Source organism: Sylvia atricapilla, chromosome 3 (genome assembly GCF_009819655.1).
Source record: "Sylvia atricapilla isolate bSylAtr1 chromosome 3, bSylAtr1.pri, whole genome shotgun sequence".
NCBI classification, from domain to species: domain Eukaryota; kingdom Metazoa; phylum Chordata; class Aves; order Passeriformes; family Sylviidae; genus Sylvia; species Sylvia atricapilla.
The window spans coordinates 54,403,117-54,475,205 of NC_089142.1; the positions used below are offsets into that span (position 1 = coordinate 54,403,117).

Here is a 72,089-nt window from a genome sequence, read left to right on the forward strand (position 1 = left end):
AGAGACAGTAGGAATATTCAGATCATTTATGGCTGAATTTTGGTTACTAGTTTGTATGTCCTGAGTACATGGAACAGGCTTGATATTTACTACTTAGACACTATTTCAATCTTTAATTTCTTAAGCATTTTCTCATGTACAGATTAAAGAGCTTAGATTTTGTACTTTTAGAGGCAGAAATCAGTCATTAAGGCAGAGTTGTGTTTGCAGTTTTGTGTTTATTATTTATTGACTAACAAATAATTTATTATTGCCAAGAAATTCTAGACACTGATTCACTGCTTATAAAGACCATATTCTTGCCAATTACACTGTAAAAAAATGAGTATGAACAAATCCATTAGAACTATGATGGTCTGAAGATTTCTTTTATGCCTTAATCAGAGTTAAAGAGAAAAAATATGTAGACTATTTTTAAAATATGGAAAATAAGGTATGTAAGACAACAGTATCACAGTACAATTCACAGTAAGTCTTAGCAAAAATAAAAACTTATGGCTTCATTTATTTTTACTGTAATGGTCTGGACCTGACTACAGGTCCTTTACCTCTAGTGGGGATCCTTTCAATCTTCAGTTTCATTCCTGTTCCCAATTCAGGGTATTTTACATTTACCTCATTATTACACAGCACAGTCAAGTGTCACAATTTTCAGTGAAATTCGAAGTAGAAATGGATCTGGATCTTAGATCCTGTCCAAAGCTAAAAGAATGCCAGTTTTCTCTTTAATTGGATTAAATTTATGGAAGATACACAGTTTAATCCACCCACTGCCTTGCTTATTACAGTAAATGAATGGCTTTTCATAGCATGAACTGAAAGGTGTAGGTTGGAAGGGAAATTAGTATAATACTGTTAACACTCCAACTTTCAAATAAAAATATTACATCCCTTTCAAAGGGAGAATCTCATTCACGAGGCTAAAATTACTGATTCTTGCTATAATCTCAGAAGTAACCACTTTCATAAATTATGTACTAAAATGTTTGTTTTACTGAGTGTTAGCAATATCAGTGTTGACATTAAATACCTGAAATATTGGTCTTAACATTGACTCTCCAGAGATGTGCAGACGACTGAGATCTGAAGAGCCTTAGGCCTTATTCTCTTCTTTCCTTTCTACTGCAGATTAGGAGCAAATTCCTTAAATCAATGGCTTTACAGTCAGTATAAAACTGTTGTATTTAGGAGAAGGAGCAGACACTACCCATCTCTAAAATGCACTGGTAGAACTTCAGAAGGCTCCAGGCAACACAGGCAAGTAGCAAAACTAAACTTCATCTGCTTGTAAAACACATCTTCCAAATGTCTGTCACTAGGGTGGGAAGCTCTTGTACTATAATCCAAAGAAATGTCCCAAAAATGTGTTGCCCACATTAATATAAATTATCACATTTTTCTACATATAACTTACGGATCATTTCAAAACCCAACAATTATGTGGTTCGCTGTCAGTGGGTTCTGCCCATATAGCAAATGCAAGGGGAAGTCTACCCTAGAGAAGCTTCTCACCTAGGAACAGTACTGAAATCAGTCCTCCAACCTATTCACCCTGTCCCCAAAAGCACACTGGTTCTTTTGTCACTCACCTATGGGTTTCTTTTAGGATGGGCACTGTTTGAGACCATAAATCATCCGAGGATTTATGAGGATGGTTTCTTCATAGCAGCTAGTATGAGGCTAGCTGTTGGGAATTGTGCTGTTGATAAAAAGGGGATGCATTAGATATTGCCAAGCAGTGTTAATTTAAAAGCCAAGGCCTCTTCTGCTTCTCATTCCAGTCCACCAGTGGTGAGGTTGGGGGTGCACAAGGAGCTGGGAGGGGACTGGATATCTAGGATAGCTGACCTCAACTGACCTCATGGAAATCCTATAGTGTATGGCATCATGCTCAGCGTACAGAGCCGGAGGAAGGAAGAAAAGGGCCATGTTCAGAGTAATGGCATCTGTCTTCTCAAGTCACTGCTATGTGTGATGGAGCCCTGCCCTCCTGGAGATGGCTGAACACCTGCCTGCCCATGGGAAGTGGTAAATGAATTCCTTGTTTTGCTTTGCTTGCACACGTGAGTTTTGCTTTACCCATTAAATGTCTTTATCTCAGCCCATGAGTTTTCTCACATTTAGTCTTATGATTCTCTCTGCTGTTGCACCAGGGGAGAGCAAGTGAGTGGCTGTATTGTGTTTAGTTGCCAGCTGGGGTTAAACCACAACAAGGTATATCACCAAAGGTATGGTGATACTCTAACAAGTCCACTGTTGGAGATAGAAGAAAGGTCAGTAGAAAGAACTGAATAGCTTTTTTGCCTTTTAGATTTAAAAGCCCCAGCCCTTCCAGAGATAGTACAAGACAGTACAAGAGTGAAACCACCAGTGTTTCATGTCACATCCCTGGTCAACATTTCACCATCTACTGTCTATTGACAGCACAAGAATGTGAAGTTTCCCTATCTCTTCCATATTGACATTTTCCATAAATTCTAAAGAAAATGGATGGGTTTTTTACTAGTAGAGATATTACATCTACTTAGGATTTGGTCAGCATATATCATCCTTTCATCCATAACCTCTGTGATGCACAGCTGGGTCTTTCAAAACTTGACACCTCTGAAGCACACAACTGTCCTCTGCAGACCTGCCCTCTCACTGGTTGACATGAAATATATGTTATACACAAACCAAATTACAGATCCAGCAATAGCTGAATGAACAGATAGAAATCTGACACTTGAAAGTGATTCTTCACTCATTGAAACAAAACATGCCAAACAGCTGTAAACGCAATGTTTCAAACTTCCGAGGAACTGTGCCAGTCTCTTAGCTACTCTGGAATCGCTGGCATGTGTGTCTCCTTGCTACAATAAGATGATAATGGAGGATGTATTTAATGCAGTAGCCACTGCAACCACCCAGACTACAATCTTTATAAAGCATACACTGAGAATTGACAACACACTGTACAACCACAAAGCAATTGTAGGCAATTATGACTGAAGTACTATTGCAGGATGGATAGTAGCTCCTAAGTCACTGTCTTGAGAAAAGCACTTCCCGAGAAAAAAATTAGATATGCCTATTCCAAGTTCAGTATTTTTCTTCTTTTAGGGAGATGCATTAGGTAGAATTGTGGTAAATAGAATAAAAGGAAACAGCAACATTTAAATCAAATCAACTTCAAAAAAATTGAATAAAACCTGCTATCAGTGAAAACCATGGGCAATGTTTTTATTTTCTCCCCAAAATACATGTTTGACTTATAAATGTGGAGAGCGCCCATGCAGGCTAGAGTCATCCCCTCTCCCAAGCGCATCTGCTGGATTACCTCGCCCCACTGGAAGTTGCGAGCACCAGGCAGATCACCTTTGCCGTCCCTGGCTGGACACGAGAGGTGGGCGGACGGCCTCAAAAAGAAACTCCCCAAAATAAGCGCAAAAATGAAAAGCTGAATCATAGAACGTAATTGCATCCGAGGTAAAGAACCCCCACATTGCGGTGAATCACTCTGCGCTCCCACGGTTTCGGTCCGGCTCCCGCATGGGGTCAGGGAGGGCGGGCACCCCGCTCCACAAGCGGAGGGTCCCCGCTCCCCTCTGCACCGTCAGGAAAGACCGACCCCCGCCGGGAAAGGCCGATTCCCACGGGAAGACCCCAAGCTCGCCCGCCGCACCGTGAGCGGCCCCCCGCGCCCCCGGCGGTGACTCCTCCCCCGCGGCCGCGGCCCCGAGCCCGCCGGGGCGGAACCGGGCGGCTACAAATGCGCGGCTCCGGCGGGGCTCCGGCAGAGCGGGGAGCTCCCGCAGAGGAGCTGCTCCGGCCGGCGGGTCCCGGGAGGAGCGGGGCGCGGCTGCCCGCGCTCTCCCTCGGGGAGCAGGCAAACTTCCCCGGGCGCAGGAGGCAGAGAAGGAGCCGCGTCCCGGTCCCGCGGTTCAGCCTGCCCCTTCGCCCAGCGGCCGTCCCGTCCCGGGCACTGCCGCTGCCTGCTGAGCGCCCCTTGGGCTGGTCCCGCCTGCCTCCCGTCGCCGCGACCGGCAACGGGCCCGCCTCCGCCTCGTCCCGTGGGGAGCGGAGGGAAACCAGGGGGTCATTTCCATGGAGATGGGGCCGCAGCCGCGAGGTTTCAGAGTGAAACTTTGCCGCGGGCGGGCGACGGGGGCCGACCCCAGGCGGCGCTGAGCGGAGCGGTCGGGCCGGCTGTGAGAGCGGGGTCCGTCTCCTGCCGTCTCCCCGGCAGCGCCGCCGGGGCCGAGCGCCCCCCGGGCACCCTGCTGAACCGCCGGGAAAGTTTTGCGCCGCGGAGCCGCCGCCCGCCCACGCCCCCCTGGGCGGCAGCTTGGCGGCCGCTCCCCCGCGACGGCTCCCGCGGAGCGCTGCCATGGCACCCGCCCGTCGCCGCGGGGCGAGCAGGGGGAGGCCGCCTCCGGCTGGCCGTGCGCTGGCGGCGGCGGGGGGGCGCGCAGCCCCCGGGCGGCGGGCGTCCTCCTCCGGGCGGCAGTGACCGCCCCGGCCCCGCTCCTGCCTGCTCGCCATGCCTGCCCCCGCCCGCCTCTCGCCGAGCACGGTGCCGGGGAAGGGCGAGGGGAGCCGCCGCCCTGTCACTCCCTGAGCCAGCCGCCGCCTCACCGGAGAAGCCCCGTGTCTGACGGGCGCGGCGCGGCTCCCCAGCTCGCTGCGCCGGGAGGGCTGCGGGCACCGCGCACCTCCGCACAGGTAAGCGGCGCGGAGAGCGAGGGTGAGTCTGGTCGGGGTCTGCCCTGGCCCCCGAACTTCAGCCCGCCCGCAGGCGTCGCCTCTCCCCGGAGTGGAGGGGCTGCGCTCTGCCCGTTCCTGCCGGCGGTGCCTGGGGGCACCGGGCGACTCGCCCCTGCCCTCGGCGGCGAGGGGCAGGGAGGGAGCGGCACGGGTGGGTGGCTTTTTCCCTGTTAGAAATGGACTTTCTGCCTCCCGAACGGAGCGGGCTGGCGTGCCGGCGGCTGCCGCGCTCCGCGCAGCTGCTACACACCCTCTTTTGTCTGCGCTTGGTCCGAAATACTTTAGCGCTGCCGTCTCCTGCCCCGCCGGTCGGGATCCCGGCTCGGCCCTGCCCCGCCGGGGGCTGCGCCTCCCGTGCCGCTCCTGACCCGGCGAGTTGCCCCGTCGCCTTTATTGTCACAGGAGCTGGGATTTCCTTAACCTTTGTTTGCCGGGAAAATGGTGGTGTGCTGGTTATCTGGAAGGATGAGAGACAGATGGGGATGACAAGGGGGTTGCCCTCTTCCCTTGCGTGCGAGCGTAACTCAGTGCTAGATAAATCCCTCACCGGGTAGACATAAGCTTACTGGTGAGGCAGACTTCGAAACAAAAGTACTGCGAGCAGCTCGGGTGCATGACAGATACTCCTGATATTCTACTAGCATAAACATTGTTAGTGTTTGCGCTTGAATTCAATACGCGTGCAGCTGTTGTGCCGATCTGGAATTGCAGTAGCTGTATCTGCTTAACACTTAATACTCTTTTGTATCCAGTAGTTATGAAAAATGAGTTTTATTGTTCAGAGGCAGAGGTATTCCTTTAGTGTAGCATTCTGTGTAACACAAACTACGAAATAACCTGTAGCGATGTAGTGGACTTGCACTTCATAATGCTCTTAGGACATGAGGACTATATTGCTCAATAAAATTCTGTCAGTCGAGGTTTCTCTGGCTTACGTTGATGCTAGATCAATACACTAGCAACTCTTCTGTTATTTTTCTCTAAGTAGATGGTGCAAACAGTTCATGTGATGGAAGCCAAGTGTCCAGATAGGAAGAAGAATTGCTGAGTTTTTTTCTCCTTGCTTTTAGTAGTTTTGGTACTGCTTTGTAGAAAGTGTGAAAAAAGCCCTCCCCAACATTTAAGCCAGAAGATTATATTTCCATTGTATGTAACTGAAGTTCCTTAATGATGAAGCTAAAGGGTCATTCAAGTTTGGAATGGTTCACTGTACTTTGGTTGCCAGGAAATGTACTTCTAGCTAAATACTTTTTAGAAGGTAATTGCTAGATAATTTTTAGTAATTCAAAACATGAGTTACAATTAGATGTTTTTTCCTGAAAATAGAAAAACACTCTCGTGCATAAAGATATGAGGTGCTTAACTAGTAATCTGGGAAATAAAATCATATATAATTTATATTTTGTTGGCATAGAAACACTTTATTTGTTGCTCCTTGGTTGGATTGCAACAATGATTCAAATGCAAGTTGGACTACTAGTGTATCCATTTAGCATGCTAGAATTATTTTATTCTGTGTACAAAAATGGTTTTGCCCCATATAACCTCACTGGAATTCCTTTTTATTGAAGCTCTGTAATCAGATTATAAAAAGGTTGTTTGAATCTAGTCCTGTGAAGTGTGGAACTTAACAAGGAACTGAAAAGTTTGCTCACTCTCAAGCAAGTATGCAGCTCCAACTTCCATCCCAAATGATCACCCAAGGTCTGAGTTCACTGCACCCAGCAGTAGGTCTTGGCAACTTCAGTGGTACTCTTTCTTGTCTTAACTGCGCTACTGGACCTTTCCTGGGCCAAGCCCTCTCTCTGTGTATGCTGCCTTTACTTCCCTGAATGCTGGGCCTATGACACAAAACACCTGTGCTGAGTGCAGGTGCTCACCTCAGCCACATCTCATGGGTTGTATACTCTCTGTTGGCTCTCACCTCTCGGGGGTGAAAGGGGAAAATGCAAAGTGAAAGTTGGTTAAGGAGTAAAGTACATCAATGCAACAGCAGAAGGAGACTGCTGCTTCTTGTGTTTTGTTCAGTGTATTTTAGGAACCAGAAGTCTGAAATGCTGAAAATCAGTGAAAACTCCCACTAAAATTACTGAAACCAGACAACCAGACAAAGTTATGAGTAGTTGAGTAGTTTCCTTTTTTTTTTTTTTTTTTTTTTTTTTTTTTTTTAATTGGCAGTAGAATCCTGTCAGTCTTGTCTGTAATGGTGGTAGGAAATGTAGTAGAAAGGGAACTCTGTGTCCTAGCTAGTGATGATGATTTGTGCTTTATAAACAGATCAGTTGTGCTTTATAAACAGATCAGTTACTTGTGATCTACATGTTTGATTGCATGATACTGGAACAGAGAGGCAGTTGGAAATAATTTTCTAGTGTGCAAGATAGGATTAATGTAGGAAGACGTGTGAAACATCAAGGCATAGGTGTCTCATGCCAGTTTAGACATGTTAACATGTTCCACATCTCTGTATGAGGCTGGTAAACAGAGTCTAAGGAGAACACTTCTGAAAAGGCAGCTGAAAACCTTAGCAATCTTCTACCTTAGAAACCAGTAGAATGCTATTGTTTGTATTACAGTTCTATGTAAAAGCCTTTAAGAAGACCGATGTATTCTCTGAAGCCTGGTTAAAAATTCTGATGCTGCATTATGATGAATATGGGAAGAAATCTCTTACTGTCAGGATTTAGGGAGGTCTATTCTCAGTGTCCATTTATCAGCAGAATCTTTGTATTGCTTTCTCAACTGCTAACTGCCTTTCAGTATCTCAAAGGTACTAAGAAACAGTTGAGGAGTTAAAAATCTTTTTAGAGAAGTTGCATACACCCTCCAAGCCTACTAGATGTAAATGGAAATTGCAAGTAGTGCTTGAGTTAGTGCTCTAGTTTTAGTGAGTGTGTTAGTTGTACAATAAAAATACTGTAAGGAAAAGTTTGTGGGTTTCTTCTTTATGGGTAAAACCCAGTAAGAACCTACATTCTCAGAGATCGTGTAGGTTAAGTGGAGTGTTGATTGCATGGAAGGGTGAAATGCTGACAACACAATTGAGTTAAACTACTGAGCAGATGTTTTACGCTGCTGTTGTTCTGCCCACTAGTTTTACTAGCTCCTTAGTGTCCACCATTTGTGGAGTGTGTGAGAATAAGCACTGTTCTAAACTTTCATGCTGAAGCTCCAGTCTAGCTCTAAAGCAAGATGTTGCTACTGTATTCCATCATTAACTATTTCCATGTCAGAAAATTCAGTGCCAGGTGCTGTAACTGCTTTCCTAATATATGTAACTGTTCTCCTAATAGGTGAATCTTGCCAGAGGCAGCCGAAGTGATCTGGTGACATAGCTTAGTACTGAAACACTGGCATTATATAGATCTTAGTGTGAATGAAATTACATTTTCTTTCCTGAACTTTCTTATATGATCAGTGATTTTAAACTACATGATTCATAGATGCCTTTTAAAAATCAAGGTTTTCCTTTCTTTGCACAGCTAGCCAAATGGGATTGATAACCTGTAGTACAGAGCTACTTGAAGCTTTTTATCTGCAGCAGTGGCAGAGCATGTTTGTCATGGTTTTAAAATGATTCTTTGTCCAGAAGACCTGAGAAAGAAGGATATTTTATCCTCAGTCATTTCCTCCATCCATCAGTGTTTATAGTTGGGGAAAGTTATTACTCCTTTCTGTGCATGTTTAGTACCTAAAAAAGTGTGACAGCGTGGTGTAAAGCCACCTAATCAAAACTAGGCATCTGAGGAGCATTGCAAATGAGATGTAATGGTACAGCAGAGATTTTCAGGAAAAACAGACTTGTGGAAAATAAAGCAATAAGCTACCTTTTTTGGTATAAACATTCTGAAAAATCTTATGTGAAATGTAAATGATTTTCACTTTACTCTTGTGTCTGTCTATATCAACACTTTGTTATCAAGGAATCAGACTTATATATACGATGAGAATTGTTCCTTTGGTTGTAAGTGTGACCAGTTTTTTCTAATTGAAATAAGTAGAAATAAGGAGATATTTCTTTAAATGGTCTTAATTTTTTTCTCATTAAGCTGAATGCTTAAGCTCTTACTGAATGAGGAAAAACCAGGATTTGGTCTCTTTAATGAAGAATGTTTTAGATATACACAATAATAAATCAGATTTTTAAAATCTTGAGAGATGTAAAATATAGCAGAGGTTACTTTTCATAGGAACTAGTTTAAAGACAAAGTAGAAGGAAAGAGGAAAAATTCCTTTTTATTTGAGTTTGTTTTTTCTAGTTACTGTTTCACACATACAGTTGGGCTGAGCATCCCAGTGTTGTAGTTTTAGAACCCATTGATAAAATATGCAGAAATTTGAGTCAGTTGAAACTGCGTTCATGCTGGCTGTGAAATGGGAAGGACATGTCAGTAAAGCATTGATACAGCTGGGTGCTAATAGCCTATCAGTTCTGACAATTGGTTAATTTCACAAAATTCTTTAAGTAGTAGAGGTTTCTGCTTTGATACCTAGAAATCTGTAGCATTAGCTCAGAGAGTGAATGTGATATCAAGACAAGTTTTTTAGAGCTTTTCGATCTAGTTATACTTCCTTTTCCTACTAAAGGGGAAATTCCAAAAGTAATTTTAAATTCTGTTGATTTAAACCACTATAAAAGCACATTAATTAGAAGCCTGTAATAAGTGTCACTTATTATGCTGAATTTGGTGTCACAGTGGTAACAGTAATATAGGGTTTTTTTCACATTCTCCATCTGAATGTGTCTGAATAAATCGCTCTGCTTATCGTAATCAGTTGCACATTGTTGAAGAATGAGTTTGTAGCTAGTTAATTTTATCGCTTCCATTTTGCCATGTATTAAATGAGAAGAAGTGCTATTATTTGTCCATCCATCTGGTATAAAATTGTCACTCAAAATCCTGGAGTTTTCTCTTTCCTTTGGGTAATTCAAAGTAACAAAGGCATGTCACATGCGTGATGTACGTGTGAGATGTGCAACTTTATTCCTTCATAAAGAGGGATGAAAGCAGCCTTGTGTGTTGGGGCAGCATTTTACTGCAGCAAACAAGCTTTCCCAAGGGTTGTTCCTTGGAGCACACAGGATGTACATAACAGCTGCTCTAGTTGCTGTCTTTTGTATGATCTTGTGCTAGACAAACTTGCTGCATAAGGTGTGAGGCAGCTCTCCCTTTGGAAAAAGGATGCACTCTGCAAGTGTGCTTTCTAGAGATGGATGTCATGGTAGGGTCAGCTGAATAAACCTGGTACAGTTTGAGATTTGGCAGAGGTGTGCTTCTTGCTATAAATTACTGTGTATTTAACAGTTGGCTTGTTTCACCTGAGGTGTGACTTATTTTTGTAGGAGGAAGTTAGATGACAGAAAACAGATAGGAAAAAAACCCCCAAAAAACAACAAACCCAAGGAAGAAAGCAGAAGAGGGAGAGGGGAAACAACAAGCAAAACACAAAATGGAAGTATTGAAGGTAGAAAAAATGTGAAGGCAGAAAAAGGATGAGATGTAGTAAGTTGCATTTCTAAAGAGAAATTATGCTACGTCCAATGTTATAAATGAAAAGAAACTTGAATAATGGAGATAAGAATAAAAGATATGGTGATATTTCTTTTTTGAAGCCTCTCATGGAAAATCAGACTGGAAAATGAAGAGATTAATTATTGTCTTGCTGAGATGCATTTTAAATGGACTGTCTTTATTGTGTAGTAAGTGAAATATTCTGCAGAAATGATGTTAAACACTTCTTCCAGAAGATACACTGTAGGTAAATCAGTTCAGACAGACATAAGAAAGGGAAGGGAGCTATGAAGGATAGTTTGCTTACACAGATAGAAACTGCATTTTGAGTACTTGAAAGTTGGGTGAACTGTTGTTTTCATTTTCAAGCAGACTAATACTCTAAACCCAAAAGTGAAAAGTTATCACCATGTTGATCTGTGTAATTTGTCATTGTCTCACAGAAGACCAATGAGCACAGTAAGCACAATGAGAACATCCTTCAAACACTGGATAATTAACTGGTGTTTATTGTGAACCCTTAGCTACCCTACTTGCACTGATTTTTTTTTTTTTTCTATGTTTTTGCTATATCTGTGTAAAAGAAACTAATGTAGCCAAGATGTGTTTTCTGGCCATGAAGTCAGCCAGAGTGGGTGTTAAACTGTCTTTGAGATGGTCATATCCAAATTGACTGTTTAGAATGAGCTTCTGGACTAAGTGCCTGAGAGGGTATACTAGCTGACCTTGACCATGAATGTCCCTGGCATCCTTGTGGTAGTGTGAAAGAGACATGATGGGTCCTACCACCTGGGCCTGTGCCTAGGGACTCCAGCCAGTACTGAGCACGAGATCCATGACTTGTTAGAATGTTTTTCCATCTCAGTTGGAACTATCTTACTGCAAAGATCCTAATATACACAGATTTTTAAATAGAATTAGTATGTTAAAAGCTATGTTTGGAAGACATTGTCTGCTCTAATTATATAAAAAGAAATATAATGTCAGATTGCTATCACACTAGCAACTACTAATATGGGAAATGGAATTTGGGACATTGTTTAGATACACAGAATTTGTGGACTTGGTGGAACAACATCCTGGGACACCAAGAGAGTGGCCACCTTGTGGCAAAGAAGGCCAACAGATCCTGGGGTGCATTAGGAAGAGCATTGCCAGCAGGACGAGAGAGATGATGCTGCCCCTCTACTCAGCCCTAGTGAGGCCTGGTGGGCAGTGGTGTGTCCAGTTCTGGGATCCTCAGTGCTGGAGAGACATGAAGCCGCTGGAGCAGGTCCAGCCAAGGGCTGTGAGGATGACGGGGGACTGGAGCATCTTTCTTATGAGGAAAGGCAGATGGGGCTGGGTGTGTTCAGCCTTGAGAAGAGATGACTGGAAGGGGTCTTCATCAATGTGTATAAATGTCTAAAGGGTGGTGCCAAGAGGATGGAACTAGACTCTGCTTGGTGATGCAAACCACTAGGATGAGAGGCAGTGGGCAGAAACTGATGCAGAGGAAGTTCCGTCTGAATATGAGGAACAATTTCTTTGTTGTGCAGTGACTGTGCACTGGAGCAGGTTTCCCAGAGGGAGTGGGGAGTCTTCCTCACTGGAGATATTGAAGAACTGTCTGGACCCAATCTGATGCCATGTTCTCCTGTCTGAGAAAGGCGGTTGGACTGGTTGACCTACCATGGTTGCTTCCAACTTCACTGATACTGTGACCATACTCCCAAATGGATTACAAGAGATTTGCCAAACAAGCACAAAATAAATGTCTAGCTGACAGTTTTTTAATGTCAATTTTATTTTTTTTTGCCTTCTAATAATAGCATGTACAAATATGGCTAGCAGATATTTATAATAAACATCCAGAGGCCTGACAGACTCCTCTTGGGAAGTCGTGTCTTGCCTGTTAATAGTTCATAGACTTAGAGCAGTAGAATCACTTTGCATTAATTCAGTGCCAAAGTGCTTTCCCCAAACCCTTCCTATGACCCCTACAAAGTATTTGCTTTGCTCTTTGCCAGGAAGACATTTCTTCTCAAATTGCTTTGCAGACGCCTGTTCTGAATTTATTGCCATTCTTTTGCTAATTCAATACTATTCTCCTAGGACGTGGCCTCATTAACTGGTGCCCATGGTGGAATATCTGCATACATTGCTGGAACATAGTTCAAGAGACTATATTATATTAGAAAGACACGGGTCCAATCCAAGCCTGCAACCAGTATGCATACCAATTAAATTATACACAGAAGCATTTACTGATTAAGGACAAGCAACGCTGTGTTTTGCAGAATGCCAATTTGTAATTTTTTTTTAATTGTCCTACTGGTTGTACAGTTGAAACGATAAAAGAGGTTATAGCTGAGACTGTAGTTATTTTTTATTTAAGTTCATAATCTTGTGTGCTTTTAAATTGTTAGTTTGGTGTTTGATTGTTTTTTCCCTGTGAAATTTGGAGATTATGGCTAGATGGCATTATGTATATTATATAATTCCTATAAAAATGTAAGATTATCACAAAATCAGATTTAGACTATGAGAGGCTGGGCCCAGATGAAGTAGTATAGCTTTCTGTTAATGTTTTGTTGTGCAGCTCTTAAAGCATGCAAGTGTGTGATTATAGGTTAAGAGAAATTTCTCCACTGAAAGGGTTGTCAAGCATTGTAACAGGCTGCCAAGGGAAGTGTTTGAGTCACCATCCCTGGAGGTGCTCAAAAAGCATGTCGATGGTAGCATGTAGAGACATGGTTTAGTACTGGACTTGGAAATCAGTACTAAGGTAACAGTTGGACTCCTGGTCTCTGCATTCTTTTCCAATCTAAATGATTCTATGACTTCATGACATGTGACTGTTGTGGTTTTTCCTACTTTCTCCAAAGAATTTTGGGAATACCTAATCTTTGCTTTTCCCACCATTTTTATCAGCATGGATGTTGCCAAGTATTTACCCTGTGTTAAGGAAGGCAAACTCCAAAGGAAGAACATGGAGCTGAGAATAGTCTTTGTGAGCCTTAGTCTCTGCAGTCCTTCCACATCCAGAGTTTAGACCTAGACTTAAGGAAATCTCTTTATCTCTTTTATAAAATATTCTAATTGTTACTACGAAAAATTTGATTCTGAGTAAGGTTTGGCATCTTGGTTTTCAGGTTTGTGCATAGGAGGTAATTTTCAGCTGAGAATATTGAGTGCTTGGGAAATAGGCCTAACACATTGCTTAAAACTCCTTAAAAAGTCAAGATCAGCATCACCCTCAGGTTAAATATGGCTTTGTTAAACCTTGTGACTGAAGAGATGGGCTTCAGAATTCAATTTGGAGCTTTTTTCCTTAATCCAGCTATTCTCACAGTTGAAGAAGCGTTTACTGGGGAAATGGAGAGGAGAAAGAAAAAGGAAAATATGAAAGCTCTGCTACAGCAGACTATGAATTCAGCTGGGGAAAGTGAGAGAATCTAGTTAAACCAGTTGAGAAGGCTCTTGGAGAGGGTGCTGATGTTATGGAAATTTGGATTCCAAGACTTTTCTGATGAGTCATGTGCTCTGAAATTAGTTGAGAATGTTGCCTTTCCGACAGTAAGACTGTGCTTGGGAATACCCGTATTTCCAAAAGTATGTGGCTGAAACTCTTTTAGGACTCAGAGGCTTGTGGCTTCTCAGGTTAACCTGAAGCTTGGAGGTCTGGGTAATGTTTACTATGTGGATTCTTTGATTGCTTTTTTATTAGTAGTCTCAAGGTTGTGCCTAATCACCTACATTTGATTCAGCTAGAGATATTCAGTAGCTGTGTGCTGTAGCTGAAAACTCACACAAACTGACACAGTTTATTATACTTTGGTAAAAAATTGTAGGTAAACAACTCTAGGTAAATTCTGATTCCTTGGCAATTGCAGAACTGTGAATATAAATGGTATTAATGAAGGCAGAATGTAGATAGCTGGATAGGTCAGTAGTACAGCAACAACCACAAACATCAGTTATTCTATAGCAACAAGACTATAATTTTTGCAAATAGGATCTTAGTCGAGTAGTAGGGAGGCTCTTATGTGAGTGACTGAAGAAGTGGGTCTTACATAGTATGGCCAGAAGTATGTGTGGCATTAATATCATAACAGTGCTTTCCTTCATGTCTTTCAGTAATCCAGAAGGAAGGATGAGGCCAAGTGTTTGCATTTGCCTAGGTTAGCAATTTAGAACAGAAAAAATATGGTAGGAATAAAACTCAGGTCTTCAGCAGTGACAGCAGAATCTTTGAGAGAGCAGTTAAAGGGCCAAAGGGGTCAGATCTATTGTGCCTGCTGTTCTCCAGAGGTTTGTAGCTTTAGAGCTCTTTGCAAGCACTCAGCTTAAAACAACTCTTCAACAACTGCACTGCTCTGAAAGATTGTCCTTAGCATGGTCATATGCATGTTTGTACTGCATCTTGTCCTCCTTTTCACCATGTTTCTGCCTTTTAGACTGTGATGTATTATGGCTGATGTGCTGTGGGGAGTGTATCCTGGAAAGGATGTTCCAGCCACGCTCCAGCCCACACATGCTGATTCACAATATGGAAGGTAGACAGGGGTTTACAGAAACAGGTATTCACAGAGGTTGCTAAGATAAGCATGAGGTTCAGGTCTTCAAATTTTTTTTTATCTTGATCTTGAGGTAGTTTCTTTTTTCAAAAGCTGAGATTTTGAGCATGTAATCACATGGACCTTGAAGTGAAGGTACTGGGCAGGTTTCTACAATTCCTGTACTTAAAATCTCTTTTTGATAGGAAATTACCTTCTCAGACAGCAACATCAGTGAGAGGATGAGGCAGAAAATGTCTTCAGATCCTACTTCATACATTTCTTACTGTGTTAGACGCAGTGAGGTTTTCCTTAAAAATACAATGTGAGATTTGGTCAAAACAGTAGAAATGGTTAAAAAGCCATTTAAAATCACTTTCACATACGTCACATATAAAACCATATGTCTGTGATTAAACAAGCTCATTGTGTGCAAAAGTTAGGGGATGACTGTTGCTGAGCATAACTTGCTTTAAACAGGTTTTTCAGAAGGATTATCAGTCATCATGATCAGACTGGAAACAGAAAATATGAGCCACAGCAGAGATCTGAAAAACAGAGGAATGCTCCTGGATTCCATCAAAACACAAAAGGTTATACAACTTCATTTTACAGCTTTGGGAGAAGGATAAAACCGAAGTTGATGAATGGCTTGTATTAATAATTTTATATTTGGCTTGTGTTTTAGTTTTCAAGATACTTTATTGTAAAACTTTTTAATTATTCATTCTTGATATGGATTTTGTTTGTTTTTACAGACAGACTACATATTTGTAGTGCAGCAACTCTACATTCTGTCTGGATAGCTCTTGAAGAAGGAGCATGGAAAAAGCATGGCTATGTAGACAATCTAGTATTACATTATTTGAATGTTTGTTTGAATCTAATGTGGCTCTTTTTGCTGATATGACAGTAATTTCTGTTTTTCTCAAGCAAACCTGCCTTTTCCGTATATGAGTTTCTATGTATGTTTGTGTGTGGGTGTGTGTATAGATATATCTATATATAGGGACAAGACTGGGGAATTTGTGCAACTATTGCTCCTCTCTTCATTAAAAAAAATGAAATTTTTTTTCATATGATTTGCTTCATATGGAGGCTTTAGGCCCTATTTTTTTGTTTGCTTCAAAGAATTAACTGCAGAAACACCTTAATACTGTAGCCCTACTTTATGATGTGAACCCAAGCCACTCCTGTATTGTATAGATGTAGACAAGATACCAGAGTGTAGTAAAACATGTAACAATCTCATGTGTGTTAGATGTAAGGTGTGATAATTGCTGACCTACTCTGCTCCTCTGTGAAATATTTCTTTAAATCCTTCAGGTTTTTTGTGTCCATGTAATGCTCTCTTTGTAGTGTAGGAGATCTCTCCTATCCTCCTTTGCTTCACATCTCCTGTTTTGCTGTTTCCTACATCAGAGCAGCGAGTGCTTCAGGAATCAAATGGTAATCCAGCTTTGCTCATATCTAGGGTTCACACAGCTAGGAGTTGCATACTGGACCACTGAATGATTCCTTCAAAGCTAATTTTTAGAGTTGTATAAATTAAACAGGACAGCAAAGACGTAAGAATTTGGATTCTCTGCTATTGTTATATTTTGCATCAGTATAAATCCCTAATTTTAATGAAAGTTTTTAATATATGTCACAAAACTGGTGGAGGGTTAGATATTACAGATTGAGTACTGGATGATGACAGTCAAAAATTGTCTTTTCTTGCTGTGAGCTCAAGAACACTGTAAAAAGATTGAATTATTCTTGTTTGGTTACTGTTGCTCTGGTAGAGCCTGGCTATGTGAAGTTACAGGCAGATTTCTGATGTATATCAACGAAGTTAGGATGTCATTCAGTATGTTAGGTAGTCATGGGCCTATTGCTGGTTCCTACATGGCCCAAAAATGTCAAAAATGTTTTCTGTGAATTATGCCTTTATTACACAAGCGAGCCAAAACAGCAGCTAGAAGTGTTTTAGTTCAAAGCCATGACAATCAGTTTCTGCTAATAAGCTGCCATCCTGGGAAACCCCCAAAGCCTTCTAGAGTGTGCTTTCTGCAAAGATGATATTTTAGTTTATCTAAGCCATGTTAAGGTGGTATTTTTTTGTTGTTATTGTCTTAATGTGCCTGAACATACGCTTTTATCAGCTGGATTTTAAAGTGTCTGTGTTCCAAATTTCTAAATGATAAGAGTAACATGCCTGAAGTAGAATGATCTTTGGAAATTCAGATTTGGAAAAAGATTTTTTTTTCAATCTAATTCCTTTTTTGATAATAGAATATTATGAACCATATGATAGGTTAATTAAAGTTAGCAAAGATATGAAGAAGATGTGTGGTTTTCTTATTAGTGATATTCAAACTCTTAGTAGGAACATAATGGGTAATATGTCTCTTCCAATCCAGGAGAAACACTTTATAGAGAACTTTTAGAAATGCCTTAACACAGGTCATGAATATTTTCTGTGGCCAGAAAATTTCAAGAGGTGACATGTTCATTCTGGAAAAAAAAAGAGAGACAATTCATGAAAGCCCATATACCTCATTTCAAAAATAGTAGTAAAATTTCAGTAACCTTTACAAGCCCCATGTGCTTGAGCAGTTCAGATTGGAGGTATAGAAAGGATTTTTATATATGTATATGTTGAGAACTTGCTTTCTTCCTTAGGGTTCTGCAACCCCGTTTCCTGGGGTTGGAAATGCTAATTTTCTGTGATCTGACCTGCTGCTTTGTATGACATAAGGCTGCGAGAGTAAGAGGTCTGTGCTTAATAAAGCTCCTCTCAGAATACACTCTGATTGCTATTGGCTGCATTTTGGAGGAAACCTGTTTACTTCTCTCAGCAGTATTCATTGATCCAGAAGAAAACCTTCCTCCCAGGTTCAGATGTGAAAAGAAGTGACTGAGTGTGCACGCTTCCATTGACACACAGTCACTGGGGACTTAACTGCCAGGCTGAGGTCTTCATTTTCTCTGCCACAGGTCAGAGTTTCAGCAGCTGCCAAGGCAAATTTGGGCTTGCTGTGAATATTGGTGTTTGTGATTCATTAGGCCTAAAGTGTCTTGTATGAAAAGGGATAAGAGCAGCCAGTTACTAAAGTGGTGTAAAAGCTGTTGCATTCCTGTGCTGGACAGTTTGTACTGTTGCTGTAGTTGAGATGTCAGTATTAAATCTGTAGTGTATTTCTGAGCTGTTTCAAACGCAGAGTTGTACACCTGAAATTTATACAACAGTATCTAGAAATAATACATTCAGATTGTGGTTATCTTCTTGTGGAAGCACAGGCATAAGAATCTTGTCAATGAGGAGTTTGTTCCTGGCTTTGCCAGAGTTGGCCTATGACTTTGGACAGCTTGTCTGACCCTGCCTTCCCAGAAATGCATAGAAACCTTGTTCCCATGTTATTTTCATCCCTTTTAAGAATACGATCTTTAGCGTCTTTTCCTTCAATTTGCCTAGCTGCAAAATGGGGATATTTCTATAGGGAGTTTGCCATTCTTTCACACCCATGAGGATTTTTCGAGACATTTGAATAACGGGTGCTATGTAAAATCAAATCAGTTTTATATGCCATGAGTGGAAAGAGCCCTGTGAATGTTGGTACCTGAGCTGAGTCATTAATCCTAGAAGATGTCATGTACCAAAATGTATTGGAAATCAAAATATTGAAACTGCAAATAAAATAACAATCTAAATTGGAAATATTTTTAACAGTGAAAAGAATGAATTTAAGTATCTTCTAAGAGCGAGATTGTGTCTGTTAAAATCAAGACTATCTTTCTGAAATAAGTAATTCATGGAGGAGTTATAGACTTGATGTAGAAATCAGAATTGAATTTCCTTGCTTATGTATGCAGAAGAAAATGATCCTTTCTGGCCTAAAATATCCATGCATATACATATTTTTTTTGGCTGAACACTCAGTCATAAGTTTGTGGCTAAATAGTACGTTTCTCTAGAGGGATTTAAATTCCATAAAACATATTATTTTGAACTGTTTAATGTAAGCTTGTTATGTAGACAAACATAATGGCCCAGCTGTTTACTTTCGGCAGCCCTTTCCAACTGCATGGATAAGCACATGTTGGAGATACTGTGGTTCTCCAGCATGCACCTCTTTGGATAAAGTTTATATTGCACATGCTCAACTTAGTGAATGAAACCAATCTGTCCTAAATAGAAGCAAAATTCTATGGACACTTCATGCCTCTAATGCACTGTTTGTGTTTGGCAGAAGTAGGGTTGGTGTTGGTAAGCCTGTCAAACAAAATCCAGTACCTTTGGTGATGCCTGAGCTAATACGGCATGGGACATGATGTTCTACTGGATGTGTGCTTCAGATATTTCCATGCAGGTTGGGATAATTGACACAAAACAAGGAAGTACAGGGGCAGCTGTCATGCCATGAGTTGTAACAAGCAAGCTTTATTGTGTAATTGACATACAAGCAGTTTGGTAGTATTCGTCATCATTTGAAGAAAGACTTGAGTCTTGTGTCTTACGCGATATGTATCGATATGTATCATACCTATATCATTTCAGCATTTTCAGAACCGTTTCTCGGTTGAAGTAACAGTCTTTCTTTTGTCTTCCTTTGAAGTTTATAGGAAAATCAATGCAAATTGTATATGTGATCTAACTTTGGAGTTCGTGGTGGAGGTTTTTTTCAGCCTACGTTATTCCGTAGTTCTGTGATTTAAGCATATGTGATTTTGGTTTATATGCATGTAAGAATGAGTCTAAACACTTCACGGCTGGGTAGTTGGACAGAGATGGATGGATGAATACACAAATAAGAGTTTGGGCAATTCTAGATGTGAAGCAGTCTTGAGACACCTTTACTGACTATGGAGATGAGGTTCACTGTCTGTCTAACACTTCTGTGAAGGTTGTGACTTCTGCCCTGTTGAATTCCCTGCCTGAATTCTTGGTTGTGCATTGGCTCAGCAGTTGATCAGGAAAGCCTGCGACTTACTTCTGGGAACTGAAGGAAAAACAGCTGAAAGCTTGATATTCCTTTTTTTGTCTCAAAATATCTTCTTTGTGGAAGATAATTTTTTTCATTACCAGTGTTGCCTAATATTGGAAGAAGTTCATCAGGGCAACTTTCCAATAGATTTTTGACAGATGGAGCATTATGTGTGACCTTGGTATTAATTCTGTGTCCTAGTTTGACTCCTGACTGTCTGGAGACATCTGCCAGTAAGAGGCAATAATTAACTGCTTGTGTTGTTTAGAAAATGGTACTGGTCAGAAAAACAGTTGGTTGCTAGTGCTGGAGCCATTGTATGACTAATTGTCAGGCCAACTTTGAACAAAGTAAACCCGTGATTAAATATTTAAGGATATATTTTATCATCATGGTATTTAGTGACAGCGCTTTTGGGTGGCAAGGTCCTGTATTTTCATGAGATTTTGGGGACGAGTCTGAGTGGGAAGACAGGGAGACACTCTCTCTACTATGGGGCTACATGAGAAGTTTGTCCTGGAGCGGATGATGGCACATGCAGGACTGTCCGAAAGGATGCTCTTTCTTTCCCTGGGAAAATTGCCCTTTTTGCCAGCTAGCACCTTGGATATCTCTGTTCCTGGAAGGACACCCAAAAGGAAGAAGTGTCACTGTAAAACTGCCTCTTCTCTTCCTTACAGGCAACTCCTGTTGGCTGAGTCTGTTACTCTTGTCCACTGTTAAGCCTCAAGTGTGACATTTGGAGATTGTGTCCAAGGAACTAATGAGGAGAAATCATTAGGACATTATGACATTTGTGTTTTGTTCTTGGTGAGGTGTTGACTGCCCTACTGGTAGACCTGAGAGAAGGAAGGTTAAATATGCCATTTTTTTCCAAACAGAAATCAAATAGATGAAAATGTGATCTGGCTAACTAAGAATGAAATACAATTTTTAAACATACTTAATGCCTCTAGTATCTCATGCAAATGCTATCTCAAACAGTGTGAGGAGGAATGCATATTTCATAAGCAAAATGATGCTTTGGCTATTTTAAAAAAGATGGTAAAAATTACCAGACACACTATTGATGGAGAAATTGCTTTGACTTGTTTGTGGGATAAATAACAAGTTGAACAAGTTTGCACTAGCACCTACTGAGAATACTATAGAGAATTGTGTTGCCTGTGTGTTTGCAAAGTTAGACCAAAAATATGGGTAAGGTTTCTTACTTCGTTCACATGTCAACCTATGATGTGGTGGTCTCAAAAAGTCATCGAGAGTTTGACTGTTAATTTCAGTGGAACCAAGATTTCATATGCATAATTTAATAGCATAAATATCTTGTTTGTTCTAAAATTCTGATTTACTACCCAAAACTCTTGGACTTTTGTATTTGCAGAGTCTAGAACTGGGCTCAAAGTCTGATTTTCATGATTTAATATGAGTAAACTTTGTAATTGCCTGGATTCATAACTTAATATGATTGTGCAGTTCTTTCTGACTTACTCTTTTTTACAAGCAAAATCATTTATATTAGAAAGATTGACAGAATATTATGTGAAACAGTGAGAATTATCTCCATTCTTAAATATATGGTGTCTTGGTTAGTAATGGAGAACTGAGGTGGTAGTCTGCAAAATCTGTATTGCATAAAGAAAGGGTTTGTGATATATTTTTCTTTAAATGGTATTTTACAGTTTTGCACAGAATAGATTGTTATTGGTGAACCAGTTTTTGGTGAAGTTTTCACAAAAACATCACATACAGTTTTATAAAATGCCTAAGCTATTAAATTCTGACAAAATTACAAGGAAGAATTAACCAGTCACTTGGTTATTTTTTTTTTAACTTGGCATTTTAAATGGAATTTGGAAAAGGAAACTATTTCCTTGCAATGATACAAAATACCCTGTATCACAGGAAAGAAGAGAGGCAGGGCCATTTAGAATAATACTCTTGTAAATTTTTGTGGTATGTGACAGAATCAGCTGGAGCTGCTGGACCAGGTTCTGTCAAGCCATCGTGATTCATTCTTGCATGCAGTTTTATGTGTTATAAATTGCAGACTCAGGTCACCTTTTAAAGCAGAATATTTGGAAATAATTTAGATCTACAGCTATCTAGTTAGTTTGAAATTTCATCTTTCCTGCAAACCAAAGGTGTCAGTGCAGAGTGAGGTACAAGAAAAATACTGAAGAAGCCCGGTATCTTTGGGGGATAATCTTGAAAAATATCAGTAGGGAATATACAAGAATTACCAAAGAATGACAGATTTTCATAGCCGTTTCTTCATTATAATGCTTAGGGAAGGAGAGGTGAGTCATACTCTGGATCCATTTTATTTTTCAGTGAACTATGGGAGGTTTCATTCTGCTCAGTTTGACTTTAACTGCAAAAGCCCTTCATCTGGAGTGTATCTGACTGTAGTGATCATTAGCAATGATTGTATTTTAAATTGAGATGCTGATGGCAGAGGAAGTGGGAGATTTTGCAAAAAGGGTATCAAGCAGCCTTAATATGCAGACATACAAGTTTTTCACAGTGATTAAATATATATACATTCATGGTCTACCTTCCTGTAGATTTCCCAGAAATCTTAAGAATTTATATTATAGCACATGATTTAAATATTTTGGCAGTTGTATAGTCTAGTCCATCATTTCTCTGCTAGTGAATGACAAGTCTTCACAGTCAGAAGTATTTTGACTCAGTACACTTCCCCAAAATCTAATGGAAATGATTTGTTGTCAAATCATTACAAAATAGTAAGTGGTCTGCAGTGGACCTTTCTTAAAAATCTTCCTCTAGAACTGTGTATCTCATATTCCAATTAATCATATGTGTTCAAACTGAGCACTGTCAGCCACACACACAGAGTTATGCTAAAAGATAACTCTGTTTGAATGAATGTGGAGAAAAAAGAAACATTGGCTCTCAAAATGCGAGGACAGACGTGAGGACTAATTTTCTGTTGTACTTTCCCTGGGATGCAGCTTCCTCATACAAACGGCAATCCTTGGTACCAAAGCCTGGAGGGCAGGGCTATTAGTTTTCATGAGAGCCCTTCAGCTACTAAAGAGCTGTTCAACACAAAGTTGATTGTATCTGCACATTGCAGTGTCAGAGATTGTGTTACCTGCTTAACCAGCACCATGCCATCTGGGAAAAACAGCACCTCTGCAAAAAAAAAATAGAAAAGTGATGTTGCATCCGAGGCAGCAGGATGTGCTCCTTTGCTTTCACGGCCCAAGCAGGCACCATTGCACAGTGCTTGTTTTGGATTTTATAGCCTGTAGCTCAGAGTTCAGTTTACAGCACTTGTTTGCATGGTGTTAGTATGCCCAGTGGCTGCAATTCTGGCTGATCATAAAAGGGGAAGAAACTCTTTGTGGTCTGCACAAAAGATTGAGTGTCTGTTCAAAGGCTGGACAACAGAGAGTATCCAGTGATTGTTGTTAAAATGCTGTTAATGTTGTAAAAGCAAACACTTAATAATACATGCTGGATTTATCTGGAAGCCTTCTTGTTTTATCTAAAAGTAATAATTTTGTCACTTTTTATTTGCTGAAAGCTCCACATGCACTGGCTATTACTACAGCTGTACTAATATACAGGTGCACTATCCATTAGTACGTGTATACTGAACAAAAAATACATTTTATTTCTTTATACTTCTCTAAAATGTATACACTATGCACTTGCACACATTAATGAACTTAACAAGAAGTTCAGCTTCTTGATGATTTAAAGTTACTGATTATTATGATTTATCATTACCAAAAATCTATCCAGTGCTGTGCTAAGTAAAACTCTCAAAGTCTTGGAACAAATGAGTGACCTATGAAATAAAAGAGGAAGAGAAGTATAGAGAGCTAAGGAAATCAGTGAGAATCTGAAGTGAGTTAGTATTTTCATACAATCCTTATTCTCCCTGTAAAGTAGTCTTGTTTTACTTGGTTGCATTTTTTCAATGTGATCTACTTTATACTGAACACACATAGATTCAGTCCTTGCTTTATCGTAAGGTTGCTTTGGATAAAGCCTTTGTTGTCACTCTGAAACAGTTTTTGAAGGAAGATGAGGCAATGATAGGCATTATCTGTAGATGTCAGAATATTATTCTGATAGTCAACATCTTAGAGTGACTTTGATAAAACATGAGTTTTCCTGGTTCCTCTCCGGAAGTGAGGAAATAACCAACCTTGTTATTCAGACATGAGCACGTATGGTAACATACTGACAAGTCATCTACCGCAGAAAGACCAGGTGTTGTTTCAGGAGAACACTGGGAGCAAGCCAAAATAAGGCTTTTAGAGTACAGAAGCATATGACAGGCCTAGATTAAAAAGATATTCAGAGAAAATATTTTTCTCTGTGGTCATACTTAACTGCTGTCATCTTGGTGAGCATGGTAATACACTGGTGAATGCCCCTTTCAATTAATTTTAATATGAACAACTCCTCAGGATAATTGATGCACTGCAATAGAACATTAAAACCTAGGGGAAGTTTAGGGGAGTGAGGGTAATATTACATTTGCTGGAAGCATATACACAGGTGTCCCTGCAGGAAAGAAGAGGCTTGTTCTCTACAGTCAGCAGTTGGGTGAAGGCAAAGGCAATTTTTAAATTGAACTTAGTAGGAAAATGGGTACACACAGGCAGGGAAAATTAGTACACTAAAGGAGTAACAGGAGAATTACTGAGCTCCCTGGTGCCCGGTGACAGGACCTGAGGGAATGGCCTGAAGCTGTGTCAGGGGAGGTTTAGGTTAGATATCAAGAAAAGGTTCTTCACCTAGAGGATGACTGGGGGTGATAACAGGCTGCTCAGGGCAGTGGTCACAGCACCAAGCCTGACAGAGCTCAAGAAGTGTTTGGACAATGCTCTCAGGCATAGAGTGTGATTTTTAGGGATGGTGCTGTGCAGGGCCAGGAGTTGCAGTCAGTGATCCTCATGGGGCCCTTCCAACTCTGCATATTCTATGAATACGTGATTCTCTTTTGAGATGTGGACTACTGTGTTTTATTTTTATAGTCTGATGCTGAAAGGAGCTCATAGGTGCTGGTTTTACTGTGTATGTAAGAAATTTTACACAGCAGGATTATTAGTATTATAAAAATAATTTTTCCACTTTTTGGCCACGTGTCTCCTATTAATTCCTTATGGTTAGTCAAAGTGTCAACCCCAGAAATAAACTAAAATATGAGCTTAGAAAATCATACCGATTACATGTTTCTTTGATAAGCAAAACCATATGAAATTACACATATGATTAGATCTGCCAGTCTCTGTGGAATAACAATTTTTCCCTAACTGCCGAGCTGCAAAATGAAAAGCTATGGTACTCTAGCCTCAGCTCTGCAATTTTTTGCCAGTTTTAGCAGCCATTTTTCACATAAAAAAATCACACTGATTTTAATGGAGAGAATTCCAGGATTTAGGTGCATTAAAGGCGTTTTATTTCTGAACAAATTCTCCATCCAGCTTGTGAGATTATAATGTTATTTTGCATACAAAGTGCAATAACTCTGATGAATTTGCTGTAAAATTGTTGTGATTCTAAAATTAAGAAAATACACATAAGCAGATGTTTACAAATCAGGCTGTCTATAGAAGTTTATGCTAAGTTTATAAACATAAAGCATACTTCTGTCACTATAGCAATAACAATTTAAGTCCCCATAAATCCTGTGGGTAAATTAAAATGACTCTCTTACTTTTTAAGGTTATAAAAAGATCAGTGTTTTCAAGTTCCACAATAATGATGATCATATTGTTTAATAAGCCAATTTAATGCTGAAGCATGAATGTTTGAGAATGAAAAAACAAGATCTGATCTCCTAAAATTTAACAACACCTCCAAAGACTCCTAAGCATATAAATAGTAAACCACAGCAGCAATCATCTTGAATGGCAGCAAGGCACACATCAAGAATTACTGAGAAAAAAAATAGTTCTGAATTCCATATGACATTCTGATCCCACTTAAACTGATGGTAACCTCCTGTTGCTTGAACTTAAGATTTAACCTTTTTGTCTTGTTACGTGCTTTCAAAACAAATAAGCATTCAAATGTCTAATTGATAAGACAAGTGACATGAAAATTATGCAGAGCATGGGGAAATAGAGGTGAAGCATAGGCAGAAAACCTGGAGAAGAAAGTTAATGCTAGTTGATGACTTCCATACCTCTTCATTTCCAACCTTTTTTCTCAACTAAAGATTAGTTAATGTAACACTCCTATAACTAGGAAGCTAAACAAAGTATGGGCTTAGCTTCATTTTTGTGGCATGCTTTTACTTACCACTCTCTCTCTGCTTGGAGGGAGAAGATAGGTTGCTTTTGTATTTTATTCCATAATACTCAGCAGTCTTCCAGAAACAGTGAATGTAATTTTTTTTTTTTTCTTAATGGGAAGCTGGTAGTTTGGGTCATGTAAAGAAGGACTGTTACTTAGGAAATGTTCATTTGACTGTAGTATTGCAGGCTGTCTATACATCAGCTTTAAGCAAGCAGTTACAGGATGTTAATGAGCAGCTGTTTCATCCAGCAGCTCCAGAGCCTGACAGGTTTTTCTGGCTGCTGGAGCCCAGCCTGAGGCACCCTAAAACCTAGAGCTTTCCTTCCCAGATGATGGACACGGCAGCCGCTTTCCTATTAAGAGGTTCGACCAGTAGCAAGGCTAAACGGGTACCCCAGAGACACACACACAGACAGAGGACGTGGCTGCTCAGGCTGCCAGAGACAGGGCACTGTCTGCAGCAACATCCACACACACTTTAAGGAGTGATGCTACAGCCGGCTTTCCTTCCTCCTCTTTGACTGGTAAGGATTGATACTCAATAGTGAAAGTACACACACTGTTATGAATCCCTCAACTGTTGGTATGGCCCCTCAGCCCACCCAACACTCCTGCCTGGATCCCCTTGCCCACCCCATGGTTCTGTGCTCACCAGCTGCTCCAGCTGGGTGATTGTTGCAAACAGTCCCACAGGTACTCCACACTTTTGGATCCTCAAAAATACCAACATGAACTCTGCTCATCTCCTGCCTCTGCAAGGTCCCAGGGCCACTCACTGGCTAGTCCAGTTAGAGATTTTTAGGTGAATGCACTGGCATACCTCATGCATACCTCCTAGTTTCTTAATGGCCCATCAGTTAGCATCTGGAGATTTTTGGCAGAGTTTATGTCCCTGTGTTTTTGTTTATCACTTCCCCTCTCAGATCACTATCCCCTTGAAGAAGTCCTTGATTGGATAAAATTAATGAAGTTGATACTTCCACATGCCCTGCACAAACAGGCTGTGGTGTTGGTGGCAGTGACAGCTTGAGCTCTGTAATCTGTTCTTAACCTACCCAAAGGCTGGGCAGGCATCTGGCTAGCTAGACAGCGTTCCTGGCCTCTGACCCCAGTTCAGTGGCAGGTTTTGCAGTGGTGGTGTAAGATGTTAGTCCTGCAGCTGTCCATCCCCGTGCTTGCCAAAGGCTTCCCTCCATTTCGGAACAGCAGGTGTGAACACATGATAACTCCTTGGTTGCGACAGGTCATATTTTAGCATATAAGCATAAGTCACTAATGAAGTGTTTGCATGTTCCATTGCAGCTTGCAGTAACTTTGGCCCTGGCACATCCGATTCTCCTGTTCCACCAGGGCAAGACTGAACTGAGAAGTTTTGGAGTTGGATGCAGCAGGGCAAAGCATACTTCCCTTGGTGGCAGCACTCAACCCTGCTGAGCTGGAGCTGGAACATCTTAATTGATAAGAGCTCCAGTCACTGTTTTAATAGCTTTATAAACATAACTCATCTGTATGTTTCTTAATCCTCATTAGCATTGCATCTTGCTAAATTTTGATGTGGTTTTTTAATGTTTTTGTTCTGTTCCCCAGATTTTCAGTTGCCTATTGTAGAGAGTTCTGTGTGAGAAACATTGCACTGGATTGAAGAGCTGGTTGGTGCCAGCTCCTAGAATTTTTGGCATAACAGATCTCTATCTCAGATCTTACAATCCTTCCAGTAAAACTGAAATCCAGAATTGTTTCCTAAATAGGAAAAAAGTGAGAAAGATTGCAAAGAAAGTGTATGAAGAAAACATGTAGTGCAGATACAGTACAGAAGAGCTAGAGGCACAAAGACCCAAGTGCAGAGAGAGTTAGTGAGACTTGCAGTAGTGTATGACTTGTTCTCAAACCTCCTCAAGGATTTTGTAACCTGCGGTGTACTATGTGTTAGAAATTACATTTTTTTAAGAGATACTAAGACCCAACTCTTTCATGTGTACCAACAGTAAATAAAATCTTCCTCAAATGAGTAGCTCCAGTCTGTTCCACTTGAACTGTTTGTAATAGAAGTAATGCATCTTGGCATCTGTAATTGCCCCAGAACAATTCCTGTGAGCTACTGTAATACTCCAACATTGAACAGACTGTAGTTCACAGCAGGATTTCTCATGCAGCGTGGTGATATCCCAGATGAGTCACAGCAACAGCATCTAGCCCAGCCAGCAAAGTACTGATTATGGCAAGAATAGCTGCAACTACAGGCAGCAAATCTCTGTCCTGTGTTCAAGAACATGGCTGCACTTCAGCTCGAGGTTGATGCCATGTCTGTCTTAATTCCTTTATTACAGGGGGGAGATCTTTTAGCCTGTCTTTCTGTGCTGGACTGGGATTCTTTTTCCTCACCTCAGCGGATATCCTGAGAGAATGTAGACCACATACCTGAGAGGTCTGTAATGCAGCTGTGAATTTTTATGACAGCACAGCAGCAGATGTTCTGTATTTGAATTCATTTTCAGATGCTACTATTTTGATAAACAGCATTCAGGGACTATTTACTTTGTTGCCTAAGTGTTTTCCAATTTGGCATTATGAAGTGGAATGTTGAATTCTGAGACTAGAGAAAATGATAAGTTATGATGGCTTTATCACCAACACAGATGAATTGAGTAAGTGAACAATATGAACATTTGTGCAAAAGTAACTGTATAGTTAAAAAATTCAATGAGCACCAGGAAAACAGATGTTTTCAGAGGCAGACGTCTTGTTCATTTCTAGGTTTTAAGGCTAATCCAAGGTTATTGTATAGATGCTTTCTTCCTATGAGTAAAAGCTTCATATTGAGCTTATTGTTTCTTCTGATTTCTTATAATTTCTTATTTTATTATTTTATGATCAGGTGTACTTACTGTAACACTGCAGAGATCTTACTTAATTTCTCATAGCACTTCCCACAGTTACATGGGAATCAAACAGCTTCTGGGTGAAGGAAATCAGCTATCTTGGGAACTGCCAAAGGTTTCCTAGCAGGGAGTGTAGGGAGTGCAGGATTCAGGCAAAGTCAGCCTGGAGGACCTGGACCCATCTGTGGAAGATAAGTTTAATAGCTCAAGTGTGTCTGTTCAAGACATCTGGCTGCTAAAGAACAGTTAGACATGGAGATTTAAGGAGTTATTTGATGGAGATATAGTGGTGATGGGAGAGATTTGATCACTCCCAGTTCTGCCTTCTGGAGCTAACATGAGATTTGCCATTGATTTTCAGTAGCAGTCCATTATGACTGCAAGAGATTTGGAGATCTGACTTTTCTGTGGGATGAGACAACTGGATTTGGCCTTGAGAAGAAGTTTCTACAATGTCTGGACACCTCTATGAAATCATTCTGACATGCAGTAAAGAAATCTCAAATATGTGTGTTTTTTATTTTGGTTTCTTTCCCTGCCCCTACCTTAATTTTTCCTCACAAATTTGTCTCCTAAAACTAATTATTTTCAGCTTTAAAAGATGGTTCATTTGACTGCTGAATTTCTAATTGTGGGTTTCAGCATATGACCTTTGGAATTTATGGAAAATTAATGGGACTGGGTCTGTGGACAACTTCTAAGATGCTTATGGAAGATGAGGAAAAAAGTTTGTATAAATGCTACAGGAGGAGGTTGCATTGAAAATTTTTAGGTGTCAACAAACATCAGAAGTTTGAAAATCCCTGAGGGAGGATATGAATATTTGACTAGGTGAACTATGGCTGCTAAGGCTTGCCCTCTTCTTTGCTTTTAGTCTTTCCTTGGCATTTTGACTGGAAACTGGACTTTGATATTTGCCTTTTGGTGGGTGGCATCATGCAGTAATCATGAAGTATTTTCCCGGGAGACATATACATTTTATTTTTCACTCTCAGTTTTAAGGCTGGCTGTTAGGACAGTGCAAGTAGTTCTGAAGTGCTTTTAGCTTCAATATATTTTATTTGAGTTGTAAGGGAGACAATGCATAGTAGAAATCAGTGCCTAATATGGGTTTCAAATACTAGACTTCTGAGTGCTCCTGAATGTGTTAACACATTTATCTCTATTTTCTATATTGCTGTATAATAAACCTCTTGCAAATAACACTCTAAATGACCACATTAAAAAGAGAACCTGCTGTACAAAAATATTGGCAGATATACAAAGTTAAGAAAAAATAAAATGTGCCCTTTTGTTAGTTACTCTCAGTTGTTCTTGCAACAAGTAAAACAAGGAATAGAAAATACTTGAAAGTTGGGTTTTATTTTAATTAGCTATGTTTAAATTCTAAACATGGATTCAAAGCTTCATCAAGGTGTTGGCATTGCAATGAGTTGGAAAATTCATGTGTAGGCCTGAGGATGCAACTTCCTCCTCCGATGGTGTATTTGTAACAAGATGTGAGGTGGGGGGACTGAGGGAAACATGGGAGTTGTGGATGGTGAATTTAGCCATGGCCTTTCACCTGTGATGAGCAATGGCATCTGTTGCCACCATCTGTTCTGTTTCTCTGCTTATCTTCCCATGTGTGATACCAGGCAGGGTGCCCTAAAAGGGGCCAAAGGGGTCACTTCAATGAAAGTAAAATGAATGCTGCTCAGAAGTCCCCAGGCAGCAGTTGGAAGGATATGTATGGTCTTTTGCCTGGCAGAGAGGAAGATGCAACAGGATCTAAAAGTGTGATTAATATCCTTCAAGGAAGTTTTCCTGACTTTTAGCTTCTATTCAGGATAAGTACTGAGTTTTCTGACAAAATACTGTAGTGAAAATAAAGTTCAGAAACTCCATCACCCTTAGAGAATATCCATTTGGTGGAGCTTCCTGATTTAAAATAGCTTAGCAGCTACTGTTTAAAAATCCGTTCTTCATAAAACCCAGCAAGCAGGAATATGTAAAAGTTTTGGCAACCAAGAGTACATTTCAGTGAGAGAACAATGGGATACATTAAGGGAAAATAACTGGTCTCTGCAATAAACATCTTCAGCTTTTCTAATAAATCTACTCTATTTGGGCAGCAGCTTTTTAGCTCTTGGCAAGCTTGTAGGATGTTCTGTAGCAAAGACAAGAATTTGGAAAACCTCAGGGGGCAAGCCTGGCTGCAGTCTGTGACAGCTGGTAATGTGTGAATCTAAAAATGGTGTGAGTATTGTTTAGAAGTTTCTTACAAGCAGCATAATTTGTGGACATCAGAATCACATTTTATAAACAGGTATTTTTTTAATCAGATGAATTGCAGTTCTATATGAAGTGTGTCTTTCTTTTGACAGAAGTTGTGTGATTTATGACTCATTCTGTAGCTAAAATATTTTGGTTAAATCACTTCTACATGTGAAGCATTTCATTCCAAATCATATTATTGACAGTAATATGAAAGAAGAGTGGCTGTAAAGTTCCTTTTCATCATGTTTGTATTTAATCATTGTTGGAAATTTGAGCTAAATGGAGTTAAAATTGAGGATATGCTATATATATATCAGAACAGCCATTTTGCTAATTATATTTGTTTGCAGAAGCTGTAGTAGAGATTAAAAAACTCACGATCCCTGTATGGGCATCCATACCATTCAGCAGACGGGTTTGGCTAAAGTAATAAAAATTGAAAACAAAAGTTCAAACAACCAAAATATTTTTGAGTGTTTGGAAAGCGAAATTTTTTTTTTCCCCTCACAAAAGAATGTATTTAATCAAAATTTGCTCTTAAAAGTACCTTTTTAAACTGGTAATGACACATAGGAAAAAAAAGTCGTTTGACCCAGAGCTAGTTCTGCTTGCTTAAGATTTTGCTAAGAAAGATAAAAGCTTTCATGTCTAAACAGTTCTCCATATTGTTCCATTTTTGTAAATCACTCCTGGGTATCAGGCCTGGACAACTAAAAATTCAGAATGCTGAATTGGTGCATAGGTTGCTTTATATCCTCTAGAAATAATAATATTTTATTTTGGAAAGCTAGCACTGTTCGAAAAAGTTTTCTTCTTGCATGCTACATTTTCTCATTTTCTGTGTGGTATTCCTCATATTTGTACAGCTTCCAAAATATGGTAGTGTGTGTGAAAGGAGTGTTTAAGAATGTCCACACATTAATCTTTTAATTGACAAGTGAAGGTCTGTCCTTGTATAAGTCAGTGCATATTTTGCAATTCATGTCAGTGATTAGGATTTCATGCAGTGGTGTCACAGCCATCTTGATTTTTGTGACTCAACCATCATATCTGGTTTATTATTTTTCAGTCATGTATCAGAATTTGAGATTACATTCCATAACTGTGGAAAGGAAAAATGTTTTGGCAATGATGCGAGAAGTCTTGGAAAGCTGAAACAATTAGAAATTGAATGAAAAGACCTACCTTTGCTCCACACTGAGAGGACCCATCTGTAAATTTGTGGTCTCAAGATTTGAGATCTCCTCACCAGTGTAGGTATTTGGTATTCACAGTACTATTTCTTGTGAGAGGAGCAACATAATATCACAGATTCACAAATTTACAGAATATTCTAAGTTGGAAGGGACCCACAAGAAACATCAAGTTAAACTCTTAAGTAAATAGCCCATATCCTTTAATATAATTTTGTATTCATTGCACATCTAAAACTTCCATAGAAGCCAATCATAGTTTCATATACAGTTAAAGTAGGACCGAAATTATAAATGTAGGTGATTTTTTTCTTCTAATTTAGTTTAAATAAGTTACACTAAATATAATTCCAACAGACGTTTCCAGAAGAAATTTTACTTGCCTTACAAATGCAAAGTTTTTGTTGAGAATTGGGCACCAGTAAGAGTAGCATTTGGTTAGCTGTAAATCTTTGAAAAATCTTCTGATACCCAGCAGATATTTCAGAGATAGAGAAAAGGAGAGAGAAAAATTGTATCCATTTCTCCGCCTTCTATCTGGAGATAATTAAGTTCAGAGGTTCTGAAGGAACATTGACTGTGTTCCAGGATGGCCTCCACACCAGAAAATGAAATTAATCAGTCATTGCCATATTAAGTGAAAATGAATTAGTTGCAGACAAAACACTGTACTTTCATTAGTCATGTCAGGATGCAAATGTGAAGATATATATCTTTGCATAAATGTTCACAGATAAACAATATAACTAAATTCACTGTTGAAACAAACTAATTAAATTCACTGCTGTTTTGCAACAGATATTCTCTTAAGTATATAATATTTGGCTTACAAGAGTAAGCACTAGGTTCTTTATCTGTGTTTTGTCTATGATGATAGGAGAATTTAATTTTTGTTAATCTGAGGTGCCTGGATTCAGGCAGTGACTCAGGAAGACATCTGTGTTTATGCTTTGCACTAACAGTCCATCTAAATCTCACTGGCTGCAAGTTTTTCTTTTGTTTTAATAATGTTCCCCTGAGGAGTACAGTTTGCAATATGATCTCACAGTTTTGGAACTGTCCCTCAAGCTGGTTACTATAAGACCACCTTTGTCCAATGACAAGAACTGAAACAAAAGTTCAGCTTAATATATATTCGAGGAATTTTACTAATTTATGTCAAAACAACCTTCACTGAGCCTTTGCTTTAATTTCTGAAATGTATCTGATAACAGAGAACACTTAAAAATCAATTGTTAACTAAAAATTATTCAGAATTGAGAATAATTGAATTGAGAGGATGCAAAGTAGGTGGGTGGAAGTGATGTACACAACCTGCTGGGCAAGTGTTGTGAACTCCTGCACAGATTGGAAAACAGCGGATCACAGTCAGCGTGTCTGCCCCATAGAGAGCACAATCTAAATATACATCTTCAAATACCCTTCTGTCATAGGATTGTTTAGGTTGGAAAAGACCTTTAAGATCATCCCACCAAGAGTCTAGCTATTTAACCTAAGTTTGCCAAGTCCACCATTGAGCCATGTCCCTAAGTGCCACATCTTCACATCTTCTAAATACCTCCAGAGCTGGTGACTCAGCCACTTCCCTGAGTAGTCTTGTTCCGATGTCTGATGACCTTGGTGGAGAAGTTTTTCCTAATATCAAATGTAAACCTTTCCTGGTGCAATTTGAGGCCTTTTCCTCTCATTCTGCCACTTGTTACATAGTAGAAGAGGCGGACCCCCAGCACACTCCTTTCAGATAGTTGTAGAGAGTGATGAGGTCAGCCGTGAGCCTCCTTTTCTCCAGGCTAAAATCCCCAATCTCTAAGCTGCTCCGTGTGAGACTGACTTGTACTCTTCAGGACTCCATTTATGTTGCTTGACAGCATCTGGGAATAGAGGGCTCTGAGAAACAGGATTTAGAATGGTACGAGTAAGAGAATTTAGTAATAGAATTTCATAAGAATGGGATTAATCCCTAGATTTTAGGTTGGCTTTTAGAACAGCGTGAAAGCGAGAATATTTTAAAAATAATCAAAGAAACATTTTCACTCAATTGGAGAAGCCTTATGAGGAGTGGCTGAGGTCACTTTGTTCAGCCTGGAGGAAACTGAGGGGAGACCTCATTGTAGGCTTCAAAATCCTCATGTGAGAGGAAGCAGAGCGGCAGGCACCAATCTCTTCACTCTCATCACTAATGACAGGACCCAGGGAATGGCCTGTAGTTGTGCTAGAGGATGTTTAGATTGGGTATTAGGAAAAGATCCTTCACCCAGAGGGTGGTTGGACCCTAGAACAGGCTGCCCAGGGAAGTGGTCACAGCACCGGCCTGACAGAGTCGCAAAGAATTTGGACAGTCCTCTCAGGCACAGGGTGTGACTCTTGGGGAATCCTGTCCATGGCTGGGAGTTAGACTCCATGATTCTTGTCAATGATTCTTGTGTCTCTCCCAACTCAGGATGTGCTATGATTCTCTGTTTGTGGAAGTTATTCTGAATGTTGACATGATACAAAGCATAGGTTTCTTTTAAATTTCATATAGAGAAAGAATAAAATGTTTTCTGAGCAGTTGAATATTAAATGTAATATGTGAAGTGATTGCTATGAAGAGGACGGTGTTAAAGTGCCAGCCTCAGTGTTTCAGCAAGGCAGACTGTTTAGGGAAAAAATCTTTATAATTTGTTTACACTATTAATATATTTATTTTCTGTTTATATAAGCAAATCAGTCTTGAATGCATGGTATATTCAGTAATGTAGCACTTGTGTAATCATTCGATGATCATTTGATGCTAAGTCCACAAATTACATGTACTGCTGACAAGAGAGAGCTTTTGAATAAACTATTGCTGCTGCCTATATATGATAGTGATACCTTACAATAAATATTATTTTCTCTGTAGATTGATGATATATTTTCCCCCTTCACTGTAATTTTCTACAAGAAGGCTCTTCAGAAGTTCACAGGTGGGCTGTAAACTACAAGGGAGCATTTTTTCGAAGAGCAAAATTGAAAGACTTTATAATTAGATCCTTTCAGCAAAAGACTGGTAAATCTTCAGTAGTAATTTTGCTAACACCTTAGTAGGCTTGTTTTTTATACACAAAAACAGACCTCCTTGCTATATAAAGCCTAATAATTTAAAGCCTGTAATTTAAAGGAGGGACTACTGAATTTATGCATCATTTAGCATACTTTAAATCTGCTTTTTATGTACAGCTCAAGAACCCAAACAGACTGGACTGCTAAAATAAAGAATGAAAAAAGTAAAGATTTTGTCCCAAAATAATGATAGGGCCATTCATATAAACACATTAGGGAAGTGGACAGTGTGACCGCTGTATTCTTGCTTGATATGATTTTTCTTCTTTTTGAATCAACAAAGACTGTTAGGCAGTAAAGCTCTATAGATCTGCAGACAGCAAAGGTGGGAATTCATCAGTTAAAACCTTGTCTGAAAATCTAAAATCCAATTCTTTTTAAGGCTGACATATGAGGAGAGTAAGGCAGAAATGAGGAAGGAACAGCTGCCCTAAGGAAACAGTTATAACTTAATTTCTTGGTGACTAATAAATAAGAATTTGAATACTGTGTTGTAGGGTCAGACAAAAAAGAGCTATGGCCCAGTTAACAAATTGAATCTGGGAAGATCTAATGCTCAGATGCTTAAAGAGTAACCTTTTTGTAATTGTTGGTTCAGACCCTAAGGGTAAAACTCTCAAAAACTTAGAAGTTAATTGGGAACTGAGTTTCCATTTTGAATGGAGATTCCCAGATAATTTCTGAAAAAGGTTCTGAATCACTTTTCAAGATTTTTCCCTCAGCTTTTTTATGCATTAATTGTTCCATAAAGAGGAAATTGATACTCAACTTTAAGTGGTTAAATTCTACTGGTGATAATCTTCTGATGATGTAATTTTTATAGATATATTCCTGAACATGACTTTGTTGTGATAATGACTAAAATTAGGTTTTGGTACAGTGGGATCTGGGTATGATTTTACAATAAGGAGCACGAGTCAGTACTTTTTAGCTCAGAATAGCATCTCTCCCTTCCATGAGGTGGATGGATTTAATCTACTTATTTTATCCATGAAATAGAGGTTTTTAACAACTGAGCTGTAATGCAACCACATGTGCTGTCAAGAGAAAAGGATAAGAATAAAGATGTTGTGAAGAATATATGCCTTTTGCAGCCTATACAAGTTTAAATCTGTAAATCCTTATTGGGAACACAAGTTGAGTTCCTTCTGCCCTTCCTTTGCCTTGTTTTTACTGCCCCTGTTCCTTTTACAGCAACAGGTTTCTGTGGTAACAGCTTCAGTGAAGTACATGAAGCTGATGTGGGGCATATGGTTAATCAGTGGTAAATCAGGGATGCAAATTGTGAACAGCACTCATTGTGAAGGAATGGGAATGGATAAACGTATCCTGCACTGCAGAAAATCAGAACAGGATTGGATTAATCAGCACAGCATGTATTAGGAGGAGGCCAGGGCAAGCCCTATTCATTTGAGTTTCAGCATGTCACAGCTCTCCAAGCCAGAGTGTCTGTAATTAAATCAAAAAATCAATATTAATGCTCAGCTGGGTCACACAGCACAAATCAGAAGATAATCAGAAAGTGCTGGAAAATTGAAGGTTTCATACAAATATTCTGTGGGCTGTACTGCACTTCATCAATGTTCTTCAGTACTGTTTTTTCAGAGCAAGTGTTACATGGTGGTGTGATGCAATTAGAGCTGTTTGATGCTTACCAAGAGCAGGTGTCACTATGCTTATTTATGAGTGTACCAAGAGTAGAGTAGAATAGAATAGAATAGAGAAGGAGTATGGTGCTGTAGCATGCATGAATTGTTGCATCACACATGGATTGCATGTTTTTAAGCTAGAAAAAGATGGCACATTGGTATCTCCATTTCTGGCCAACTCTCAGAGCTTGCAGGACTTGTGGCTTTTGGAGTGACATGGATGTCCCAACAACTCCGAAAGCAGTTTATGTGACACCATGGTCCTGCTTTAGGAGTTGCATGACCTATATAAGGTATGATATACCTTAGATGAAAAGAAAATTAGAATCTTCTTACAAATACTGATCCTCTGTGAGCAGGATCACATGGGGTATTTATGGCACCAGTGGATAATGATGATGTCATTAACATCTGTTAATGATTAATGATCTGTTGGAATGAGTCCAGAGGACCCTGCAAAGATAGTCAGAGGGCTGGAGCACCTCTCCAATGAATGTAGGCTGAGAGAAGAGAAGGAAGGCTCTGAGGAGACTTTATAGCACCTGCAGTACCTAAACAGGGCCTACAGGAGAGCAGGAGAGGGACTTTTTACAAGGGCATGTAGTGATAGGGCAAGGCAAAATCACTTTAAACTGAGACTTGATTAGATATTTACTGTGAGGATGGTGAGGCTGTGGAACTGGTTGTTCAGAGAAGTTGTAGATTCACCATCTCTGGGGCTTTGAGCACCCTAATCTACGGGAAGGTGTCCCTGTCCACAGCAGAGTGGTTGGAACAGGAAGATCTCTAAACTCACTTCAACCCAAATTGTTCTGTGAATCTTTGATTATGACAAAAATGCTCTTTACTCACACTTCTATGATGATTTCAGTATAAGTGAGAATATTTTATCAAGAAAGGTTTTTCATGCAAGCGAGTCTTCTTTGGGAAGACCTATGAGCTGGAAAAGAAGTAATTTCTTCCAGGCTAGTTTAGAGCTCTGTCTCACAAGTCCCAAAGCAGACAGACACGTCTGGATTTGTCTTCTAAGGTCCTGACTCCATATAATGTGCACACACAAACTTCCTGCAAAATGGGAACATTATTTTGCTGCTCAGATGGGGATTTTTCAGGCTAGATTTCTGGAGCTACATGTTGATTATGAACTGAAAAGTTAGGAAGAGTGCACAGCAGTTGCATTTGTCTTTGGAGATTTAAGTTAGTTTAAATAAAGCAGTTCCTAGTATTGTCTCTCTCCTTTCAGCATGTCTGGCAGTGATGAGCTGAATGCTCTTCTCTCGTTATGGCAAAGGCATGTAGTAACAGCCCTTGGGAAACCATCAGGGTCAATATTGTCACTGACTATTCCTAGGATGGGAAAGGCTCCTTCTGTCTGAGTGGCACAAGGCTGCCACATGTCATCAGTAAGCGTGTACTAGAGGTCTACTATATAAGCATCTTTCCGTAGCTTGGAAAATGTGACTTGGAGCTATATGGAGGTGAACTGTCCAAAAATCTTGACACAGCTTTTAGCCAATCTGAAGTGCTCAGGGTGTTCATGGTTATGGTTTGCAGCAAGATCTTTCAAAGATCCTCAATAAAATATTGCAACAAATAGACATTTGCCAATATTAATGACAACAAAAATACCAAATTGTCTATCCTGTTCTCTGACAGTCGGCAACTTCTGAATTTAGCTTTCAGGGGCTACAGCAGAAGTGTTGTGAGTGCCCTCTGTTCTGACCCATTCTTTCACCCACTCATCTACTCAGCTGTGAAAAATTGCCAAAGGCTTGTTGAACCTTTTCTCAAATTCACAGTTATTTGAAAGGCAGAAGCATCAGAGTTGGCAGGAACCCAGAACGATCTCAGTTGGGATGTGCCTCTCTTTGAACCACACCTTGAGATGTCACATTGCATGTGTTTCAGGGCAATCTGGTGGTGTAAATGTCTGAGGCTGGAGGGCTTATGACCCACTCCGTCCAATGGTAGCTGTGCTAGTTGGCTATACTAAAAGTCCGTGACTTCTGAGAGGACTGCAACAAACCTTCTTACTCCTTGCTGGTGTCTTTCTGATGCCCTAGGATAAGGAAAATGAAAGAGTAAATGAGAAGTCTAAATAAAGCACCTGTGAAGTGATTATTTTGGCCTCTGGGTAGGTAATGGTAGAGCCTATCTACAGAGGAAGAAGGGTGATGTGATGTGAAAGGAAAAGGAGAATCTTGTTCTGTAAAATCTTGTCCTCCAGCTGAACCTGAAGGATGTGATCAGCTGCCAAAACTGCCAGAAGCTGCAAGTGTATCTGACTAGTTAACTCCCACAGATCTTACATATTTCCTACAAATCAAACAGTTCTCATAACCAGATGCTTTTTTTACTTTCTCTTTTGATTTTATCATCTGTCATGTTTTTGCATTGCTTGCATAGGTATCTTTGTTGGTTTGATTTTTCCTTACTTTCTAGCATGTTTGCATTTGTTATCTTAATTTTTTTGGCATTTGCTTTGGTTAAATTACATTCTGACATTCCAGGCTGTTTGTGCATAGTTGCATGATCTGGTTCATCTTTCTGCATGCTCCTCTACCTCCTTATTCACTTTGTGTGGTCCTCAGTGTTTGCAGCTCTATCAGCCACTATTTCAAATGTCAAGCTCAGTTCGTGAGCTCAGTTATACAGAACTTTTTCCTTTTGATATTTGCTCTGCTAATTCTTGGGCACAGCATTAGGAGGAAAAAAAAAAAAAAAAAAAAAAAACCAAACCCTAAACCAATTGTCCTTTTACTTTATCAGGCTTACTGTATCTTTACTACACTTTTTGCATTGCTGTTGAAGTAGTAATGACTTTGTTCACATTTTAGTCACATAATGAACTTGAACTCTTGTATAAATATGTATATATGCACACTAATCTAGCTGTCTAACCCATTTACTTTACCCATGGTTTTCTAGGAAGTGCCTTTTCTACAGAATCAAAGCCTTTGAGGTTTTCATAAGGAAGTGAAAGAGATTAGTACCTGCATTTAGAATTGGCACATTATGACAGGTTCTTACAAAACTGGAGACTGGTTACACTTCAGGCATGCTCTGTTGGACTAATCTGGACAGTCCCAACTGTTCCATAGTGTCTGTTATATTTTAAAGCTTCCTCATACTCCATACTGACATTAGCATAGCTGCTGTATTTCCTCTAGGAGGAACAAGCATTAAATTGTGACCTTTGAACACGACTGTGAGAAAAGAGGAGTCATAAATAAAGATTTGTTAAACAGTGTTCTGTATATTTTCTGTGAATTTTAGTGAATGCATTCAAATATGCATGGATAATTTTAGTGTTGCTTTTACTTGTTGCTATAACTGCCTAAATAAATCTATTTGAAGTAATTTGGCAACATGTTCCTGGCCTTCTACTGAAAAAGTAATTAACTGGTGTCATTGTATTTCAGTCTTTCCCCTGCACTCTGAACTGAAAACTTGACAGTGAGCTGCTGACAGCTTCCTTTAGCTGCATTTTCAGCCTAATCTCCCTCTCCCCATTTCTTCATCCTGTGTTTTTTACACAGAGTTGGCAGTTTTGCAGTAGTTTCTTAAAGGAAAAAGAGTAACCAATACTGTGTCTGTCGTCATTCAGTAGTCTGCTAAGTTTTACCGACCCTTACTTTCTTTTCTCCTCAGCAATGTGTTCATAAATTTGGCCAAATGTTTAGACATACCAGACTGACTGATATCTACAAGTGCTCAGTGATTATTTGAGACGATTCTAAAGCCAGAAATGTAAATTTTACACTGACTGGAAAAACTTGACTATATTTTCTGTCATTTGGACTTTTAACTTCTTGTTGGAATCGTCTCTTAATTGTTTATGCTGTCTATATTTGTATCACAGATCAACAGTTTTTGACAAGGTGCCACAAATAATTATGGTTATGCATTCATTTTAGATTAAATGTGCCTAACTTTTAAGGGCTTCATTCTGAACATTATACTGGCTTTGTGTAAGTCAGGAGAATATTCGTTAAAACAGACTGATATTTATCTCTTTAATTAACAATAACTATATCCAGGCTAAAGCAAAGTAAGTAAAATATTAATGGCATGAGATGAGGTAGCAATAAAGTAAATGAGGAATTCAAGGAGCAAAAAAATTACTGCAAGACTTTGTGAAGAAATCACAACCTATCACTTGCTAATAATAGTTTGCATCTCCTCCTAAATTGTTACCTAGTATCAGTCAGTGTTGACATCTGTCAGGATCACATGAGTCAGCTGAGATCATGTTTTAAATTACATGGGCAATTACAAGGTAAGTCAAATATGTTAAAACACAGATATATAGGCTTTACAAATGGAGCGCACAGAAAATGCATAACACACCAGATAAGCCAGCATGCTATCAGCAACGCATCCATTAATAGGTCTTTAACTAGGGCACCATGCCTTAGCTAGCACTGCTGTTTATCATTCCTCATGTGCTAGAAATACTCTAATTTTCCTAAGGCCTGTTCCACAAGCCCTCTATTAGGAACTCAGTCTAACTGGAACAACTGAAGGGAGGTGGTTTTCTGCAAAATAGCAGGACAGGCGTATGCTGATCCATAGAGGTGAAATGAAGTAGGAGCAATTAAGCCATATTTCAGAGAACTTGGTCCTATAGATGAGCTGTGTATGTTTAAAATGTAGGGCAGCAGTATGGAGTGTAGGTGTCTGAGGTGAGGGAGGCAGACCTTTTAAGGGTCACAAGTTATGTGCTGTATGTGAAGTCCCTTGTGTGAACAACACTTGCACATTCTGGAAGCAAGTAGATGTGAGGAGGCAGCAGTTATTATGCTCTTTAACTGTCCTTCCTTCATGTACTACCAGGGAATTGTTTGGCTTTAACCCCCAGTAATGTTCACAGATTTTTGATGGTGAAAGAAAAAAGAGTTACTGTGCAAGTCATGTATCCTGTATAAGTGAATTCTGCTACCAAAGCTTAAGATTCAGTTCCATAAATTTGGCCCACAGTGTTTCAGCATGTCTTTCTCTTAGTGTCTCACTTTGCTCCCAAGTGGGTTCCTCCTGTTCATAAGTACCCTTAGTTTTGGGTACTGCAAAGAGAGTGATTATTAAAATGCAAGTGATAATAGAGCTGATTACAATTACAGAAGAAATTGTTTGTCATGGATAATTTGCATAACAGAAGTGGCTTCATATTCACATTTCTGTTGTTCTGCACATGTAAAATGTTAACCTCTGTCTTGAAACTGCTGCTCTTGTGTGTGCTTTGTAAACTTGAGTTTACCCATCAACAGGCTGAGTAGGCATCACACATCAGCGGCGTGGAATGCTTACAGGTTCTACTGATGCCCCCATGTGGATGTCTGACAGGATCATTCTAGCCTGCAGTTTAAGACATAATTGAGATTTACTGTTAATTTAATAATAATTTATTTCTCTGTCATCCATAAATGGACAAAAAAGTTTGACTATGTGGTATACCAGAAATATTTTTGAACTGTGCTTTCCATTCCCTCTGAAATAGTGTTTGACTATTCTTTTTTTGTATCTAGCATTTGAAACTATTGTTGACATACTGGAAATAGCATTGTACTAACCAGTTGGCTTATTTTTGTGGGATTCTTGAGATCCAAGAAAATTTTCACTCCATTATTAATGTCCTAATAATAGCTGTGATATAATGATAGCCTAATTGATTTGCTAACATAGAATAACCTAAACCTCATACACTGATTTTTCTGCCCCTGCGAACAAATATAATGGTATTGTAATTGAGAGTCCACCTTTACCTCTGAATCACCAAAAACTAGTGTTAAGATGCTGGAACTGTCTTTAAATGTGACAACTCAGGTACTGTAACCTTGCTAGCTATAGCAGCAGAGACCTTCGGAGGGGCTGATTTCTGTTGCTGCTTGGCAGAGTAGATTAACTTGCATGAAGGCCTTCGGTGTAAAAGACATCCTAATGCTGACCTGTGATTTCAGAAGAGATTTCAGAAGGAAATTACATACAAGGTGAGTGTAATCATAGCTCAGGGCCACAGTTGTGCTGTGGCAAATGTTTTTCTTGGTCATATAAACACTCACACCTTGTGGCTGCGGTGCTCAGGGACCTCAGATTCCAGTTCTCCTAAAGACCTTTTGCATGGACTGTACTAATGACATGGAAAAAAGTCTCCTGGTAGTGGAGGGGCCTGGCACTCAGGACACCTCAATTCCCAGACAAGTATCTTGGCCACCAGTTTAAAATTATGTTGCCAGGCTTAATGGACAAGTAGCAGGGCTAGGTCTGTGGTTTTCACAGTTAGTTTTTGGTCCTAGGTACATAAGATCTGTTGAGCACTTTACATAATTTTTGTATCTCTATCACATTTTATGAGATCTCTTCATACAACTGCATGGTATAGATAACCAAGTACTCTTCAGAGTTAGACTCTTGCATTATTTATGTTTAAAAAATTTGTGCTAGCTCTTTTGACAGTAAACACAGCATGCTAACTTCTGCTTCTTTGACTTCACATGTTTTATAGGACAGGAAGTATTTTCTAGGTCAGGGCAAAAGTATTGCTCAGACATCTTAGTTGTGGAGCAAATAGATTTGATTTCATATCTAATATGAGTGTTACTTAAGCCTTCTGTGAAATACCTACTCCATTTTATTCCTGGTACTATTTGATCTTACAGTCATTGGACTCATATGCAGTGGGAGATTACAGTTGTTAGAACCTGCAAGTTAACTTGGTTAACTGAGCATGTAGTGCAGATAAGGACATTTGTCTGATGTTTGGTCTTGGGAGCTGCTTGCTTCCTACATTAGGTGTGTGTGTGGGCTGGAGATTTTGCCTCTGATTAAATCAACTAACATATTGCTAGTTAAGCTGGATGATTTGTGAGTGTAAAATGGTGCCAGAGCCCAGCGTTGCTGTGCTTTTACCTCCACATCAAGTGTCAGTCACTGTCTTATTCGAAATTTTGTTTGTAAGAACTGAAGAACCAGCAATCCTAGTGCTTGAAAATTAAGGTATTTCCTAACATTTCCAATCTTGTTTCATGTTGTTTTTTATTAGGAAACATAAAGTTTCTATGAGTTTGTCTGGTTTGCTGAGCTGTGGAGTGTTCAGTCATGCTTTTGATTTGCAGTAGATGACAGAGAACATATCTTCTACTCTGCTTTTGCACAGTCTTTCAGAAATATCTAGAGACCTTTAGAAAATTTATTTCATCACTTGTAGTTGATAACTGGTCTCTGATCTGCATTGTGTGAGCTTGCTTCAGAATTTAGATAAATTCTGAGCATTTTGAATTTCAGTTGTAGGGTTGATAGGCTATATTATAATAATATAGCCTATTATTATACTATAGTATATTATTATACTATAGTATAATATAGGCTATTACCTCAAATTTTTCACTTTCTTCTAAAAGAAGCTCCTTTTCTTTCTTGGTGATGTCTAAAAGATAAAAGTTAAAAAAAGCCCCAAATTAAAACAAATGCATAAATATCCTTATGCTTATTTTAAACATTTTAAATTGGGTTGTGCTTATAAAGTGATTATTTTCAATAAAATGCTTTACTTTCTGTTGTTACTGAAAGTGGCAGACTGCATGGTATAAAAGGATTAAAATAGTCTACTTCTCTCACCTGTAGACATACATAAACCAGGATTTCTATTTACTGAATATGAACACTGATACTCTGAATGGACAGAAGTATCTAAAATAATTACGAATATTTGGCTAAATAGCCAGTATCTGCTTCCATTTGTAGTACTGATTTTCACTAGAAAATGGGTTTATACAAGCTAAAGTTCTAAAATAGCTTGAAAACAGATTTTGTCACTTCAGTCATTAAGGTTAGTTATCACCTTGCTTGTTTTAGGCTAAAAAAGTTCTAGCTCTTTTTTAGTGGAAAACTCTGACAAACTAGATAATGAAAGCAAATAAAGGCAACAGTAAAACCTTGTTATGCAATTTTTAGTTTTCTGTGTCCATATTCTGAGAATTTTTTTTTTTAACTTCTAGGAAGAAAATTAAAAAGCTTTATTAATCAATCACATTTTAAACAACTTCTCTTCAAACCTTATAAAGCTACTTGCCATTTTTGTTTCCCCATTCTTTTTTTAGCTCTTTCCTTTTTGCTGTAGTTCGGTAATAGATTTTGGAACAAGATGTGATGTATCTCTGCACAGGAAGTGGAAATTTTTATGCCTAAATAAAGAAGTCATAGGTGCACACTTCTGAAAACAAGTTATAGCTCTGAATTTACTGATAATTTAAAGCAGTAGATACAGAGGTTATGTAAGCATTCCACAAATAAGTACATCCAGTGCCTGAGATCTTGTATTTCTTCAGTTCATCATCTAGGACTTTAACTAAAATGGTACAGATATAGAGAGACAGACAGCTGGGAATTCAGGACATCACACATGACAGTGGTAGGACAGGTGGGTTTACACTGTGTGAGACAAGTGTTTTGTGACCTGAGAACATGTTTGGTTCACTGTGTAATGACTGGGAAGCTATTCTAGACATAGGAGACCTGGCAGCAACCTCATGTTTCGTGAGTTTTTCACTGGTAAAATCCACGACTTCTCTAGACTCACACCTGATCTACTGCAGTGTGCCAGTAGACATAGTTGTGGATGGAACAAGTTTAAAAGTGAGTTCAACTGGGCCAGGCAAAAGTTGGCAGACCAAATCTAGGCCAAGTCATAGAGCAGCGTCTTGAAAACAAAATATAGAAACTCAGGTTCCTTCTGTCCTTCTTTGATGTGTGTTCTGTGCTTTTGTGAGTAGCTAACGAGCTCTGTGTAATGCTGACAATATTGAATGTTGCTGATTTTGCACAGCATTACAATGTATGACCCACTGAAAGGATCAGGTTGAAGGAGAAATAATATCAAAGAGGATAAGCAGCTCAGGCATTCATCTTTATACAGTATTGCTGGGTGTTCACCTTACATTTGACCTTGGCATGATAGTTGGAATAATAAATGTATATGGCAGGTATGGTAAGTGAGGAAGTAATTCAAAGGGGATTTTTTTTTTGCTGTAATTCAAAGTATGGAGTCAAAGCATTCCCCAAATCTGAGTAACAGCCACCCTCACCCTACAGTTATATTTATCAGTATTTCTAAGTTTGCAATTTTTAGTTCAAATTCCCTAGTTATTGCTTTATTATCTCACATTAGTTTAGAGCCAAAAAAAAGCCCAGGTAGTTTCACAATAATAAAGTGTGAAGAAAGATGTTTGCAGACTGGAGCAAGTTCAGCATGGGGCCCCAGGGAGGCTAGGACCTGAAGCTGTGTTCTGAGAACAGGCTGGGCTGAGAAGAGGTGGCTTTGGGAGGACAAAGCAGCAGCCTACAGAGGGGGATGGTCAAGAAGCCCAGAACCAAGCAGATGGTCTTAGGACATGAGACAATGACACACACTGGAGGTGCAGGCTGGATAAAGGGCGAAACTTTCTCCTCCTGAAGCAGAGAAAAAGATTTTTACAGGAAAGAGAAGGTTGTATTAACTGCCAACAGAAACTGAATCATTGTGAAGACTTGGGTATTGATCAGTTTTATCTCTGTAAGAAAGGTGTGGTCCCTGTCCAGTTGAGGGAATTACTTAATAGTAATTAAGTATAACTTTATTAGACTAGTTTAGTGGCTTGGTATAGGTTTCATTTCCTGCCCCCACTCCTCATATAATAGTGGAGGGTCAAGGCTTTCTGTTTTGTTAATTGCTGTGATTTGGTGTAATTTTATAACCTTTCCACTGAGTTGTTATGCAGACAGTGTAAGAGCTTGAGGAAAGCCAGGTTAGGTTACTCACAGGCATACTTGTACTTTCCTTACTTTAGTACAAGGCGGTAGTAGACTGTTCTAATGATCATGATTGAGAGTGCCATGGTGCAGGTTCACTAATGAAAGAGAATGAATTTGAGTTTTGATGTTTGATATATTGATGTTTGATATATCCACTGTGGATTCAACGTGTCCCCTTCAAATACCTGCCACAAATGAAATTTTCATCCAAGTCGCTTGGATAGAAAGGAACTGTGACTCTTTGTACAATGCCAAGGTACCTCTTCGTGTGTGCTTCAAAATGACACAGTATAGTTATAAAAATATGTATAAAAATGAGATCTCATAACTCTCATTAAAGCCTGGACTTGTTTTTTAAAAAATCATTTTCCCTTCTTAGTTTGTTTGAGTTCCCAAATTTGTACAATATGACAATGAAAAAGGTTTTGATGTGCCATGCTGAGTTGTCTTTTACAGATTCTGCAGAGGTAACTGCTGGGCTCCTGTAGTCTTGCTTCAACCAGTACAGTGCAGATTTGAAAACCACTGCCAGATCTAGATTTTAAAATAACTGGATCACCGTCAGACTTCAGATTTCCCAACAGATGTGTCTTTAATAGCAGGCTTTTATTTTTCAGTTATGATTGCAAAGATTTGACTGCTTAACATGGTACTATTGTAAAGCAAATACAGACTGTTTGATACAGCTGCATGGTCTGCCAACATCAAGGGAACATCATCGTTTAATGTCTGCAATGGACTTTCTGCTTATTGCTGCCACTTGGACACCCAGGTGCTCTTGTCTTGCCTAACCTATGGGCACCTTGCCTTTCCTTCTTTTGTGCTGTGAAACTGCTTCCACAATTTGGCCTGCTTCCACAAGCTGATTGGCAACCAGGAGGTTAAAAGGACGTGATTAATCCGTAAGCTTATCCCTTTACAGCCTAGAAGAGACACCATTAAAGGGAATTTGAACCCAAATGGGTTGGATTCACCTGGAAATTTCAAAGCTTTAATGTTTTAAATGTCACATCCTTGGCTTTTGCTAGCATAACTTTGAAATACCAGCTGAAGTTACAAAGATTTTTAGTACCACAGCCACAAGCTTCTTCTCACTATTATCAATTAAAGCACACTTAGAATACCCAATAATCATGAATGCCAAAGATGATTTTTGCTTGTTTTGTTTTTTAATCTGTTCAGCCAGGTCATGTTTTGATGAATGAATTGGAGAAGGGAGATGCATCTAGAGTGATCCTATTGGTGTGCTGGGGCTGTTGGAAGGGGCTGCTTGTTAAACTCTGCTAAATAAAAACTGCTGCTAAATAAAATTGTAATTTGAGATGGATTTCTCTGCTTTTTGTGGAACTGCTGTCTGTTTGGCTATTGCTTTCTTATCTCTACCTGAATCATTAATCACTTTGGGCCTATAAAGTTGGGTGCTTTTACCCTTGGAATAGGACAGATCGTACTAGATGACAGCTTCTGTGCACAGATAGCATATTGATATGTATACACTGTTCATCAGGAGAAAGTATAGATGTGTTAAATACAGCTTAATATTAATTTGTTTACTCAGTTATGTCTTAATTTCTTGTATGATTTTGTCATTTGCATTATTGGTAATGAGAAACATTTTATGAGTAAACAGTCTGTCAGTTCCTTCATATCTGAATTTCTCTAGATTTATCAAATGTGAAAGAAACATTCCCTGATATTAAAATTTGTATTCTTGTTAAAATTTGAAATTTAGTAACTTAAATGATAACAAGTAGATACTGTTGGGAAATAAATTTCCTAATAAGCTGAAATAGTCAGGTAGGAAATGCTACAGTAATAGAAATCAGATTGTGTCACATGCTACTTCTTACTGCAGTAATGTTTAATTTTTTGCTGATACACAAGAACTGAACTTTTCAGAAAGCTTTACATCAAGTTAAACTACAGGGAAATAGCATGTACAGTTCTGATAATTTCACATAATTTGCAGTCATCTTTCAAAGAATAAATGAGAATAAAAATATTTTTGCAAGCAAGATTATCATGCAAAGATTTTAAATAGTAAGGGACACTGAAATGTATCTAGAATAAAACATAATATTAAAGAAAAAAGATACTGGACATCTTTAGCTTGCTTCCCATCTTTGCTGGGAAGAATTTAAAATTGTGTAAGATGTCTGTATAATTCAAATTATTATGCATGTATTCAAAAGACTAAGTTGTTGGTAGAAGTAATAACTTACATAGTACCAAAACAGTTGAAAAAATTAGATAAGGCAGTAGATTTTAGGTATTTAAAGTAGAAGCCTTGAGCGTTAAAGCCTACTGCAAGTTGAGAGTTGGTAATAGTTGCTGAGGGATTAATTAGATTTTTAATAGTTAAGTCATCTCTGAAAAAAAAAAATTACTTGGCAGCAGTACAGTTGTGGTGAAGCTAGTCATTAGGTAGGAAAGATGGGTATTAAGGTGGTGGCTTCTTAGGTCAAAGAGAGAAATAAATAGTAGTGGAACAAAAAGTTAGTTGAAACTACTAGAACATGCTCTGCAGCTACTAGTCTAGCTAGTTCTCATGTCACCTCTCCTCGCTTCCTTTATCTAGGCTGGCAAATGTGTCTGTATGTCAGTCATATGTCTGTTAAGTCAAGTGAGATAGGAGTAATGGTTATGGCATAAATACACCCTATTTCTGTCTGATCATCAGGGATAAGCCTGATGTACTGGTAGAAGAGAAGGATTCTCATCCACCTGCACTAAACTACAGTTTGTCTATGATAATTTACCTGGCCTTACCTTGAGTCAGAGGGTGAATCTACCATTTCTTTGTTGATTGTTTGACCATCTGACTTTTTAGGAAAATATATTTAGCTTGGCAAATGCAAGTCTCATGGTTACTCACAGCATACTATTCTGTGAAAGCTGTTTCTACCCTCTTTCCTAAGTTTTCTTTATCACTGCTTTTCCTTGAGCATCAGAACAGCCTTTCCCAATATGGAAAGGTGATAAAGGAGAATCCCTTCCAGCCTCTGTGGCAGCCTCAGCCTTTATTGCCAGTGTAATATAACGAAAAAGCCATGGCTCCTTATCTACACATACTTTTGCAGATGTTACTGAATTGGGTTTTGTGGCAAATATTGGTGGAGGGGGATGCAGGGGTGGTTTCTGTGGGAAGCCTCTGAAGGCTTCCTCTTTGTCCAGTAGACACACCAGTCAGCTCCAAGATGTACACACCACTGGCCAGTGCTGAGACCATCAGCAATGGTGGTAGCACCTCTGGGATGACAGGTTTAAGAAGGGAAAAAAAAGACAACTGCAGCCAGAGGACTGAGACTGTGTAAGAAGAACAACCCTGCAGACCCGAAGGTCAGTGAAGGAGGGGGAGGTGGCACTTCAGATGACAGAGCCAAGATTCCCCTCCATCCTTTGAAGACCATAGTGAGGTGGGATGTTTCCCTGCAGCACATGGAAGTCCACAGGGGAGTAGAGATACACCTGAAGCAGATGGATGCTCAAAGGAGGCTGTGACCTTGTGGGAAGCCCATGCTGGAGCAGGCTCCTGGCAGGAGTTGTGGTGGTCCCATGGAGAGAGGAGCCCATGCTGGAGTTTTGCTGTGAGTTGTGGCTCCTTGCTGGTCCCATGCTGGAGCCATCTGTACCTGAAGGAATACATTCCCTGAGAGGGACCACACACTGGAACAGAGTGTGAGGAGTCCTCCCCTCGAGGAGGAAGCAGCAGTAGCAGAGATAATGTGTGTTGAAGTGACTGCAACCCCCATCCCCTGGCCCCCTACACTGCTGTGGGGAGGAGGTGAAGTATACAGGGAGGGAAGCTGAGCTCAAGAAGAAGGGAGAAGTGTGGGAGGGGAAGTGTTTTTAAGATTTTTTTTTTTAGTCATCTTGCACAGATTTGGTTGATAATAAATCAAACTAATTTCCCCAGGTTGAGTCTCTTTAGCCCATGATAGCCATGGGTAAATGAACTCTTCTGAGTCCACAGGCCTTTTGTTATATTTTCTCTCCCCCATCCAGTTTGGAGGGCAATGACAGAGCACCTTTGTGGGGGACCTGGCATCCTCACCACATTTATCCTTTCCCTTTGTCTCCATTACTCTGCATGGCTCATTGCCGGTAGTTTCTGCTGAAGGGGCCATCCTTTCTTCATACTAAGGGAGCACATAGCAACTTGCTGCTGAATTTTTTTAAGGCATCTCCAGATGCAGAGGACTGTGTTTAGCCTGTGTCCTGGATGAAAGGCCAGGTACATCTTGCTAGTGATCATTGAAGAGGCTACCGGTGAATTGTCAAGAACCTGAATCATTCTTTGTGCAAATAATGCCAAGAGAGTGAGAGTGATCAGCAGCTGCTTCACAGGATCTCTGCCAAGATGGGCTTTTCTTGGATGATCTTTGAGTGGCTGACAAGGTCTAGTGTCAAAGCTGCTCTGTAACAACAGCATAAATCAAAGTTAAGCTAAATGTAGATGTAAACGTGGGCCACTGCTTCTTTCAGGACTAACCCCTAAGCTGTCCAGGGCTTTGGAGCTGATGTTCTCACTGAAAATGAAGCAAATGGAGCAGTCATTCCATTTGCAGTCACTCCAAGTTAGAGGGCTGCTCAACAGTTATTTTTCAAAAGGAGCTTGGCAACTCTGGTGCTTTTATATCAGCAAGCTGGTTGTGTTTTATAAAAATAATTACATGTCTGTCCCTTTCTTTTTGTTCTGTATTCCACATGCATTTTACCATTACTTGTTTCCTTGCAGAGCCAACATGTATCATTCACAGTGCCACCAAAGAGGTGCTGTCTGAGCTCTTAATCGTTATTTATCTCGGAGTAAAAGTCCAAGTCTTTGCTTGTTTAGAACTTTGAATTCAGACTTCACAGTAAAACTAAAAATAATCACTGTACTAAGTTAAATAAGAGAATCACAGGATCACAGAATCACTAGGCTGGAAGAGACCTTCAATTTTCAAGTCCAACCCAGCCCTAACACCTCAACTAAACCATGGCACCAAGTGCCACAGAGAGTCTTTTTTTAAACGCATCCAGGGATGGTGACTCCACCACCTCCCCAGGCAGACAATTCTAGTACTTTATCACTCTTTCTGTAAAAAAACTTTTTCCTAGCATCCAACCTATACCTCCCTTGGCACAGCTTAAGTCTGTGTCCTCTCATTCTTTCAGCTGCTGCCTGGAGAGAGACCAACCCCCACTTGACTACATCCTTCAGGAAGTTGTAGAGAGTGATAAGGTCACATCTGGGTCTCCTTTTCTCCAGGCTAAACAATCCTAGCTCTCTCAGTTGTTCCTCACAGGGTTTGTGTTCCCAGACCCTCACCAGCCCCGTTGCCTCCTCTGGACATGCTCAAGGGTCTCAAACTCCTTCCTAAACTGAGGTGCCAGAACTGGACACAGCACTCGAGGTGGGGCCTCACCAGTGCCCAGGACAGGGGAAGAATGTGTGGCCAGCAGGAGCAGGGAGGTCATTCCTGATCCAGGCCAGGATGTCACTGGCCTTCTTGGCCACCAGGGCACACTGCTGGCTCCTGTTCAGCTGCTGTCACCAGCACCCCCAGGTCCTTTTCTGCCTGGGCACTGTCCAGCCACACCATCCCCAGCCTATAATGCTGCAGGCTATAACACTCCATCCAAACATTCCAGGTCTCTCTGCAGAGCCCTCTAGATTTATGAACATCCAAGCAGTTCCTAAACTGCCTCTTTTCTGCTGTATTAAAGTTCCCAGCCAATGTCTGGTAGGTTAAACTCACCTACAAGAACAAGGGCTTGTTGTAGTCAAGATGACCACAGCACTCTGAAAGTGTTTCATTAAAAACATCAGAGGGCTCCAAGCATCAGCACCATGTAACCTAGAAGTCTTTCATACCTTTTCTATGTAGCAATCCTACAGGCAGCTCCACACAGCTCCAGCTCTTTCTCCTTCTCTCTTCCTGCTGCTGTTCTAGCTTGCTGCTTCCTGTCCCTAGCATGGCCACCTAACCCTGTCTAGCCCTTGTAAAGTAGCTTACCCTAGCTATCCCTCACATAACCTCCTGTCCCTTCCTCCCCACTGCACAGCCAGCAAACTCCAACTAACTCACTACCAGCTTACTCACTCTTTTATCACACCCAGCTCTAAGGTCAGAGCTGTTCTCACTCTTTGGTAATTAACACAGCTTCAGTCTATCAGAGGCAGGATTGCCTTTAGCACTATCTCTATCTGTCATCCCACAAGGGCTGGTGATCGTGAAACATTCTCCAGCTGATTACAGAATTAATTTTTTTCCTCTTCTTCTTGGTTGGGTGGACATTAACAGACCCCCAGTAGGATGCCAGCCTTGTTGGCCTTCCCCTTGTTACCTATAGGCATTCAACTTGATCATCAATAGTTTCAATACGCAAAGCCTCAAAAGCCTCCCTGATATAAAGGGCCACCCCACCACCTCTTCTCCCTTTCCTGTCTCTTCTGAAGAGTTTGTAACCATTCAGTGAAGCTCTCCATGACCTCCAGCTCTTCCTATTTGTTACCCATGCTGCATACATTGGTATACATGCACCTCAGCTGGGCTACTGATTTCACTCCTAACTCAGGCTTACCACCCTTGGGCCTGCTTCCAGGCAGCCTAGCTGCATCCCCTTCTCCCTTCAAACCTAGTTTAAAGGCCTCTCAACAAGGTCTGTCAGCATATGAGCTAAGCAATGGAGCCCATCCAGTTCCAGCAGACCAGGTACCATAAAAGTTGCCCTATGATCAAATAACCCAAAATTCTGCTGATAACACCAACCCTTGAGCCACTTGTTGGTAATATGGGCTCTCTATTCCTTTAATTGTTTTTCTCTGCCACCAAAGGGACTGAGCAGAACACTACCTGTGCTCCTGCCCTATCAACTACTTGACCCAGTACCTGAAAGTCCCCTCCTCTTTTCAATCTCATTACTGCCAGCTTGGAGTATCAGCAGTGGGTAATAATCACAGGGCTGAATCAGCCCAGGAAGTCTCACAGTGATATCCCATATCTGGGCCCCAGAAAGACAACAGATCTTCCTGTGGGATGGGTCCACTGGTCATATGGGGCCCTCTGCTCCCCTCGGAAGGGAGTCACCTGCCACAGCTATTCTTCTTTTATTTTTAACGTTAGAGGTGGTGGTGTCTGACAGATGAAATCTAATTGGGAGGCTCACTGGGCAGATAATTTTCTTCTGCATCCTCTGGCTGATCCCTAGATCCAGGGTCTCATACCTATTCTGAAGTGGCACCTGGGTAGGTGATGGAGGTCAGAAGGAATTTTTATTACCTCCCCAAGGAGGGACCCATTTCTACTCCTCTTCATCCACCAGGTGTCCTCCTATTGCCTGACGGTGGGAGGCGTGGGAGTCCTCTGACTCCTGGTGGGCCTCCCTCAAGGATGGCAGGGTGGAACTCCACCAATCTATTTCTATTTTAAGCAGCATTTAATGAGCTGCACTCAAATTATGCCTGGTATGTGACAAAACTAAACAGATTGTAGAATAAATAATATGTATCTACAACATCTATTATAAATACAATATTTTATAAAATATGGTTTTCATCTTAGTATGCACTTCATTGTAATTGGTTTGGTAAAGCTGTCAGCATGAAGTGAAACCATCTCATACCCTTATGTATTTTAACACTATTGATTTTATTAGATGCAGAAGAGATCAAAATTACAAATTATTACTTACAAATTTGATTGTGATTTTTTCTGTGAAAGAAAGTACAATAAAATTGATGTGAACTCAAGAAATAGGAAAGAGACTCTTCCTATGTACAAAATAAGCTTGTATCTTTTGGCAGCCAGACTTTTTTCTCCACTGAGCCAAATTTCTGATGCAGTTAAAAGGAGCAGAGGAATGTGTTCCCCTGAAATCACAGAATCATAGAATGGTTTGGAACCCAGCTGTGTGCCTTGAGAGATCTTGCTTTCTCTCTCACTTGCAGAAATCTCAATTTCTGTCCTTCAGGTAATAGGTAATAATGAAACTGAGATATGTTTTCCCAGTTTCTTCAAAATTTGCAAATGAGAACTTTCTACAGAAAGATACCCCAAGATGAAATTCTTAAGCATGTTTTTATTTGGTCTACTTTTTGGTGTTAGAGGGGAGATCTTGCTAGAGGTTTGTTTAAAATATTTAGCAAATAAATGTAGACTTATTCTGTTCACCCTTTGGTGCAATTCAGGTAGCTGTGATAAGCACAGAACAGTACACAAAATAACAAATCCTGCCTGCCAGGCACAGTGTGGATTTAGCACTAAACTGCTGTACCTGTGCTCTTCCTTGGCAGCCTGAGAAGGAACAAAGTGGGTTTGTATGTGCCTGTAAAATACCACATGAATATGGAAACTCCTTGTTTGCCACAAAGGTCTGGCAATTGTAAAAGATTAACGGAACAAAGTAGATTATAGCTAAATGATTTTACATTTCAGTAAAGATGTGCTCTAATTGTCTTAATTTATTTCACAGAGAAAACTAATTAATTTAATTGAGTCATGACAAAATACAACATCTTTTATAATGACTAAGTCCTGTTAATTTCTGTCCAGACATTCAAAACTTTGTTCTTCAGAATAATGAACTGTTGTTTTGGCAGAAACCCCTAAACATGTAAGCACGTGAGAAAGTTTGAAGGACTATCAATGTCAAATAAGTTTATTTGGGGTATTTTAAAATTGTTATCTTAAAAAAAAAATCTTTATGAAGCATCCAAGACATTAATTTGCACTGAAGTATGGAAGTTGTCCAGGTAGCATCAAAAAGGAAATAATTACAAAGTCTGAAAATTCCTAGAGAGATTCTGAACATGAAACCTGAGAGTAGAAGTGAAATTTCTGAGATTTTTGGAATAAAGTTGTGATTTCTTTTGCAAAAATTAGAAAAATGCAGTATACTTAGCAGCCTAGATCTTTTTAAGTCTTTCCTTCATAAAGGGCATAAGGAAGCCTTTCCTTCATAAAGTCTTTCCTTCATTAGGTTTCCCAGAGAGAGAAGAAACCCTCTGTCCTTTAACAGTGAGAGTGCAAGGAGGGAGTTCAAGTTGTTAGTCTTTGTCTGTCATCTGAATTACTGTTTCAAATTTCTTTCCATTTGGCCACCTATTTCAAATGCCTTATTAATTTCAGAATCCAGTTAATATTTGGTGGTTTGGGCTGATTGCTCTTTGTAGATGTACTTATGTGACACCTGCTTACAGCATTGGAAATCTGTGATAGTGTCATATCGTAACAGAGTGTGTCTGTTTCTCCTAACACAAGAGATCTAATATTTTTCCCCAGAGGTACACTGCTAAAATTTGAAACAAAATTACAGGTTTGAGAGATCTGATGAAAATCACTGCCTATAAATTGCAAGCAGTCACCAATTTGCTTTACCTCTGCTTTTCAGCACCTCTCTTTGTTCATTCAGTCCCACTTTGGTTTTGCTTCTTAACTCACCCCCAACTTTGACATAGAGCCTTTTCCTCTGCTGTCAGCCTTCCTTTATCTGTGAGCATAATAACACCACCAAAAAGGACAATTTTTTCATACATAACTTAAAGTATCTTAATTTTACTCTATAATATCATCTCACATTAACTCGAATACTAGTTAATTAAGCACAGAAGTGATTTTTGAGTCAAAAATGCCTTGTAAAATAGAATTATCCTGAACTGTGTTGTTTCGTTTGTTACTTTTGCTCATAAAAACTATTAAAGATGACTCTTTTAAACCCTTGCTGGTTAATGTTTCTGGTGTAATAGGCAACCAGGTACCAAAGTCTAAAATGAAATAAAACTTCCTCATAAAATGAAAAAAATTTGAAATTATTAATTTGAAATGTATGAAACTTTCCTGTCTGATAAAACTTAATGGAGGTTTTTGACCTGTACTCCAAGAGGAACAAACAAGGCGGCAAAAATATCTAGATATGTGAGGATCAGTGTTATTACGAAAGGCAGAAATGATTCTCTAGCTGAGACTCAGGAAATCTGAATAGACTTAATAAAATCTTTTTTAAGTCCTGGAATAAGTATGTATGAATATATGAATCTATCAGGAAAGATCTCATGAAGGGGAAATGTAGAATGAAGTGTATTCAGTCACTGTGTCTCAGAAGTTTTAAAAAGAGCTAGTAGCTCAAGTGCTAAATTTATCAACAAGGTAATAATATATTATTGACTTTGCTGCAGACCAGTCCAGAGGTAAATTGTCTGTCAAGACTTCTGGATATTTTATCTTTAGTCCTGATAAATCACCACTAAGAGCACTAGGTTTACTGTCTGTATTACTGATGGAAGCTTTATTATCTATTTAGAGTAAAAAAGGACTTCTGGAAAATAATTTTTTAGGCTACTTTGTGAATCTCAGAACTGTTACTATGTCACAACTGGAGCTAGAGTAGTAGCTTTTCTTATAGTCAGGAGTGTTCTAATTATCAAGAAGTACTTGCATATTAACAAAAAGCTATTTATATTTGTAGAGACAACCTTTGCTTGCCTCAACAATTCTGTTTTTTTCTTTTTTTTCCTCCAGGGCACAATATAGAACTATGATAGCAACCGGAGGAGTCATTACAGGACTGGCTGCCTTAAAAAGGCAAGACTCTGCCAGATCTCAGCAACATGTAAATCTTGCTGGAGTACCAGTTCCTGAGGAGAAGAAACCAGTTAGACGCCGGCCCAGGACAGACGTAGTAATTGTCAGGGGCAAAATCCGTCTCTATTCTCCGTCAGGATTCTTTCTTGTTTTGGGAGTGCTTATCGCATTCTTTGGAATTGCAATGGCCATCCTTGGATACTGGCCCCAGAAGGAACAGCTGTTAGGAGCTGAAGATAATCCATCTGTAAATGAGACCCAGACCCCAAAAAGCCAAGGAAGCATTTTACTTCGCTTCTTTGAACAGCACATGCACTCGGATAAGATGAAAATGCTGGGCCCTTTCACTATGGGCATTGGAATCTTCATTTTTATTTGTGCAAATGCCATTCTGCATGAAAACCGTGACAAAGAAACAAAAATAATACACATGAGAGACATATACTCCACTGTAATAGACATCCACACCCTGAGGATCAGGGAACAAAAGCAGCTGAGTGCTGCCTTCACTGGCTTGTTGGGGGAAGGAGAGCTCAGGCACAGCGGGAGCTCCTGTGCATCACGGCTGGCTGCAAACACGGTTGCGCCTTTCTCTGGCTTCAAGAGTAATCTTAAAATGGATAGTTCTGCTGAAGAAGATGAGGTTACCCTCAATGAAGATAGGACCACTAGTAGCCTCCTGCCACCTCTGCTGGCTGAGCAGCCTGGTTCGGTCTTTGGACTTTACCCTCACTCCAGCAAGGTTTCAGATGACAAAAACAGTAACTCTATAAAGTGTGAAACAAAATCCATTGTATCTTCTTCCATTAGTGCTTTCACACTGCCAGTAATTAAACTGAATAACTGTGTTATTGATGAACCCAGTATAGACAACATAACTGAGGACTCAGAGATCACCAGGAGTCAGTCTAGAAACCTGTCAATGGATTCTCTGGCCATTCCACTACCTGATACCAATGAATCCTACAGACCAGCTGCTTCCATGCTTCCACGACACAATTCATTTGTGGACACTCCATCTGATCCGTTCAAATCTTCTATGACTCTTGGACCAAGCACAGGAAAGCTTTTATCTCCTGGTGCTGCCAGGAAGCAGTTTGGTTCCAACACATCTTTGCATCTTTTGACTTCCCATTCTAAGTCCCTGGATTTGGACAGGGGTCCATCTACGCTCACTGTCCAAGCTGAACAAAGGAAACACCCCAGCTGGCCCAGACTGGATCGGAGCAACAGTAAAGGCTATATGAAACTAGAAAACAAGGAGGACCCAATGGATAGGTTACTTGTGCCACAAGCAGCAGTCAAGAAAGACTTTACTAATAAGGAAAAGCTTCTTATGATATCAAGATCTCATAATAATTTGAGTTTTGAACACGATGAGTTTTTGAGTAACAACCTGAAGCGAGGAACTTCTGAAACAAGATTTTAATGTTAAATTGCAATTTAGACGGTGTCATACAGTATTTTTTAAAAAAGCATTTTGACAAGTGTTTCCTTTTCAGTGAGACTGTACAAACCTGTTCTTAACCAAATGCTTAATAGCCCATTAAAATTGGCTTGTGCAAACAGACGTCTTTGCCTTGTAATACCAAGAGTTTCTTGTCTTGGTAACACTCGGCTGCAATACTGTACATTATCATTGCTAGGACAGTTTTGTTATGACTGATTCCAATTATTCCCAAGTCACTATCTCTTTTGTTCTATATAAGCATGTTACTTTTCACCCGTTTGGCTCCAGGAGACTGCATTAGGAAAAAAGCTCAGTAAGTTCTCTTGATTTAAAGACTGCAAGAGACTGAAAGCTGTGGTCTTGTGGTCAAAAATGGGAAATGAGCAGGAGCACATACTGGAATTGTCAAATCCAGGCCTTTATTCCTAGGTGTTGTCTTTCACATGCAGTACATCTCAGTAACTGAAGCCTTGCCATTGTCATTGTGAGAAACTTGTTTACATCCTGGGGTGGGTGGATAGAAAAGAGTGGATATATTAAAACCATTTTTTGTAAATTCACTGTAATTGATCAAGCTGAATACCAGTGTTGTGAATTATTAACTATGCTTTGTACAATAATCTTTCTACATCCACTGTAATTCAATCCAGAATGTAATTCTGGAAAAGCATATATAAAGTAAGAAATCTGAATTTTTTTCTGGGATTAAGTCTCTAAACCACTTTGATTGGCAGCTGTTTTAGAATCAAAATAGATTCAATTAAAATTTTAGAAAGATGATGAATGCCAACAGGATTTTAGAAACGTGGTTTATAATAAGATGATATTGTAACTTGCATCTGAAGACAATAATGGAGACTGAATATATTGCCTCTCATTACAGTAACAAGATGCTAAATAACTAGATCTCTATGTTCAGAATACTGATACAAAGCATGCAATTCAATACGTATACTAACATAGTATGAAAGACCTTTGCCTAAATTTTGATTTATATATTCCACATAATTATTGGTGTGATAGTTTGCCGAAGAGTTAGCTGTGTCAATTTGCATTACAAGATTTTGCAAAAGGAATTGACATTTAAAACAATGTTTTTCTCAGCAAAGCAAGCTTCACAGTTGACAGTTGTAGGCTATTGCTAAAGAAAAGGAGAATTGGAATGTGCATATCAGGTTTTCATGTATTTCATTGCTGTTTAGGCCATGATCCTGCCATTACAGCCATGCTAGAGAATGTCCCTTCAAAGCTGCAAGGCTCACCCAACAGGATGTTGGTCTTAATTGGTTGGATTGGATATATTCACTTACCCTAAATACTCAGGAATTATTTTTAATGGCTTTTCCCAAAAATAATCAAGCTTGTTAAAATGTTGTAATTTCTCAATTACAGATTGAGAAATTAGATTATGAAAGATTGAGGATAAAAAAACCCTCTCTTTTGATGTGGTTTGTTTTTTTTTTTAATATTCAGCTCCGTATTTCAACTGCGCAATGTTTATGTATCAGGAGCATTACTTGCTCAGTGAGTTGAGGCATAGTGTTAACTGTTAGAACCTCAAGCCTATATATTGTAACAGAGTTGGCTAAATATTTTGCTATGAAGCTTTTAATAACTCACTGGTTTGTGTTCTTAAGACATTTGCTATTTTTTGCAATAAAATGTCTCTCTACACATATCCATTGTAAGACCTGTTTTTTCCTCTGTGGTCTCCAATCTTACATATCAAAGTATAATTGTGCATCATAACACTGTACAAAACATTGTGCTTAAATTATTAGCATGCCACAAGATATTTCTTCATGACTAATTGATTTCTATGACATGTCTACACATGGAAAGGCTGAATGCTTTTTTTACCCATGAAATGTGAAATGTATTCAAAGTGAGTTTGCTACAAGAAGCTTTATATAAAAAGAATGTCCTGCTCTTTTTAGTTTGGCAGTAGGTATTATTATAAAAATGGAAAACACTATTAAAGACATGAGTGATGTAAGCTTTTTATTGCCTTAATTGCTACATTAAATCACAGCTTAAAAGGTGTTTCACATACTATCGTATATGGGAATGGTAGTTCCTTCGTAGGTATAGCAGGGGATGAGCTTTTAATTTCAACACAGATAATAGGTACTGAAAAATGTACTCACTTGGGAAAATTTTACCAAGGTAAAGCTATCAAAATAGCACCATATAAAGAAACTTCATGGTTGACAGACCTACTACAAAAATATTCCCATATTAACTTAAAATTAAGTGTTTCATTCAGGTAATCACAGGACTATTGAGGTTGAAAGGGACCTACAGAGGTCATCTTGTCCACCCCCATCCTGCTCAAACAGGGCTGTCTCACAGTGTAGAGCTGGTTGCCCAGAACTGTGTCAAGATGGTTTTTCATAACCCCAGAGAGAGAGACCTCACAGCTTCAGTTTTTGACCTGTGCCAGTTCTTGGCCACCCTCACAGTAGAAGAGGTTATCTAATGGTCACAGGCACCCTCCTGTGTTTCACTTTGTGCCCACTGTCCCTTGTCCTGACTCTTTCCAGAGCCTAGCACCTTCTGTTTTGTTCTTCCTTTAGGTATTTATACACAATACACTGAGTCCTCTCTAGCTAAACAGCCCCAGCTGTTTCAGCCATTTCTCATAGATCCTTTCATCGTCTTTGTGGCCCTTCTCACAACCGGCTCCAGTATGTCTATGTCTTTGTTGTTCTGAGAAGACCAGAACTGGACCCAGCACTTCAGATTGTGGCCTCACCAGTACTGTGTAGAGGGAAGGACCTTCAGGGTGCATGTAGGACTTCACAGTTTCATATTCCTTAGGTAGTTCCAGCTCGAGCTCGGGTTGAGAAAACTTGTTTGCGAGGCCTGAACATAGTCAGAAGTCAGAAACTGTAGTAGGGCAAAGATGTCTCTGGATCCTTTGCAATACACCGGGTTATACAGGAACCTTACAGTGCCCAAAATGGGAGCCATGTGCTGTTGGCAAGTAAGGAACTGATAAAGACAAAAGTATGTCTTAAACGGTATCTTTAGGCTATAAATATCATATTCAGTTTCTGATAGAGTTCGCAGACCTTTATTTAATTTGATTCCCATTATTGATGTGCAGCCCCACAATGAGTGTCTCAGATACATTGCAGTGTGAAAAAGAAGCCAAAGTCGGGATAGTTTTGTCATCAGAGGAAACAATTGTGGAGCTATACCACAAACTTTTTTCCTAGAATAAGAAGCTAAACCTTGTATCTATTCAGAGGATGTGTTTTGGTTCTGCATCCTTTATATGTTGTGACTCAAAAAACAAAATTGTTTAGGTGATACAACAATGAGTTTTCTCCTTCCTTTGCCTAAGACTATTAAAAAATGTACTTTCCACTTCTTAGGTAAGCTTCTTAATTACTGCCTATGGATCAGACTGATGGTTAGGTGTGTCCTTCCTGAGCAAAGCAGATTTTTTGAGCAAGTTTCATAATGAAAAAAAAGCACTCTACAGTGATAGGGTTACAATGCTGGGTTACAGTCTCTTCTGGAATTGCTTCTGTATTTTACTGGGTGAAATCCTTGAAACAGGGCCTGGGTTCTTGACAGGTTGATGCTCTAACTACTCCCTGGTGATTCCAATTTACTCTCCCTGGGAGGCAAGGAACCAAACCCTTCCTTACAGAGCTGCCCTGTTCAGCAGGAGGGATTGACAAATGCTTTTAGCTGCTCAGTTGTACATGGCTTAATGGATGGGAAGGCATGAGTTTCCTTAGCAGCAGAAGGATTTTGGCACTGTGTTACTCATCCTGATGGCTGTCCTGAGGCTGGAGCTGGGTAAAGGATGGAAAGGTGAGCTGGCACTTGCAGTATGGTTTTGGAAGAAAGTAGAATTTTATGTTATTAACTGAGCAGAATCCTTGAGGTTGTCAGGTTTGGAGGCAGACATCTACAACTATCCTGCCTCTTACATTATTACCTAATTTTTTTTTTCTTTTTTTTTGCAACTATATTGTTGTGCCTTTCTCAGATCCTAAGTTGATTTTGCTTATTCTTAAAATGCAGTATTGCTGGTCATATAACTTCTGCTGAGAGAAATTTGGGAAATAGGATTAACCTGCAGGAGCAGCTTCTCTCTGAACAGTTTCATGCTGCTTCTGGAGTTCCTGCTTTGGTCTTATACTCTTAAATTATTTCTTTATATGAGATTTTTTTCTGATCCTTTCCAGGAAATTCTGCCTTCATCTTCCCAGCACTCTTGGGGTTTTTTTGGTTAATTTTCCTACCAAATATGGTATTGTGATGAGCAAGTATAAATCTTTTAGCAAGACTGCATGTGTATATGAGAGTGCAAATGGAATAAATGGCCTATTACAATGTAGGAGTGCTTCAATTAGTATGGTTTAGCTACTCAGGGGCAGGTTCATGCCCTTTGTCTAAATCTTTTCAAATTAAACTCAGGAGCAAATTGATTGCAGTTATCACAGCTGTTCTGTTTAACTTTGAAGTGACACTTATTAATTCCTCCATCCCTATTCTATGTATGGCCATATTGGTTTGTATTTCAGGATTCAGTAGCTGAAATAAACCTCAAATATTTTACACATTCAGTAAAGCCCATTTCTTAATAGTATTACTTGTCTGAATAACAGTTGGCAGAATTATAACTATAAGTCTCATTAGGAATGGAAATGGGATAGTTAGAACAGTTCTGTTTTAGAATAGTGGGGCCAGAAGGTTAAGGGAGTGAATTCTGCCGCTTTGCTCTGCTCTGGTGAGAGCCCACCTGCAGTGCTGCATCCAGCTCTGGGGTCCCCAGTGCAGGAAGGACACGGACCTCTTGGAGTGAGTCCAGAGGAGGATACCAAGCTGATCAGAGGGCTTGGAGCACCTTTCCTATGAGGAAAGGCTAAGAGAACTGGGATTATTCAGCCTGGAAAAGAGAAGGCTTCAGGGTGACCTAATTGTGGCTTTCTGGTATTCAAAAGGAGCATACAAGAAAGATGAGGCAAGACTATTTACAAGAGCACACAGTGACAGGACAAGGGGAAACATATTCAAATTTAAAGTGAGTAAGCTTAAATTAAACATTAGGAAAAAGTGTTTACTTTGAGGGTGGTGAGGCACTGGAATGGGTTACCAGGAGGTGCTGTTTATGCCTTATTCCTGGAGGTGTTCAAAGCCTCGTTGAATGGGGCTCTGAGCAACTGGGTGAGTTGAAGCTGTCTGCTCATGGCAGAGGGTTTGGAACTAGGTGATCTTCAATGTCCCTTTCCAACCTGAATTAAAAAAAAAAAAAGTTCATTGAAATAAAACATCTCACTGCATTAAATAAAATATCTGTATGTCTAATCTGTTGTGTTGGTTCTAATTCAGGTAAGATAATGCTTTAGAGGAGAGTAGTTTACAACCATTGTGGATTGTCCATAGGAAGAAACATAAAGCCATTGTTTCCCCTTATCAGTTTTTATTCCAGCTTGTGTAATTATTCAGGATAGCATTCACAGAAACTTCTAATCCATTTCTGAATCCCACTAAGCCTTTCAGTTCACTGGTTACTGCAGATTAATTATGAGTTGCCAGTAAATATATTTCCTTTATCAGTTTGAAATTCTTATCATCACTGTAATTTCATTGCAACAGCCAATAGCTCTGCTATTAAAAAGAATTGGTCCAGGAATAGCCTCGTATCCAGTGTAAATGTCTTGATATTTCTGAGGGTTTGGTTTTCATATTTTTAAAGAAATTAATCACTTAATTGGTCAGAGCTATCCTGTGATTCACCATACATCTGATTTAGCACTGGGATCTTTTTGTTCTCAGAATAGGTACCTACTTTGTAGGCAACACTGTATCAGGTTTTAGCCACTAAATTTTTTTTCCCACTTTTATTATTATATTCCATTTCATTCCACCCCATTGGACAATTCAGCTTTCCTTCTGATCTCTTCTATATTGATGATACTTATCTACTCAGTGCAGCCCACCAGGAGTAGATCTGTGCTTGTTGCCAAGGTCTCATTGTCCATCCTGTCTGCATTTTAGAGACTTTACTTGACTAGCTCACACTTTGACTGGTTGGACTGAACATCCTTTGATTGGAATATGTTATGGGCTTCTGGAGGACTGCTCCTCATTTGTTTGCCCCTGAAGGGAGTCCAGTGTGTGCTGAGAGATTGCTCTTTGGGATGAACTGAAGTTTGGCACATGAGGCCAACTTGGAGGTTTTTTCCAAAGGAACACTACCTTCCTGGAAAAAAATATTTTTCTCAGCTACATCCTCAGTGACTTCGAACAATTGCATCAGCACAAATTTACATTTCCCATAGATCTGGTAGTAAATGCCATCTGGTAAGACTACTTTCATGTCATCCTTTAAAAACCTTATTGATTATCTCCCCAAAGCCTTCTAGGTTCCCTGCCAGCCCAATCTGCCACCTCCTCATTTGATATTCAGCATGTTTTCCCTCCAAATTCTCTTTTCTATCTTGGGTAATGGTTTCACATGCTAATGTATGAAATGCTTTGCTTAAGTTAAAGCAGATTAGCTCCATTGCATGTTTTGTCCAGAAAATTATTATTTCAAAAAGACATACCAGATTAGTGTTGCACATCTACTCTGCATCTTGCCCTGGTTCTTATTTTCATTCTTGTTTTCAGTGCCTTGATTTTTTTATTTTTCTGAAGCCTTCCATATGAACCTGTATCTGCCAGGTCTGCAAGTGGACAGATAAATTTTCCTTCTTTCTTCGATTTCATAAACAAATAAATTTAAAGGATTACTGCCTTTAGCATACAGTGCCTTACCTCTGTCAGGTCAGTTGACTTACTGAAGTCCCTTGCTACGATGTGCTTCATGTTCTGATTTCTGTCTATGTACTGGAGATTATGTGCCCTCACACTGTGAGAGTATTCAGGGCTTGAATTTAGCTTTCTATAGCTTTCATTTTCACTCTTTCTTTCTTCAATTTTCCACACTTTTCTATCTCCCATTTCCATTTTTTTTTTCCTACTGGTGACCTTTTCTTTGCCACTTCTAATACAGTTACCCTAGTTGAAATGAGGCAGAGTAATCACTTAGCATATAGGGTTAATCTGGAACAAACCTGTCACTTTTAGTGGTTTTTAGGCCGTGGTTGGTTGATTTCAAAATGAGTTAAGGGGTGGCTGAACATGGCACTTCAGACTTTGCGCTGTGTTCCCACACTCACTGCTGTGCAACATGTATTTCCCCACTGTGTTTCCTCACACGAGGGGTGGGTGTTTTTTTTTAATTTCATTTTGGTGACACTGTCATTAATTCATCTGGGTCTGGAGTTATTTCCAGAAACTTTGTACAGTTGAGGTGTACATTTCTGTGTTGCTGATTTAAAAAAAGCTCTCTCCTACCCAAGACCTGAATGACAAGCCTGGCTGGTTTCAATGACTACTTTTCTTCTGAAACTGTCAGAATTTGCTCAAAAGAGAACAACACTTAACTTGTAGTTCCACTGTAATTTACCCTTCTGATTTGAAGTTAATTGGATCAGCTCATGAGCACTTGAGTTTCTAGGAGCATCTTGTCTACAGCACACACAGTGCTTAACAAGAGCCGGTTGGTATTTGCTACAGTGATTGTTTATAGTGGAGATCTTTTGGCTCTTGTACCTGGGGATATCTCTGCTCAGTTGTCACAACTACCATTTGCTCACAGTCTTTTTTTTTTTTTGGGAAATCAAGTTTTATACAAAGAGAAGGTAAAAATTCTAGGTAAAGACAATATCTAACTTGGTTAGCAATTATCTGCTTTTTAATTCAGTTACCACAGGAAAAAATATTCCTGTGCCTTTACTTACTTATCCTGATTGTCTGGAGGTTTAAAATATTTGTCCGATGTAATTCTGAAAACAGTGAGGCAGAACTGTTATCTAAGATGAGAGTATAATGTTACTATGGAGACTCAATGGAATATAATATTTTCAGTAATAACCTGTATAGTTTCCATAGTATAGGCACAGAAGTTCATTTTTGAGTCTGTTAAACATGTATTTTCACTGATATGCTTTCCTAAATGCAATTTTGATATCACTGTACAGAAGCACTTCACCTAACTCTTTCCAGTCTACAATTTTTTAGCATTTTTTTGGAAATAATTATAAATGGTTATGTTTTATTCCACCTTAAAGGAATGTTGCTGCAGTTATTGTTGTGATTATTGTCTTACTGCAATCACTAGTTTTTCAATGTTCTTCATTGATTCAAATAAAAATATGGGAATGGAAAATATGAAGATCACCTTTTATCACACAGAGGGTACAATACAGTTCAATTCATCTGGCACCTGTAGAGAATTCATTATAATTTTAACATCAGGAAGCACTCTGATATATGATGTGAGCATATTGTGTTACCTGCAGCAAACAAGTGTTCTTTATTATCTCTTTATGAGGACTAGGAAGATAATTAGATTTATATCTTTATTACATGGCAGCACCCTTTGATTCTTGTGTAGAGGAGTCAGATGAATACAATAGATTAGGAGGGGTTAGGAATTAATAAAATGGACATTAGATTCTCATTAAACTATACTTTGTAAATCCGTATGCCTTATAACTAACACTGAAATGGAGGGCTCTTGCTTATTGTCCCAGAAAACAGTCCTGATTATTCTACTGAGGAGGAAACTAAACACCTTTATTTTCCACTTAATTTTTGAATGAACGCTTTTGTTCTTATGGCATTGTTACCTATCTCACTGTTATCTAAGACAGTTTTTTTGCAGGGTTTTTCATGCTTTATCTTAATACTTCATTTTACTCTGCACTTTGCTTTTGCAGGTAGAACAGGTTAGAGCATTTTTTGGAAGTCATTAATATTTGATATTTGCAGTTTCACCTATAACCTGGACTGCCAGGGGACAGATGGGCCTCAGCTGATTGTGCAACTCACCTGCTCTTTGTAATATCACAGTGGCTCAGATGAACTGTGATTTTGGACAGCTTTAATAGAATAATGGTTTTTAGAAACACAACAGGCTGTAGCTGCAAATATCCATTCTGGTAATGAAGCCCTGTGAATCTTTGGAATACCTCTCTGTGATTTTCCTGTCTATATTTACTCTTGTCACCTTTCAAGCATCCAGTGTCTTGGTGATTGTCTGTGAATGAGCACACCATTTGCAGAAATCAAAATCTCTTCCTGAGAAGAGAAGAGAGCAGAAGGTTTTCTTGATATGTATTATTTTGTAAGCCATTTATTCAGCTTCTATTCTGTTGCTAAAGGTAGGCTTGGGTGCTTTTTAATGACTGTGTGTTTATAATAGTCAGTTACTTTCTCCTCAGAGATCTGCAGATCTTAATTAGTTCGTGTTATAAGCAGCTTTCCAGACCTAAGACAGATGGAAAAAAATTATCCCTGAGCCCCTCTATGTCTTACTGACTTCCAGAACATATTGAAAGGTTTATTTTTGCAAATCAAATTATTTAATTTAAATCGTGTGCTAGCTCATATATGCATGTGAATTTACAGCTGTAGTCATATATCTATATGCACAAAATGTTTGTTATTAGATCTGAAAGCTGATTTACTTCAGAATATTCTGCTTTTGTTGCTTACCAGAGAAAAACAGCAGGGTGCAAAGGGAGTGGGGAGAGGAAGATATGTGTGTCCAAAATGATGGGCTGCCTTTATTTGTTCCTGCCTCGGTGGAAGTAAGCACAATATAAATCATTAAAGCAGAAACTCATAAAGTGTGAAATTTATTAATGAGATTAAAGAGGCATAAATGGAGTCTAGCATCCTAAGTCTGGGACTGTGCAGCCAAAAATATTACCAAACAGTCTTGACGAATTCAAGCTACTATGTTATTAAATTCTCTGACTTTTAGAAACAAAGTGGCATCTCTGCTTTTGTCATTTTTGGAGAACCTCAGAAAAATTAAAATGTTAGTGCACTGAATCAGGAAGAGATCTATTGCTGGCAACAGGCTTGGAAAGTCTATGACAAACATATTTCTGTTCTTATCACACACTGTTGCAGATGGAGTGAAGCCCTTTCCTCATATGCAGATGTATGTAAGTAGAGGGAATAGATAAGTAGCAATATATTTATTGATACAAACCAGTGATTTAACAAAATTTGGCAGTAAAGGTGACTGTGATTTTAAAAAAATTTGATGGTGAGGTACATTTGATTATTTACTGCAGGAACAGGGTCAGGGAAATCTGTCAGGGGGCCCTTCTGATGAGTTCAAGGATGCAGCCATCACAACCTTCACTGGTGGCTATGGCATAAGCAGGGGAGGAGCAAAACCATCACACACATTATTAACACAAACAAAAAAAGAAAAACTATGACGACATGACCTCCTTAATATGTGGTACAAAACATCATTAAGAGACATGTTTCCAAATTTTCCATGCAACAAGAAATCACTCTTTCCTTTTGACATCCTGAAACTCAAACTTATGTACTGGCTGGAAAGGGGAAAGGTCCAGTGAACTTCCCAACACAGTTTTGCAGCCTCTTTGAGTCAGATCTCTGAGAAGATCAATGGCTGAGATTCCTTATAAAGTGAATATTTATCAGCACTAGCAGTAAATGCCATGCAATCACACTGGTTTCCTTTCTTCTTTTCCTTGACATCAGGAATGCATACCACAGAAAAGAAACACTGTAACTTTTCAGATGTGTTGATACCTTGTCTTTGCAAGCACATGTAGGTGTTGGCAGCTTGAAAGGCATTTAAATGCATTGTAAGAAAACAATGCTTTGCAAAATAGAACTAGAATTTATTTAAAAGATAGCCACATAAGCTTCAGTCCTTGCTTTTCAGATGCAGATGAAAAATATCTCATAGGGATAAGAAATAAACTTCAACAGAGACAGGACAGGCATGAGGCTTGCAAAGCTTCATGGCAGGGGTACACTAGCCTGGATCATGATTACAGATTTGGTTGGGGAAAAAAGACTGCTTTTCACTGAACTGAACAAATAATTCATTAGCTATAGATAACCTTATTTGCAAGGATATTTTTCACATTTGCTTTGGATGATATCAACACTTAAAAGTACCCTCACCCAGCTGCCAGGATATGCAATGCATGAGTACTACTGGCAAACACAGAGATTGTGTAGTCCAGCTGACATTAATTTCCCAGTTAGTACCTATAGAAAAGAAAATGTGCCTTGCATTCATTTTAGATTTCTTTATGCTATCTATCTAAGAAAAACTTTTGTATTTAATGAAATACAGATTCAGAATAAAGAGACATGCAGTGCGAGACAGAAAGGATTTATGTTACTTTAAGCCTGAGCACAGTGAGATGTGAAGAGAACACTGGCTTTCCTGAAGGGGAAAATTCAATTTGCTGAAGTTGACAGATTCTCTGTAGCTACTTAAGATCACCCAGGCTGAGTACTATGACAGGGATGATGGATCATTTCTAGGTGTTCAGAAAGCTCAGCCATAACCTACAGAAATATTTACTTGAATGTCCTCCTAAGGAACCCAGGGCCTGGTTTAGTGAAGTATTTTGCTTTTGCCTACAGATTACTTTTTTTCTGAATGGGTGTTTACTGGGATAAAGATGTAAGCTATAACTCACTTTAAAACTGCAGACATTTGGAGGACAAACATGGCCATGTTGTCATTGCCTTTTCTCATTTTTTTTCCCTTAAGATCATGTAGTCTTTTGTCTTACATTTTCAAGGGTGTAGAAGCAAATTATGCCACAGAGGAGTAAAAGTTTTAAAACTGGCTTCTCTGTGATGAAACTGACACAGAACTTGTAGAAATTGAATGAAAATGGTTTTAGAAAACTTATGATTCTTGTCAAAAAACACACTCTTCAATGAATCCTGAATAAGTTTGGTATAGTGGGAAGACAAAAATATCACCATCTGACAGAACTAACTACATGCCATTTTGGAGAACGGATAAATTATATGGACAAGGATTTTTCTCATTTTTCTATTTATAGAACAGAACTTGTTGCAGAAATGTGTCCTGGCTCCCTTCTTTCTGCATACAACTGCTTGAAATGTGTTTCTTTTTCAATTCTTAGAGCTGGCCAGAAGAGTTAAAATGGCAGTATCTTCTCAGAAAGGTGTTGGCTTCTCCATATCTGTTTGTCATTTAACAACTGCTCTATTTAAAAGAAAGTATCTCCAGAATACAAATTCAGCTGAAGTGACCTATTTGTTTTAATGCTTCTCTAACAGTAGGAAAAAACCTTAATAACTAGTGTTACTGGTAATGTGAGTGTGATAAGCAAGAGTCTAAAATAGATTGAAGAGACTTTATTTATTTCCTGTCTGCTGCGAAGTTGTAGAGGGTAATGTTTTGTTATCCTAGGGACATTGAGAATTTTACAAAGGTGAAAGAAACTTCAGTATCTGTGTTTTGTACAGTAAGGTTTACATCAGTATTGGGTACAGGTCTTCATGTAGTCAGCCATATCTCCTGCAAATCCAGTAGCTGATACTACAACTGATTCGTCTATCTTAAAATGACGTTTCCAGTAGAACTGCAGAAAATGTCAGTTTCTGGACTTCTGCCTAATACCATGGGAAAAGCTGAACAGTATCAGAAAAGGCAATACCAACACGACTAGCAGGATGCAGACCCTGAAATTATCATAAAGTTTTCACTTAATCTTGTCTCTCTGACTCAGCATAGTTCAATTTGTAATAAATTCCTTCAGGATTCTTTTGTTACTCAAGGCTGTGGGTATCATCCTAAAGCTCAGAATGTAGTACATGCCTTTTTCAGTGCAAAGGAACCATCTGTTTTCTCTCCTACTCAAGTAATACTGACAAAGGACATATATAACTACTGTAATGTTATCTCAAAGGAAAACAACATTTGCTTTCTCCAAGGAACATAAATAACATATTGAAAAGTATATGAACATCCATAGCATATATGTGGTTGGATATAGCAGAATTTAATTAGTTAACAAAATGTCAGTGTTCTATTGGTCAGAATTGAGGTTTATATTTCTTTTTCTCTTAGCCCTGTCACCTTTCTGTGTTTCCCATCACAATGAAAGGTTGGCTTTAACAGACAAGAAAACAAGAGGGAAACATTTGCCCAGCAGACTGTCTAAATCCTTCCTGTTTCAGACACTTGCCATTCCAATTTTTGTGCTTAAATTAACTGTGTTTTCCTTCTGACTCTGTCCCTCCTTTTCAAACTGTGGTTGTTTTCAGTA

At 39.4% G+C, this 72,089-nt stretch overlaps 1 protein-coding gene across 1 annotated transcript; it reads left to right on the plus strand.

The window, feature by feature from the left end:
* Positions 1–4,573: 4,573 nt before the first annotated feature.
* Positions 4,574–60,342, plus strand: TMEM200A (transmembrane protein 200A). The gene is made up of 2 exons (XM_066315378.1): positions 4,574–4,704; positions 57,408–60,342. Exon 2 carries the CDS (start codon positions 57,424–57,426, stop codon positions 58,897–58,899), a length of 1,476 nt encoding a protein of 491 aa, XP_066171475.1. The 5' UTR covers positions 4,574–4,704; positions 57,408–57,423; the 3' UTR covers positions 58,900–60,342.
* Positions 60,343–72,089: the final 11,747 nt, after the last annotated feature.

Excerpts from the sequence above, each read along its gene's own strand:
- TMEM200A (XM_066315378.1), top strand. The coding sequence starts at position 57,424 with ATGATAGCAACCGGAGGAGTCATTACAGGACTGGCTGCCTTAAAAAGG.